Below are 61,692 nucleotides of genomic sequence, written 5' to 3'. Positions count from 1 at the left end.
GTGTGTGTGTGTGTGTGTGTGTGTGTGTGTGTGTGTGTGTGTGTGTGATGGTGGGCAGGGGAGGCTGCTGCTGAGGGGCGGGAGTGCCACTCTCACACTGTAAGGGGCCAGCGCTGCCCAGAGGCTCAGGGCAGAGCCAGTGCCCAGCCTGGGCCCCATGGAGTGAACGCTAGGCCTCGGTAATAGATATTGATGGGGCGGGGGCAGGAGGGGGTGCCGGGCATTCTTCAGGCTGGGGAGAAACAGGACTTTGTTGTCCGAAACCAAGCTACCCCTGGCCTCTTTGCACGCCCAGGCACTCTGCCAAGGATGGAGAAACCCACTTGGGAGGCGGTAGGGGTGCTGCCGAGGCCTCTCCTGGAGCTGTACCTACCCCCACCTAGGTGTCCCCACCCCAGCCGGCAGTCGAGGCCCCAGACAGGTTCCAGATGCCAGCCTGGAAGAGCTTGGCGGAGGGTTGAAACCCAAGGAGAGATGGAGGTGGGGCAGGGGTGCCAGGCCTAGGGACTCCCTGCCCCCACCTCCAGCTGAGGGTGCGGAGAGGGTGGGTTAATGATTTGGAGGAGAGTTCTCGTCCAGCCCTCAGGACAACCCCTGAGAGGGGTACAGTTCGTTCCATTCTGTGGATGTGTAAACGGAGGCTCAGTGAGGGAGAGTAAGCAAGTTAGTGGCCAAGGAGGAGCTGCAAACCTGGTCCTCTGACCCCAGACCTTGAGCCTCAGGAGTCCTGCCCCCTCCTCCCTCAGGGACCCCTGAGTCCCTGTCCAAAGTGGCCAGGCCTGTGGTTGGTGCTGACCACCGCCCTCCAGGGTTTCAAGGATCAGACGACCCAGCCACAGCACCGACCAGTATGGCTCTCAGTAGGCGCTAAATAAATGTTCACAGATGCTGCTGGGTGACAAGCTCTGTCCCTCTCTAGGCCTCGGTCCCCCGTCTGTGCGCAGAGGCTGCTTCCCCCAGGTCTGTCTTTCAGGGACTTCCGCCATCTGACTCCAGCTGACTCTGCTCCTTCGCCCCGCCCGGGGTCCCCTGGAGCCCCCAGGGCCTCCCGTCCTCATCTCAGGGTGACTGTCATGTCAGGCGTCCAGGAGGGGTTTCTGCCTCTAGCCTCCTCCTCACAGGTTCTGGCCCCAGCGCTGAGGGCGACCTGGGGCGGGAGGTGCAGGGCCTGGACTCTCTTTATCTCTGCTGTCCTACTTGCTGGGAGCCCAGTGAGGAGCCCTGGGGACATGGGGCCAGCGACTGGTGGTGGCAGCAGGGCCTCCAGCCCGACCTGGAGACCCAGCTAGGGGAGGTGGCAGGCTCTGGAATGCACAACCTCTTGCTGTCCCCTCCCTCTGCAGCCAGTGACTCACTTCAGACAGGGTTAAAGTACAAAGCGCCTTCCTTTGTCCCCAGCCCGTGCTTAATAGGATTGGGCAGGGGGTGGGGAGCGGGCCTCTGGTGGGGGGCACCTCCCTCTCCATGGCCACAATGAGGCCCTGTGACATCATGCTGCCCCCCGCCGTGATGTCAGAGGCCACCACAATGGACCTTCCCACACAGATGGCTGGGGATGTGGTGGGAAGGCTGTGGGACCGGGACACCTGCATCCTCCGGGACTCAGTCCTGTTCTGGAGAGCAGGCCCTGCAGGGCCAGGCAGGCAGTGGCTCTGGTCTTACAAACGGCAGGCAAAAAGTTTTACAAGGGGACAACACAATCCTGAAAAAAAAAAAAGTTGAGATTTTTCTTGCCCAACCCCCTCCCCCCATGTTAAGAATCTCCCCCTTGGTGCCACCCTCGGGATGGAAATTAAATCCCTAGCAGGCCAACGAGACCATCTCAGAAGGCCAGCCACACTGGCTGTCCTTTGGCTTCTGAGATGAACCTACCACCTCATCCTTCAAGTCAGCTTAGAGGCTGCCTCTTCCAGGAAGCCTTCCCTGACCCACCACAGACTGACCAAGTTGCTCTTTCTCTGGGTCATAGCACACAGTACTGAACTTTTGAGTATTCTTGTTTCCATGAGTGTCTCTCCCCAGGCAGATTGGGGGGTGGGGGGTTCTGTGAGGGGACCACTTGGATTCTCCCACTACCCACCCTTTCCCTAATACCAAGAACCATTCACCGATTCCTACATTAAATACGTGAGGGCAGCCCACAGGAGTCAGGTCTGGGGATCCAGGAGCCACAAAACAGGCCTGCCCTTGCCCTCACGGAACTGGCTGGCGGGCAGGAGGTGGCGTCTATGACAGACGATTATCACATCATGTGAGTCTGTAGCTGCAAAGAGTCAAAAGTGCATGAAGGGGGCTTCTCTGGTGGCGCAGTGGTTGAGAATCTGCCTGCCAATGTAGGGGACACAGGTTCGAGCCCTGGTCTGGGAAGATCCCACATGCCGCGGAGCAACTAGGCCCGTGAGCCACAACTAATGAGCCTGTGCGTCTGGAGCCTGTGCTCCGCAACAAGAGAGGCCGCGATAGTGAGAGGCCCGCACACCGCGATGAAGAGCGGCCCCTACTTGCCGCAACTAGAGAAAGCCCTCGCACAGAAACGAAGACCCAACACAGCCAAAAATAAATAAATTAATTAATTAGTTAAAAAAAAAAAGTGCATGAAGGAGATATGGTGGGGGTCAGGGGTACCTTTAAGTTGGGTGATGGGGGATCCTCTCTGAGGCTGTGATGCATGCGTTGAAAGGTCAGAGGAAGCTGGTGGGTCATGCCAAGGGTGTGTGGGAAAGAGGTCCAGGCAGTGGGTGGCACAGAGTAGGCCCTGGAGAAAGCCTAGTCTCGTTCACTCAGAAACCCATCAGTGAATATGGGGAGGGGGAAGGGTAAGCTGGGACAAAGTGAGAGAGAGGCGTGGACATACATACACTACCAAACGTAAAATAGATAGCTAGTGGGAAGCAGCCTCATAGCACAGGGAGATCAGCTCAGTGCTTTGTGACCGCCTGGAGGGGTGGGATAGGGAGGATGGGAGGGAGGGAGATGCAAGAGGGAAGAGATATGGGAACATATGTATATGTAAAACTGATTCACTTTGTTATAAAGCAGAAACTAACACACCATTGTAAAGCAATTATACTCCAATAAAGATGTAAAAAAAAAAAAAAAAAGATTCGAAAAGAAAGAAAAGAAACCCATCAGCGGGGAGCAGGGCTCTAGGCCAACGTACCAGGTTCTGATCCTGACTCTGCCACTTGCCAGCTGCGGGGGTTTGGGGGTTTTCCCTTCTGTATACCCCACGGTAGGGTGACCAAGTAAGTTATCATGGGTAAATGGGGTACACAGTCCCCCTGCCCATGGGGTAGATGATAACAGTTCCAGTTCATGGAGTTCTTGAAGAAAGGGATACGGAGGGAACTTCTGTCCCTCACTTGCTCAGAGGAGCTAGTGAGGGACAGACGGACCCACCTTGAATGTCATTCCAGCCCCGTTGTGGTCCATGTGCTGAAGCCGCATGGGAGAATGGGGCTGGTTTTTCCCAAATCAGTTGGTAGCAGGAATGGTTCTGGAGGTCTCCTGGAGGATGGAGAACTTGAGTTGGGCCTGGAAGAGTGAGTGCAGTTTCCTCAAGCATAAATAAAGGAGGGGAGTCTGTGCAGAGATGGGGGAGGGCTCAGATGGGGAATTGCGAACAGGTTGGGGTGTCTGGAAGGAGCAATGGGAGAGGTGTGGAGTTTGGGGGAAGAGGCGTGTGGAGACGTCCTGGGGCTTTGGAGTGTAACTGTCTGGGCCCAGACGCTGGGACTGGTTTGCCTGGCCCCGAGGCTTGGTCCCTGGGGGAAGGACCCCTCCGCCCAGCAGAAGACCTGGTCACGCAGCTGCCTGGCTGCCAGACCAGAGTGGAAACTGCATCCGTCCATCCAGGCTGCCGAGGCTGCTGGGGAATGTGATGAGGCTGCTGAAATGGGGCCCCTGGCAGGGGGGATGCAGCCGCGGCTTCCCAGAAACCCCGCTCTGGTTCTGCCAACACAGAATAGCTGATAAGGTTTGCATTAGAAAACCAGACCCTGAGGGGCTGGAGTGGGGCCTGCTGCCTGGAGCTGCCTGGGGAGAGGGTGCCAGGAGTTGGGGGGGGGCAATCTGTGGTTGGGGGGCAGGAGCCCCTCAGCCCAGCCTGGATGGACTTCCTCCCACCCTCCATATGACAAATGGAAAAACCGAGATGCAGCGCCCCAAGGGACACGACCAGGGTCCCACAGCAAGGTCATCAGGAGGTGACAGAGCCCCCTTCTTCTTCTAGTCAAGGGACTTCCTGCTGCCCTGCTTCCTAAGAATCCCACAAACTCCCAGATGTCACTCAGCAGCAGGCAGTGGGATGAGATAGCCCTTGTCTCATATTCTGCTCTGTCACCTCCTGGCTGTGGGATCTTGGTCTGCTACCATAACCTCGCTGAGCCTCAGTGTCCCCATCTGTATAATGGGGATAATGCATGCTTTGCAGAGTCATTGTGGTCTTTCAATAAGACAATGTGCGTCTTGGGCTTAGCACACTGACTGGCACATAGTGGGTGCTCAGAAATGCTCAATCCCTTCTCCTTTTCTGCTTGCATGCGTGGTCCTGGCCAGCCAGCGAGAGCTGAGGCCGTCTGCATAGCATGCCTCCCGGACACAACCCACACGTGGGGATATTGAATAATCTGGCTCCATATGGCTCCACTGAGCCCCCAGATCCCAACAGCATGGCCCCTCTCTCCTTCATTATTCGTTTATTGAGCAAATATTTATTGAGGGCCTAGTGGGTGCCAAACACTGTTCTGGGGAGGGGGCCACGAAGGCATGGCGATCATGTGCAAAGGCACAGAAGACCAGACGTGAGAATGCAAGCACTTTACACACCGCACGCATCCAACCCCTGTTCTAGCGGCATCTGTTGTGTACCAGGCCCTACCCTCAGCCCTGGGCCACAGCTAGAGGTGGGGAATGGGGCGAGGAGGAGGGGCAGAGAGCTTGCCCACTCCTCTGTGATTTACTAATTAACTAGAAGACCCCAGGCCGGTACCTGGTGATAGTTTTGACTTGCCACCCAGACCGGGAGCAGAAGAGAAAGAGGGCAACTCTCCACCCAGCGTCCTTGCAGTTGCTGCCTTTGCCTCCTTTAGGGCTTTGTTGGGCGCATCAGAGGGCTGCCAAGGCCCCTGCAGCTCAGAGCCCGGGAGGGCAGTGGGCTGCAGGCCCACTTCCCAGCTGAGATGACTGAGGCCAGAGATGAAGGTTCTGCTTGGGGTGGGAAGGAGAGCAGGGCTGGCGACAAAGGGCTGCTCGTGGCGCCACAGCCAGGGGCCAGGGTGGCCTTGGAACCAGCGCAGCGCTTGTCCTGGTCAAATGAGGGAGACTCAGGCCCCACTCACAAAGGTCTGGAGTATGGAGGGCAGGGACAAGCTCTTCTGGGGACCCTTCCCTCCCCCTCACCTGATGGACTCCCTCTTGACCTTGGCCTCAACTTGGATGGCTTCTCTTCTTGCAAGAAGCCTGCCTGAACCTTCCAGGCTCAGTCAGGTGCCCCCCTCTGGCTCCTATGATACCCAGCTCCTCTCCTTCTCGGCCTGAGTCCTGCTGTGTTGCCACTGCTGGCCCTGCCTGGCTAAGAGCTCCTTGAGGGCAGAGAAGGACCTTATTCATCCCTACCGCCCCAATGCCCAGCATGGCCCAGAGCAGGAGGAAGCAGCAAACAGTCTCCATCCTCTCCCCTCCCCACTCCAATCTGGGTGCCCGGGGCATTGGGCCCCTGTGGTATTTGGAGACCTTGGGCAGGTTATGTGGCCTCAGTTTCCGGAGGTGCCCATTATAGCAGAGAGAGGAGAAGGTCCTGTCTCGGCAGTTGAAGGTGGCAAACGGAAAACCATTTTGTCAAGACCCCAGACCGCCTGGGCTCAACTCCTGCTCCTTCTGTGCCTGAGCCAGTGGCTCTGGCGAGTTACTTAACCTCCCTGTGCCTCACTGTTCAAATCTATAAAATGGGATAATGATGGTACCTACCTCGAAGGGTTGTTGGAAAGATTAAATGAGTAAATATGGGCAAAGCACTTGGAGCAGTGGGTGGCACCTGGTAACTCCTGTGTGTTTGCTGACATCCAGTCAAATTCAAGCAGCATATTCCTGGGTTTGTTTGTTTGTTTTGTCACTGATGATGTTAACCTAGTTATGGTGGTGTTTGCCAGGTTTCTCTACTGTAAACATTTTTTTCTTTTTCTTTCTTTTTTTTTTTAAACCCTTTTTATACTTCCTTTCTTTGGAGGGTTTCACTAGGTCCAGTCCACACTCAGAGAAGTGGGGGACTAAGCTCCACCTCCTGGAGGGGGAAAACCTACATGAATTATTTGAAATTCTTCTGTAAGGGAGATGTGTCTAGTCTCCCCCATTTATTTATTTCTTCAATCATTATATCAGTACAGACTCATGGATATTTATTTTATACTTTGGATGATAATCTAATTCTGTTATTTGCTCCGTTGCTCATCCTGGTTTAGGTTTGGCCATTGGGATCTCTTTCAGGTTGGCTCCTGTTCTGATATCCCACCACCTGTTTATTTTTTGAGCCTTTCCCTACTCTCTAGCACTGCAAGATGCTCCAGGCTCATCTTGCATTTTTCCCTGCCTCAGCCCTGGAATCAGTCATTTCTCTAAGGAGCTCTGATTCCTTTTATTAGAGAGGGGTGTTTAGGAACCAAGATCTGGGGGCTGGACGTGCTTATTGCTACCAGGATGTCACAGCTTCTAGGCCCTTTAGAGGGGAGAACTGGGTCTGCCTTCACTTAAAAAATTAAGTTTCCCCTCTTGCCAATCGTGGGGTCTGTTGGAGGCTCCAGACGGCTGCCCACTGGCCTTTGACCCAGTCTGTAGGCCACAGGCCTGTGCAATGTCATAGGCCCTTAGTAGGCCTTACGTCCACCGTGAGAGAGTGAGCGAGGGAACACAGGCCGCCACCTCCGCAGCACGCTGAGCCACCTCTCGTGTCCACTGGTGCTCACCAGTGGGGCCATTGGGTGGCTGAGTCGCTTTGGGAATGGGACCGAGCCTGTTCTCAGGTGCCCTCATAGCCCAGACCACTGGGGGATCATAGACTTGCTCCTTGCTGGACGAACAGCTTTGTCAACAGTGGTGGCAGTTGCCACAGCCCAGCAACAGAGCCACGGTGGGCACCTGGGGCATGACAGGCAAGGGTCAGGTCCCAGGAAGGCCTGACTCAGCCACCATGCCCAGCACACCCAGGTGGCCCAGTGCTAATGGGAGAAAGGTCTGGTGAGCTGGTCCCTGTCCTCTCTTACCTTTTCCAACCCCAGCCCTGCCCAACACTTCAGGAAACACTGATGCTCAGTGGGCCAGGAGCCAGAGCTCCCCATGGAGGCAGCTCTCCCGCAGCTGTAGGGATTCAGGGCAGAGTAGGCATCTTGAGGCCCCAAGGCAAGCTGAGCGCCCTCCCGAATTTGCCAGAATGTCTCCTGTCTCCCCATGGCTCTAGGCTGGGAGTCAAGAGGCCCGAGTTCTGGGCCTGCCTCTACCAGTGACTTCTGTTTGGGGCACTGTAATCACATCTCTTCCTATTTAAAATCTTGAGTGTCTCCCCATCGCCCTCAACTTAAAATCCCCACTCCTGGAACTGCCTTACAAGGCCCTGGAGATCTCTTCAGCACCCTACATCACGCCCTAATAACACCAAATTGCTTGTGGTTCCTCCTTACAACATCACTCGGTTTCCTACCTCCACAGTTTACTCTGCCTGCATCACCCTCTCCCAGTGCTTCACTGGTTAATTCCTACTTGTCCCTGAGCTCTTAGCTCTGGATCACCCGCTCCAGGAAGGCTTCCTCCTGTGCCCCAGACCACTTCTGCTCATCTGGTCCTGTCTCTGGTCACCTGTGTGTGACACCTTCCTAAGGCCCACTGTGAACAACCTCTGGCATACCGGGCAGCAACCTGGTACAGTGGAGAAGGTTTGGGGTGTAATATCCGGGCTTTGGCTTCCCTCAAAGCCTCTGTTCCTTCCTGCTGTGTGACTTCGGGCAAGTCACTGCACATCTCTGAGTCTCAGTCGCCCCTCTGTGAGAAAAGCATCTAACTGGGATTCAAGGCCCTGCTTTCAAGTCTGGTCTCTGCCTCTAACTCACTGTGTAGCCTTGGGCAAGCCCTGTCCCTGGGCCCGGCCTCAGTTTTCTTCTTCTGTAAAATGGGGCTACCCACAAAACTCGGAGTGCTAAGAATCCAACAAGCCCAAACTTGTGAAAAGTTCTGTAAACCTCAGAGCCCTACATGGATGAAGAATCTATTTCAACAACTCCGTGGAGATGTGTGGGAGGGAGGCTGATGGGCATTTTCACTGTTCTCCCCCCGCCCCACCCCCACCCCCTAAGCCCTCCAGAAGCCTTGAGATCAAAGGTGACAGAGGCCTGTTGGCATGGAAGCCAGACTCGGCAGGGCCCGCTCCCTGGCCCTCCGCCCACCTTCCACCCACCCCATTCCCAGGGTTACATGACATGCGTGCCTTGCGTAAGAAGCTGTGTTTAAACACTCTGGGTGGGGTGAGCCCTCCCCCACGCACTGCTGACACAAAGCCACTCCAACTCCACTGTTTGAACAATCTGCAACTTTATTTCAGAGCAGAAATAAGTCATTTCCTAACAATAAATATAAAAAAAATAATAATAAATTAAGGTTCGAAGAAAAATACGCAACAGAACAAAATCATTAATACTGACAGAGTAGAAAATGTTGTCTAAAGGGGTGAGAGGCCGGATGGGCCAGCCCCCAGCCTGGGAATGTCTGACACAGGCCGTTGTCTGCCCCCAGTCCTAGCCGGGCCCCTGTCACACACACATTCTCTCCACAAAGTACAAAATATATATTTAAAAAAAAAAAAACCCTCCACACAACCAAGCATCCTGTGAGGGCCCCGAGGAAGCAAGTGTTTGGCCCGTGGGGGCTGAGGATGGGGCCTGGGGGGCTGAGGAAGGCACTAGAGGGACGGGAGAACCGCTGTGGGTCTTGCCCAGCTGACTTTGCTGTTTGTCCTCTTCTCGTGAGGTACCCTGCTCCTGTGACTGCTGCAGGCTGACCGCCCCACCTCCTGAGACGGCGAAGGGGAGGTCAGTTTAGCAATGTCGCACGTGTGTGTCCAAAGGCCTTGGCGGGGCTCCTGCCCCAGGGGATGCTGGGAACACGATGGTGACTGCTAAGTGCTTGGCTGTCTGTCCTTTGTAGGTGAAGAGGCCCCCCTGCCCAAGGTCCCTGAGCATCTCCTCAGCTCAGGCCAAGGTATCGTCCAAGACCCCCCAGCAGAGCCCTCAGGGTGGCATCAGTAAAGAAGGACTAGAAATAAATAAGGTCCCTGGTGGCCCAGCATGGAGCTGGCAGGAAAGCCAGTCTGTTTCTTCAAGTATTCTTAGCTGAGGGGGTCACGAGGTCTGTCAGGGCTCAGATGGGGATCCCCACTGTGTTCACCTGGTCCTTGAGGCCCAGCAGGCTGTAGGCAATGCGCTTCTGGTGGCCGGGCAGCCGCACCCCAATCCTCTTGATGTCGCTGTGAGGGGGAGGGAGAGAGGGAGAGTGAGGGGCCTGCCCTGGAGAGGTGGGCAGCCATGGCAGGGAGGTGAGGGGAGAGAGGAGGGACCGGGGAGGGGGCCTCGGTGCCTGGGGGGCAGAGCTCGTAAGGCAGAGGTCTGATGAGTGGAAGCATATCCGGAAAGCCTGCCGACACCGACAAAATTCACAAAATGATTGAAGCGCTGAATGCGAGCAGCTTTGTTTTTTTTTAAATCAAATCTGCACAAAATCTATGGTAGGTGCTGTTTTTGCCCCCATTTTGCAGACTAGAAAACTGAGGCTCAAAGAGGTGAAGTGACTTGCCCAAAGTGACCCAGGCTAAGAGGTGGAGGAGCTGAATCAAGCCAGCTGTGAACAAAGGCTTCCCTCCCCCACCCTGGGGTCTGTCCCCAGGTAAGGCTCCTCCCCAGGCAGCACTGATGCCATCACCAGATGCCAGGGACCCTCTGGGGGTGTCGCGCAAAGCTCTCTGCCCAAGGTCTCGTCACAGCCATCGCCTTATTTCACCTCCACTCCCTCCAAGTTCTCGTAACGGAGGAAGGACTCAGGAGATCCTTGCTGAGGGGCCATCAGAGGTTAAAGTCCTGCTGGTCTCTAATGGGAGGGGCTTTCAGGTGACCAGATCCAGTGACTAGGTTACCCTGAGGTAGGGGTTTTCCCTTTAGGGACCTCAATTTCCTCACCTGTAAAATGGGATAACAGTGCCTAACTGGAGAGTGGGAGATCCCGGATACTGGTGGCAGAGGGGTAAGGTGGCATTAGTACCAGATAGAAAGACGCGCCCAGGAGCCCATAGCCCTTCCCTGCCCCTCCTTTCCATGCTCCTCCATCCCCTTGTAAAACCACTTACACTCCAAGAGCCCTGGAGTAGACCTTACTGCTTACTCTGGGAGTTTCCTCCTTCACCATCCTCGTCCACCAGCCCAAACCCATGAAAACACCCAGGTTTTTACGGGCCCTCTCCTGGCTGTAAAGGGAGCTAACTATACGGTGCAAGCTCCTATTTGCAGTTCCAGAGACATGACTTTCAGGTGTGTGGGAGGGCGGCTCAGGGACTGAAGCAGGAAGGCCAGGAGTCAGACATCTGGGAGAACTTCCTAACCTAACACTCTAGCGCCATTTCTAACCTATACAGTTGAGGGTGTTGGAAAAGAAGCACTGTTTTCCCCATACCTGTAGGTCTAAGTGTGGCTCCTGGATAAGTATTCGGACCAGCAGGGAAGGAGGCACTTACTGAAAAGGCAGGATCCTGGGCCCAACTCCAGACTCACTGACTTTGAAGTTCTGAAGGCGGGGCAGGGAGTCTGCATTTGATCAGATCCCTAAGACCCTGATGTATGGTTTAAGGACCAGTGGGTTATGTTAGCTATAGCAGAGCAACGGTAGGGCCTAGTGCCCCAGGCTCATCCCCTCACTCCCAGACCCTCCCAAGGTCCAGGATAGGCCTGGTAAACAGTAGGCCCTCAAGGAGTGTCTGCCGAATGAATGAATGAATGAATGAATGAATGCTTTAGTGGCGACTGAGCCATTGCCCAGGCTGCCTGGGGCCCCTCTCCCAGGTTGGTGAAGTTAACCTGACAGGGCGGGAGCTGAGGGTGCTTCTGAGGTCCATCTAGGAGGAGGAGTCCTGGGCTGGGAGGCAGGAGGCCGAATTCTAGTCCTGGATTCCACCAGAGCCTCGGGTGGGTCCTGTCCTGTCTTTGGGCCACAGTTTCTTTATACGTAAAATAGGAGCTCTGATTAGATGCTTCTAAGCCACCTGCCCCAGCCCCAGTCTCTTCCAACACAAAGCCCCCCAAACCTTCCCTGCCTCGTTTCCTAACTATAAACAGGGACACACACAGGATGAGGCTCCCAGACCGGCCAATGCCTGCGGCCTCTTGCAAGTCTGTTCCTGCCCCAGCCTCAGTTCCCCACTCGGAGATCCAAGGCAGTCCCTTCCTTGGATCAACTCCCATCACAGGGGTGGGGAAGCACATGACTGAGGCCACCTTCTTCCTGAGCACTCGCAAGGCCAGCCCCGGCCTCAGGGAATTCAAAGGCCACAATCTCCCCCGGTGAGCACCGACTGTGCTCTGGCCCTTGGTGCAAGGAGAGTGGAGGGAGAGGTGGCCTGATCATTCATCCTCCCAGCAAACATCCCATCAGCGCCACGCCTGGCACTCGGAGACCAGAAGACCCATCCGCCAGTGTCCCCACGCCCTCTCAGGACGCCGTATGCCACAGCCTCGCACACTGGATGGGCCTTTTGCTGGACTGGGTATTTTTCTGGGGTGTGACATCCACTGCTTTCATTAGCTCCTCGAAACACATTTAGAGCCACTCACTACTCCGGCTAGAAACTCAAGTGAGTCCAAAATAACACGGTGAATGCTCAAGACGAGAAAAGGTGGCCACTGTGGGACCACAGGGAACCAAGCGGCCGGCCCCCTGGGAGGGGCCAAAGGAAGCAGGGAGGCAAAGGCGGGGTAAAGGCATTGAAGCCGAAATCCAGACCCCATCCCAGAAGGGCTGAATTCTGAGAGCAGCTCAGAGCCTCGCACTGGGATCCACAGCATGTGTAGACAGAGCTTTCGGGGTGAAAAAGCACTTTGAGACCCCCCTTTCTTTCATTTAATTGAAGTAACGAAGGAGGCAGTGGTGTGAGTCACACAGGCCCCAGATCTGAGCACCAGTGGAGCTGATGGGAGGAGAAGCAGCGTGGAATGACTTCCTGCCTTTATGCAGGCCTTTTCAAAACACAGCACACACACCCTCCACCGATCCAAGACAGCCCCGTCCCTGCTCCTTCCTGCTCGTGGGAAAGGAATTGGCCGAGGAGCACCCCGGGCTATTTCGGGAAGCTTCTACGAACATGTGTTTCCTGTATGCACTTCTCCGTGCCCTCAGCTCTGCTCACCCAGAAGAGAAGCTGTACTGTCCTCAGTGGGAGCTCCTGGAGGGGCAAAGGGGGCCGTTCCAGGTTCCCAGGTTAGAGGAGGGAGCCGAGGAACCCTGGTATTTGCCCGCAGGCTATGGGTGGAAAGCAAGGGCATGGAGGAAAAGGGAAGAGCGACATGGGTTAAGCCCTCACTGCGTACCAGGCATATCATCTGTATTGCACCCATGCAATCCCCACAACGGGGAAACAGAAACCAAGGTTCAAAGATGGAACCTAATTTGACCAAAACCACCGGATAGGGAGTGGCCAGTGTGGGCTCGAACCCAGGTGTGACTGCAGAGCCCAAGCTTTGGACCCTGCAGTTGGCTGGAAACAAAAGATATCCTGTGGCCCGTCTCTTCTCTCCACATTTCCGTGCCGCCCTCTGGTCAGCTCTGTCCCTGCCTGACTTTCATCCCAGTCTTCCCCTGGGACAGGCCGGGGCCTAGTCTGAGAGGCCTTGAGCAACAGGTCAGAAGCCCAGTTGAGCAGTTTTCAGAGGCCTTGGAGAATGTTCAGACACAGGTCCAAATCCCAGAACTGTGACCCAGAACTGTGGGACGCCTGGGTCATCCCTTCCCATGTGATTCCCAAAACCTCTCAGCCCCAAGGCTCATTCCCACCATGACCTTGGACCTTACACAAGCTGGGCTATTGGGAACTAACAGTATTTTTAGAAGCACAAAAAGCTAAGAGGGTAATGTCTTCTCCCTCCTGGGGTGGGAGGAGGTGTCCATGCCAAGTCCATGCCGGGAAGGGTCCCCCATGCTGGAGCTGGGAGGAGAGAAGAGCTCCCATAGGGCAGCCTGACAAAAGGCAGAACCCAGGGCCAGGGAAAGGGGTAACTGCCACTTCTTGCCAAGCTGGACCGCAGAGCTGAGAGTCAACCACACGGGGAGAGGTGCCTGGGATGGGCTGGCCTGGTGCCCTCTCTCCTCGGCATCAGCCAGGGAAGTCCAAGGGCTCTGCCCATTTCTTCTCAGCGTCCTGGAGAGGAACGCTGCCCCTAACTGGCTGCGTGACCTCGGGCAACCTATGTAACCTCTCAGCCTCAGCTTTCCTACTTAAATAGGGAAGTAATAATAGCATCTATTCACAAGGCAAATAGGGAATTCAACCAGGTGATGGCTGTGAAGTGAAGCCTTTCTTTTCTCAGCTACAAATTGTGTGACCTGGAGTAAGCTGTGTAACCTCTCTGAGCCTCAGTTTCTCCACTAATGACCTCCATGGTCCCTGAGCTCTGGATCCTGACTGACCAGGGCTGGAATCCCCCAAATGGCCATGGACCCTGGGCTGTACTGTTTCTGACCTGCCCAGTGGGACTACTGACGGGAACCACCTGCCAAGTTATCATGAGGGCTGATTCAAAGTGCTCAGGCACAGAGCTGGCACAGCTCACGATAAATGCTATGGTTATGATCACAATTACTATTATTTTCTCACTGTGGAAAAAAGATGTAGGAAGAGGACGGAGCCACGAGTAAGTGACCAGAATTGCTGGCTGCCAGCCTGGTTCTGCCCTTCCTGCAAAGCTACCCTCCCCAAAAGAGAAGGAGAGAGAAAGAGAAGAGAGGGGAGCGTTGGGAAGGTAGAGAGAAGAGCAGATGGCTGGTGGAGCCAGAGGCAGCCTGGGGAGGCGGGAGGCGGGAGAGGGCAGGCACGGGCGGGGCCGAGCGCAGACTCACTCGTTGGTCATCTGCACCACCTTCTCGATGGCCGTGTAGCCGGCCGCCAGGAAGTGCTCAGTGTACTGCTGCATCTTGATGGATTCCAGCCACTCGGACACCGTGCGGAAGGGCACACCCTCTGAGCCGCTGGTGCTGGGCAGCCGGATGGACACCCTGCAACAGGAGATACCGGCCCGCGAGTGAGGGGCTGCAGGGTCCAGCCCACGATGCTGCTCCCTAACCCCAGCAATTCACTCAGCTGCCCTGCGCCTCGGTTCCCTCATCTGGACAACGGGGCAGCCACGTCAGGTAGGCTTCCGGGAGTCTGCCTGATGTGTCGGGAGCAGTCAGTGTTTATAGCTCCTGCCACCCCCCTGCTTCTACTGATGATACCACCACCGGTTACTACAAAATAACCAAATGTTAAGAGAGTCAGGTTTTCAGAGTCACAGTCCCAGCCTGGCCACTTGCCAGCACGTAAGACACTTAATTGCCCTACGTCTGTTTCCTCATCTACAAAAGGGGGATGATTACAGGACCCAACTCCTAAGTTGTTTAAATGAGTTGAAACTCGTTAAGCGCTGAGTGCCGCGCTGGCACATTTACTGTATGTGCTGATTGGTTCCGTTAGTGCCTCCTGAGCCAACCCGGTCCAGTCTGAGTAAAGCCCACGCGTAACTTCTGAGCCCCTTGCCCACCGCCCCTGGCTGCCCGTTACGCTGAAGTGGCTCAGGAGTAAAACTGGGGGCCCCCTGGACAGAGGGTATGGAACCCACCGGGGGTCGAAGTCAGCCAGGGTCTTGAGGGATTCGGGGGCTCGGATGAGCTTGTCCAAGATGCTGACAATGTCGGCGAACTTGGGGCGGCGGGCGCGCTCCTGCTGCCAGCACTGCATCATGAGCTGGTAGATGGCGGAGGGGCAGTCCATGGGTGTGGGAAGCCGGAAGCCGTCATTAATGGCCTTCATCACCTGGGGGAGGGGGCGAGCAGGATGCTCAGGGGTGCCTTCACAGCCCCCAAACTCCCCCATACACAGGGGCTGCTAGAGGAGAGAAGGGGAGCCCCCTGAAACAGAAGGGTTGGCCTCCTTCCTTAGGCACGACACACAACCTTCAGCGCTACACAAAGGACAGGTGCTAAGAGGATGTCTCCAGAGGAGGGAGGGTCTCCTGACTTTGTTCCCTCACAGGGTACCCCGGGCAGCAGCCTTGCTGTGTGCCCTGCAGCCAGCCTCCCCGCGGTCTCTGGGCACCTATACACTCTGCTCCCTCACAGGGTACCCTGGGCAGCAGCCATGCTGTGTGCCCTGCAGCAGCCTCCCCGCGGTCTCTGGGCACCTATACACTCTGCTCCCTCACAGGGTACCCTGGGCAGCAGCCATGCTGTGTGCCCTGCAGCAGCCTCCCCGCGGTCTCTGGGCGCCTATACTCTCTGCTCCCTTCGGCCAGAGCACTCTTCCCTCCGTGTTCTCACCTGGCTTCTGCTGCTTTATTGTGCCTTAGTCCTAGCTGAGACGTGACCTCCTCTGGGAAGCCTTCCAGGCCTCTAGGCTGCATGAGGCACCAGGCACTTGCACACACACACACACACACACACAGATACACACATGCGTGCACGCACACACTTCCCCCACACCCACTACTTCTTTCCTCGTCCTTCTGCTGAGTGTAAGCAGGGACTGGGTCTGGAGCTCAGCACAAGGCCTGACACATGGTAGGTCCTCAAGAAACATTCACTGAACAAACCAATGAAGGGGTGTACCAGATGAAGATTAGCCCCCAAAACTCTTCTCTGCCCAGCCCCTGGGGTTCGAGGATGAGTAAAGGGTTTCAGTTCAGATCCGGATGGGGCTGGGCAGGGCGAGGGGGCCTACCTCGTGGTTCGACAGCTCCCAGTAGGGCCGCTCGCCGTACGTCATCACTTCCCACATGACGATGCCATAGCTCCACACGTCGCTGGCGGAGGTGAACTTGCGGTAGGAGATGGCCTCCGGAGCCGTCCAGCGGATCGGGATCTTGCCACCCTGTGGGGACCTGGCCAATCACTATTGTCCCCTAGGCCACCCCCAGGACGATCGCAGTCAGGGCCCTTCCTCCATGCTCCCCAGAGGTGTTCTTGCCACCTGAGGCCCACGCCCCAGGTGGGCAGGGGAGAGGACCCCGGAGCAGAGCGAGGGCTGCTTCACCTCATTGAGGCCCCCATCCCAGGTGACAGCCGCCCCAGCCCTTACACTGGTGGTGTAGGTGGCCTCGGGGTCGTCCTCCAGCACACGGGACAGGCCGAAGTCAGACACCTTGCAGACCAGGTTGCTGTTGACGAGGATGTTGCGGGCAGCCAGGTCGCGGTGGACGTAGTTCATGTTGGCCAGGTACTTCATGCCGGCCGCGATGCCCCGCAGCATGCCCACCAGCTGCAGCACGCTGAACTCGCCATCCTTCTCCTGCCAGAGCACAGGCCCTCAGCTGCCAGCCAGCCAGCCCCGCGCCCACCAGGGCCCCTAAGCGCCAGCCACAGATCCCGCCCCGCCCCGGCCCACGTCCTTACCCGAAGGAACTTGTCCAGAGCCCCGTTCTCCATGTATTCGGCGATGATCATCATGGGCTTGTCTGCAGGGGTGAGCACAGGTGTGAGGGGATGGCCACAGGTGGAGGGAAGAGGCGCAGGCGGGGCGGGGCTGGGCACAGCTCTGAACAGAGACCCTATTAGAGGCCCCGTGGGCAGCCCCTCCCCCACCCCCCACGTGGGTCTCCCACAGCCCACTCTGAAGCCGGGCCTCACATTTGGAGACAACGCCCTCCAGGCGGATGATGTTGTGGTGGCTGAACTGGCCCATGATGCTGGCCTCGCTGAGAAAGTCCACCCGCTGCTTCTCTGTGTAGCCGGCTTTCAGCGTCTTGATGGCCACGGGGACCTCCTTCTTGCCCGACACCTTCAACGTGCCCTTGTACACCTCCCCAAACTCTCCTGCAGGCAGGCGATGTGGGAGACATCCCAGTCAGCCCGGGCGTCGGCTGCTCCCAACCCGTACCAGGCCCCTCGGCGAGCGCTTAACCTCACCTGCCCCGATCACCTTCTGCCGCGTGACACTGGACGGATGGATCTCGGTGGTGAACTTGAGCACAGCCTTGTTGGGGTCCTCGTATGTGTGTGGGTCCACGTATGTCTTCAGGGGCTTCAGTTGTTCTGGGAGGGGAAGGAAGGGCAGGGTCACAGACAGTCTGGGGAGGGGAGGGGTCCCTACGAGGGGCTGCCTTGGGGGAGGGGGAGGGGGAGTAGGCAACAGTCCGGGCACCTCAGGAGCCTCTGGCTCAGCCCTCTGAGCTGCCCAAGGACGCCCGGGGAGTGCTCTGGCTGCCCCCATCTCTACCACAGAGCCGGGGAGGCCCGTGGGGACAGCAGGCCAGGCATGGAGGCGGCGCTGCATCTCACCTGACTTGGAGAAGTAAACGTCTTCCGAGGACTGGCGTGTCCGCAGGCTCTTCCTCCTGAGAGACCCCATGGGAAACCAAACACGCAGGGAGTCAGTGACCTGCCCCAGCCGGGGAGCCTCCTGACCCTACTCTGGTCCAGGTTGCGGGCCTGGTGCGCTCAACACTCTGCTCAGTCAGGCAGAGGGCATGGAAAAGGCCGGGGGAGAGGAAATGAGCAAGCCGGGCTCACTCCTTGGGATCTACACCCCGTAATGGCCCCTTAAGTGGCTGTAATGAAGGCTCTCCTCATTAGAGCTCCCCAGAGCTTCCTGCCCGCGTGTCCCGAGGAAGTGTGGACGCACTGTCATAATGACCACCATGCCCTGAGCCTCGCAGGTGCTGTGCTGAGCCCTTGACAGATCATTACATCTTTACAGCCCCCCGGGAGGCAGGGACTAGATTCCTATCAGCCCCAGTTTCCATACAGGAAGCTGAGGTTCCTGCCCCTGTGTCCCACCTAAGCCCCCAGGGCATAGGCTCCAACGAACCTGCGGTGGATGAAGAAGCCAATTCCTGCCAGCACCAGAAGCAAGACCACACCAACGGCCAAACCACCAATCACTGCCATGTTGCTAGATCCTTCCACGGCTGCCAGGGAGAGACCAGCAGGTGACAAGGGAGCCCCCCCCCTTCAAATCATGGTAATACCCCCGGTTGTACTTTAGGGTCCCAAGACACCTGCCAGGTGCCTTTACTAGTGACGGTCCATGAGGATATTTATTCCCATTTCACAGATGGCAAACGAGAGGGCTTCCCCAGGGAATAGAGCAGGTAGTCTCAGGTGTGTGGGACTCTCTCCGCGATGCAGGATTTGAACTGGGCCCGCCAATGCCACAGCCCACATCCTTCCTTCTCACAACACTGCCCTGGGTACACAGCTGGTTCCCACACCCCCAGCCTTCAATTCTGCCTTCAAAGTCCCCACACTGGACTGACCCACACTGGACTGTCCTAGGCCCTGGCCGACCAGGAAGGGGACACTTCTAAGTTCTTTGCTCCATTCCCTCCGCCCACAATGTCCCAGTTGTTTCAGGACTCTGGCCTGGCCCACACCCTGGTCCCTGACTCACACAGTGTCTGGAACTCGTGCACCTTGCTGCCAGCACCCTGGCCCTCCTGCGTCAGCGCCTGCACCTGGACCAGGTAGATGGTGTCCGGAGCCAGGTCATCCAGGGTCACGGAGAAGCCTTCAGTGCGGCGTACGTTGTAGCTGTTGGAGTCCCCCTGTGGGTGTTTGGCGGGTGGAGGGACAGACAGTGAGGGCAGGGCCATCAGCTTAGCCCACCAGGGAGCAGCCCCAGCTTAGCAAGGTGACAAGCTATGTTAGCAACCTCGATGCTCACCTTACAGAGGAGGAAGCTGAGGCTCAGAGAAGTGAAGCGACTCACTCCAGGTCATAACCAGCAAATGCGTGACCCAGGACTCAAACCCGGTCTGTCTGATCCCCAAGACCTGGTTCCCCACCACCCAAGACTATCTCTTCTGGGGATTCCAGAACACTATGTCTTCTTTCCCACAAATCTCTGCTGGGCTGGCCTGGGAGAGGCAACTCTCAGGAAGACCCCAGGCCCCACTTTCCTCATCTGCAGGACAGCGCTTCTTCAGATGGCTGTGTTGTGCAGTGAGTGTCTATGTGACTAGCTGGTCCTCTGTTCGAAGCCCAGCGGGGATAGCCCCAACCCTTTGAGAGTTACCTTCTTGCGGTAGGTGACCTCGTACTTCCACACGCGGCTCTGCTGCGGTGGAGGAATGCTCCAGGAGACGCTCAGCGAGGTGGTGCTGCGATCCTCCAGCTTCACCTTGGGGGGCTCTGGGCAGGACGGTGGGGGGAGGGGAGGGGTGTGAAAAGCCACACGGGGGAAGGGGAGTAGTGGGGATGCACCCAGACGCATTCCCATCCACAGCCCAGGCTCCTTAGATCCCGACCTGGGATTCTCAACTTCCAGCTCCAGAGCACAAAGTCCCAGGCTGGGCCCCACCACAGGCTGGCACATCGGGGGTACGCTGTGAGTACTTATGAGTGCATAAATAATAAAACCAAAACAATATCTGACTCTTGCTATAACCTCTTTATGGACCAGGCACTGTTCTAAGAGCCTTATATACAAGAGTTTATTAAATCCTCTCAAAAGCCCTAGAACGCCCATTTTACAGGTGAGGAAACTGGGGCTCAGAGAGGTTAAGTAACCTGCCCACCGTCACAGAGCTTGGAAGTGATTACAGGGACTGTGTCTTTATCCACTTGCTGCTGTCTCTCTCTGAACCCAGCCGAACCCTGAGTGGCCATCCTCATGAAGCCCCACCTGGGCGGGCCCCAAGGGCACAGCTGCCACCCCTGGGCCCTCACCTGTCTGGTTGATGCTGACGCTGGCAGTGAGGAAGCTGCGGCTGGTCACCAGGTCTGAGACGCCGTTGCGGGCCTCTACGGTGAAGGTGTAGTTCATATGGGGCTCCAGGTCGCTGACTGTCACGCTGGTGCGGGTCAGCCCGTGCGGTGGCTCCGAGTAGCGCACGCTGGCCTCGCAGGGACCGCACTCGCCTGACTCGGGCCAGCACTGCTCGCAGGTGACACTGTAGGTGATGTCCTCGCGGCCCCCGTTGTCCAGGGGGGGCGTCCAGCGCAGCTCCACTTTGGCGCCCATGCCCACAGCCGTGAGGTAGTGCGGGGCAGAGGGCGGGCCTGTGCAGAGGGCAGAGGGCAGAGCTCGGATCCAGGTAGGTCTGGACATGTCAACATCACCACGCCCAGCTCTGTCACCCCTCCCTGACCCGCTGTGAGACTCACGCGTGCAGAGCAGTGAAAGTGGGTCCTGTGGGGCCCGGAAATAGCCTTCCTCACACTCGCAGGCGGTGGCCCCCTCGGAGGACGGCAGGGTGTGTGGGGGGCACTCCAGACAGGGGCTCTCGGATGCCTCGGACTTGAAGAATCCCGGCGAGCAGGCTGGCAGGCACAGGGACAGACATCAGCTCAGCCTGTTCTCACCCCGAGCGACTTTTCCCTCCCTGGCCTTGGGACCCCTGGCAAGTCACTAAACCTCTATGGGCCTGTTTTGTCATTGGTAAAATGTCTTGTGATGAGAAAATGCGTGGTAAGCACCTAGCTCGGGCCAGACACCCAGGAAGTGCCTTGCCCTCCTGCTCCAAAGCTTTGCAGCCCTCCCCAGTGGCTCTTGCAAGAAGCACCATGCCCCTGAGCCTGGCATTCAAGGCCCGCATCTCACCTTCCAGCTTCCTAAGAATCCTATCTCACAGCTGGCTCAGCCTTGGACAGCGCATGCTGCCCACCTGGAGATATCCTTTAATCCGTGCGGACCAGCCTGGCAGGTCCCCACCTGGACTGAGAGCTGCCCAGGGCAGTGACTGCTTCTTCTTCGCCATTTGTGTTTGCTGACTCACAGATCAGACGGGGGCATCAGGATGCTACCTCTGCAGGTGCGCCCCCCGCCCTGGGACCCGACCGCTTTCCTGTTCCGGGGCTGGCTGACCAGGAAGCAGGAAAGGCCAGGCCCCTGGCATTTTCTCTGGACCTGCTTTCAGGGACCCAGTCATTTCCGCCACTCACAAGGGCGGCCAGAAAGCAGCTCTCCCTCCCCCGGTGGCAGGTCCTGTCCTGGCCAAGCCGGGGGAGCTCAGACACCTGACTCCAGAGGCTCCTTCCTCCCACCACCCTATCCTGCCCCTGCCTGCCCCTGCCCCAAGCCCTTTCCTGGTCCCACAGACAGGAAGCTACCCAGACACTGTGCAGGGCTGTCCAGGGATTGCGCAGCTGCTGAAGTGGCCAAGGTGGGGTGGGGTCACCCAGGGACCTCTTACCCAACCCTACAGTTATCGTTCCCGCCCTCAGCTTACTCTGGAGAGGGTCCTGAGATACCTCCAGCCTCCAGCGTCATGTTCATCAAACACTGATCCTCAACTCTGCGTGCAGCCCAGTGCATGGACCTCGAGATGAGACAAAGCCCCTGACCTCTGGGAGCTAGAGCACGTGACAATGTCCACCATACAGGGGTGGGTAGCAAGGACCTACTGCACAGCACAGGGAACTCTGCTCGATGTTATGTGGCAGCCTGGATGGGAGGGGAGTCTGGGGGAGAATGGATACACGTATACGTGTGGCTGAGTTGCTTTGCTGTGCACCTGGAAACTATCACAACATTGTTAACAGGCTATACTCCGATATAAAATAAAAAGTTAAAATAAATAAATAAATAAAGGGGTGGGCAAAGGGCTAAGGGGGTAGAGACAAGCTTGGCTGGAGGTTTGTGGAGTCATAGAGGAGATATTTCAGCTGGGGTTTAGAGGCTGAGTAGGAGTTCAGCAGGGCAGAAATACTGGGAGGAGGAGTTAGGGGTGAGAAACAGCAAGGCTAACACAGGAAGTATGAGTGCCTTTGTGGTCGGAAATCAGGGAAGCAGCAGGCAATGAGGCTGAGTGATCTCCAGGGACCAGATTGAGAAAGGCCTTTAATGCCAGGTCAAGGACTTTATCCTGGGGGCAGTGAGAGCCATTGAAGGTTTGATGTAGAGAATAATGGCACAGTCAGATCTACGTTATCAAGAAAAATCTGTGGACAGTCTCCCTCCTTTAGTCCTCTATGCGAGCAGAGAGAGGTGGGGAGTCAAGGGACAGGACTCAAAGGACACCCAGTTCCTAAGGTCTTGGATAGTGACTTCCCGTTAATGACTGCTTGCTGGAGGCCCCAGGGGGACCATCCCAGAAGTCTCTCTCACCTCCTCTGGCTGTCCTGCCACTTCAGAATGTCAGCACAGGCCCTGAAAGAGCTCAGGCACATGCTGTAGGGAAGGGGGCTTGTCCAGGACAGAAGGGACCTGGGACCCGACTTGCTCTGTGCAGAGCCTGGAGCCCCAGTTACAAACAGCCACCACTGATTCAGCAGCCGCTGTGTGCAGTTCCTGGGCTACGCACTTGACATTCATTTAGTCCTCACAATATGTCTGTTATACTAGGCACTGTTATCATTCATTCCACTTTGGAGGTGAGGAAACTGATGCTCAGAGAGGAAAAAGAACTTGGCCAAGGTCAACAAGCTCCTAAGACACGAACCCAAAACCTAAACCCAGGATGCCTGACCTCGAACCTCCCTCCTTTCTCACAAACATTTCAGTTTGGAGCAAAGAGAAATCAATGTTCTGAAACAAGCCGGAAGAGAGAGGAGAGGAGGTCCGACCTGCTTCAACAGCCAGAAAATCCCCAAACTAATTTCAGAGCAGCTGGGGGGCGGGGCGAGGGGCTGTGCCCCCTCTTAACATACGTCTTCTCATACTGGGCACATTTATGTCCTATGGGGAGAAAAGACTAGAATCAAGCCCGGGGGGTGGGTGGGGGTTTGTTGGGGCCTCCAACGCGGCCTCCTTCAAGGAAGGCCCAAAGGTCTTTCAAGTCTCCTGTTGTATTTAAGAAATCCACGTGAATTTTGCAGTCCTCCTCATAACTTATCTGTTACGATACAAAAATAGCTCTCTCCTCCCCCAAATCTTCAAGTAAAAATGAGACTTCAGAAAGCTGGGCTATGTTTATCCTGGGATCTCAATTCCCCCAAATGCCCTGACTTGTCCACCCGAGGGGCTTATACTCTGGGTAAGTGCTGGCTCCAGGTGGTCCAGGCCCCGCGGAGTAGGGGTGCTCAGGGGCCCCTAGAACACTATCGCATCTTCCCGGCTCAGGCTCTCAGGCTGGGGAGGGACCACGAGCCCCCACAAGGTTTTAGCCACCTGCAAAACCCACAATGTCCCCACTCCCCACCACGTGGTTGCTCCCCAGCCCCCAGCCCTATGCCAAGAGGCGGAAGTGGGGGAAGAGGCGGGTTCCATTCTTTGGTCCCAGAGCCCGGGGGTGGCCCGCCTGCTGCCAGCAGGAAAGAGGGAATTTGGAGAGATTTCCGCTGCGGATGTGCCAGATATTACAGTGGAGAGGCAGCACCAACAAGGCATGTACTTGCCTGACGAGAATGTGGTGCCCCCTCCTCCAACCACAGAACTTCAAGGGGCCCTGCCAGAGTGTGCCCGTGCTCAGGGGCCCCAGAGTTCATGTGTCTGACACCAGCAGGCCCCTGTGTCTTCCTGACTTTGCCTGGTTGGATTTCCTGGTGTGCAGGGCAGGCAAGTGGGGACAGGGGTCACACTTTTGGTGTTCACACATTCTCAAACATACTCTCATACACGAACTACCCATGGTCCCTTCGCCAACCAGCAAACTCCTATGCATCCTTCAATACCCAGCTTGAGCTCTTCTACACAGCCCTCCCAGACTGCCCAATTTCTGGTCCCCTTCTGACCATTAGGGCATCTATTACTCACTCTTATGTTTACCAAATAGAAATTGAGCATTTCCTACGTGTCTGGCACAGTGCTGGGTGCTGGGAGACCATGGCAAGATAAACACTGTTTCTGCTCCAGGGGAATTCACAGCCTGGCTTTCATGCTCCACTGGAAATGATTTCTGCACATATTAGGATCCTCTATGAGACTGGCAGCTCGTGGGGAGCAAGAATTATCTGTGTCCCGTGTCCCAGCACAGGGTCTGGCATGCAGTAGGTGCTCAGCTAGTGTTTGCTGACTGGATGGATGAATGAATATGTGAGTAAAGACAAAACCCACGTGCTCATTAAACACGAGCTCTAGGGCCACAGAAAACAGCGGCGTTTCAGTCCCCAGGGAGACCCTACGGGGACAGTGCACCGGGACACCACCTGCCTGGCACCGGAGGCTGACTCTGACACATCTGTGGAGAACTCCTCTGACCCCGGTCGCCTGGCAGGCCCGGGGCCACTCCGAGCAGGGGAACTAACTGGGGCATGGTGGCTGCACCCAGGGCTGCACCCCAGCTTTTCCAGTTCCCGATGCCCGCCCCTCAGATGGCAGCATGGGGTGTGACTCAGGGACATACACCCTCTGGCATGACGCAAATCCAGCCCCTGGCAGAGCCCCTCCCCCAAGGCCCAACAATCTCCCGGGCTGGTGGTGGTGGCGAGGTCACAGGGTCAATCACAGGGTCAAGAGGTCGCAGTGACAATTCCCTGCAGCCAGTCACCTCCCCAAGCCATGCCCAGCTGACGACCACGTGCACCCCCTCAGTCCAAGGATGCGAAGCCTGGACTTTGTCTGGTGCCCTGACGGGCAGCAAACGGCGACCCCGTAAGTTACTGACCCTGCAAATGAGGGGAACTGATAACTCCAGACCCCGGCAGCTTCTCAGTCCCCAGCAGGCCCTGTCGCCCCCGTGGAAGCAGTTGTCCCGGTGGCCCAGTTGCTGCTAGCACCTTGCCCTTTTCCCACACACCCTGGGGAATTATCTGTACGCATTCCTCCACCAAGCTGTGATAAGCACAGCCTCTGCTTCCTGCTGTCTCCCTACCACCAGCCTTTTATCTTCTGTTTGCTTTCCCTGCCTCCTTCCTTCCGTTCTGGGGACTCACTCACCTCAGCGAGGGAGGGAGGGGCCGCCCCATGGAGCTGCCAGCGTCTGAATTTGCCCCCAGTGTGAGCTGAGGGCAGGGTGAGCAGGGCACAGAGGTGGGAGCTGCCACCCCCAACCCCCCATTCAGGCCAGAGGAAACTCCACAGAAATAAGGCCCGGTGGCACTCCCCAGGGAGGGGACAAGCCCAAGAGTCACAGCGCACAGAGTTCCCCACCTGGGGATCAGCCCTGTCCCGACTGCCAACAGCCCCTGCCATGGCTCAGGGACACCCTGCCTAAGGACCACCTCAATCAGCTCCTCCCCTTCAACTCTGGACCCTGGGAGAGGCCTGGGCCACTCAGGATGCCAGCACTAGGACCCGGCTCCTTGCACACATTGTGAGGTCACCCAGTCTGCAGCTTGCCAGAGCAACCCAGGTTCTCAAAAGGAACCACGGCAGAAAGTCACAGGAGGTAGGCTCTGACCGCTAAGTCAGCAAGGCTCCAACCTACCCATTTTACAGGTGGGGAGAATGAGGCCCAGAGGGGACTCACCAAGGTCACACAGCTTGTGGGTAGAAAGGTATATGCCAGGGGTACTTGGGGACAGCCCTCCCCATGCCAGGCCCCAGCTCTTTTGGTCATTGTTTCCTCTTTCTGGGCCTCAGTTTCCTCATCTGTAAAATGAGGATAAAGTCCTCAGGTTCTCTGGGTTGTTTGTGAAGACAGAAGGAAACCTCGCTTGGGAAATGCTCAGCATGGGATGAGGTGTCCATGAACTGGGGGACAGAGAAGCTGCAGGAGCGAGGGGCTGGGCCCCTGGAGGGAGCAGCAGCCTCCAAGGAGGGAATTCCTGACCCTGCAGCCCCACCTCCAGCTCCGGCCTCCCAGCTGCTGGGCTGAGCCTCTGGCCAAAGCCGCTGGCCACCTGCTCACCTGGCCGGCAGTCCCCACGGCTGAGGCGCTCTCTGGGGCCCCACCAGCTCAGCTGCCGATGCCAGCACAGGAAGCAGAGACAAACAGGGAGACAAAGCCGCCCCGGGGGAGATGACGGTCAGCCTGAGTGACTCCACTGTCCCCTAGGCAGGCCTGGGGAGGGAGGGCGGGGAGTGGGGGAGCTGGAGGGAAGCTGGCTCATTCCTGACATAGCTCACAAGAGCTCTCTGGGCAGTGTGCCCACCTGTCCGCACAGCACCTGGGAGGTGCCTCTCTTCCGTTGTCCATTTAACTCTTTCTTGAGCTGAGAGCTTCCTGGGGAAAGAACTCTCAGGAGAAAAAAAAGCTGGGAATAACCTGGACCAGGTGCTGGGTGACCTTGGCCTGCCCAGCGCCCTCTCTGGGCTTGGTTTGTCATCAATAAAAGCCACAATGGGAGAATCTGGGTCCATGGCCCCGTGGAGGGTGAGGCGGTGGCGGGGGGGGGGCAGACCCTGCATCTCTCTCCATTTCTCCCTTAACATGCTCAGTAAGAGCCCCTCAACTACCTCACATCCTGCGCCAGGACCCACCATCCCGGGGCAGCCCTGAGAGTCTGTCCCAGGGCCAGGAGCTGAGTCAGGGATTCCAAAGGAACTGGTCATTTCCCGCCCCGTTTCCTGACCCATCCTCCAGCTTGGACGCTGCTGCATCACCTAGATTCAATCCTGATGCAACTAAATCTTAGCTGTGTGACTCCAGGCAAGTCTCTTCACCTCTCTGAGCCTCAGTTTCCTGTCTGTTAAGTGGGGCTGATAACAGTCCCTGCCTCTCACAAAAGGTGGTACAGATTCAGCAGGAACAAGATAAAGCGCTCGCCGAGCTCATGCCTGCCCTGGAAGAGCACTTTTCTTTTCTTTCTTTTTTTTTTTGAAGAGCACTTTTCTACAGGAATTACTGTTATTATCTCCACTGGCATCCCGGTCAGGGGTGCTGGGGAAGGAAGGTCTAGAGGGATAAAGAGTAGCCGGGCTGTGGGTTCCCAACCACACAGAGGGTCCCTAAACCACGTTGAAGGGAATTTTGGGAGAGGGATCCTAAGGAGGAAAAGCCAAGGCAACAGGTGGCCGGCAGTGGAGAGGGTCCCACAAGCAAAGTCAAAGATTTCGCTCCTGGAAACCAGTCCTCCCTACCCTGGGGTGGCTCAACTCTTCACAAACAAAGCCTGTGAGGCCCTGACCCCCCACTTCCTGGGGAGGGAAGCCTGCCCCCCTTCCTGGAGAGAGACACCCCTCCCCAACCTCAACTGTCCACTTATCTCTGCAGGGCCTGAATCACCAGCCTGTGGAAAGTTTTCAGCTGCCCCTCACCCCGCACCCCTGCATTCTTGTGTGAGGATGTCATGTGGGAGGAGTCTGCTCAACCCACTGGGCTCCCTCGCAACCCCCCCCAGTCATTGTCTGAAACTGGGAGTGTGCACTTGAGGTCACCTAAAGCAGGGGCCGCCTGAAGAGCAGAGGAGAGCTGGGAGGACAACAGGGTGGTGGGAAGGGCCAGAGCAGAGACTACACCACAGGCACAGAAAGGCTCTGAGGGGACATCTTATTCAGGGGTTTGCAGACTGTGTTAAGCAGGGTTCTGAGGATTATGTTTTAAGAGGCAAGTGGAGCCCATGAGAAAGGGCTTCAGGCTCCTCCAATACCTGAAACCCTTTCATGGGTTGCAGGATCCATGGCTAAAAACCAAGTATACAGTCTGCTAGTATAGTTGAACTTCTTGTCTTACGGACAAGAAGCCTGAGGCCAGAGATGAAGAGAGATTTACTGAAGGTCACTCAGTCGGTATGTATAGCTGTAGGGCCTAACCCCCCAATTTCTCAACACCCTGCTTATCTCAGCAAAGAAGCTCCCAGAGAGAGGGGATGAGCTGGCCTTCCAAAGGTCAGCCTACATCCCACAAATGCCCTGCCCCACAGCCATTTCCAGAAAAAGTCACCCATTGAAAAAATCCACGTTGCTCTAGAGCTTTCCGCTGTCACAGGTCCTGGCCGGGCCAAGCCACAGCCTCCCAGTGTGAGCTCACTAATGCCCAGGCCCTGTTCCCAGAGAGAGTCTGATTTAATTGGCCCCCTCTCTGGGCTCAATCTGTCATCAGTAGAAGCCCCGATGGGAGGATCTGAGTCTATGGCCCTGGGGAGGGTCAGGTGGGGAGGGCAGACCCTGAGTATCCCCCCCACGCAGGCATTTTTCAAAAAGCTCCCCAGGTAACTGTCATGTGCAGCCAGGGGATGCGAATCCTGGTTCAATTCACTCACCTCCGTGTACAAAAGAGGAGCCTGAGACCCAGAGAGGTTAAGTGACTTGCCTAAAGTCACAGGGAGTTAACAGAGATGGTACTAGCTCCTGGGACTGTGCTATGTGCCCACAGTGCTGGTATATAATAGATACTCAAGATATACTTGTGGAATGAATCAAAAATAACAATCACACTTAAAAACACTTATGTGTCAGACGCTGACCTAAGAACTTTACAAGTATTAAGTCATTTGATTATCATAACAACCCTACAAGATGGGCACTATGTTCATCTCCATTTTACAGATGAGGAAACCCGGGCACAGAGAGGTTAAGGAACTGGCTTAAAGTCACACAGCTAAATGTAAACCTGGGATTGGAACCCAGGTATTCTTTCCGAGAGTCTTCACTCGTAACCTCCATACTGTTTCTCAATGTATTCATTCTCGGTGAATGAGTGAATCCAATCGTAAGGCCAGGAAGCCTCCGAGATTTTCACTCACAGAACCACTGCATGTCTGAGCAGGGACCACCTTACCAAGATCCCCACATCCCAGAGCTGAGACCAGATCCTGGACCACAGCCTCCACCCCAGTACCCCCTTTCTCTGCCACCACAGCGCCGTCACTCACCCTGGCAGGCGTCCTCCACCTTCTCGTAGCCTGCTTCGCACAGGCACTGGCCAATGAGCACTAGCCACTCGCCATCCACTGCACAGTGCATGCGGGGCTCCTCACCCCCGGGCGGCACCACAGCGTGGTCCAGGCAGGTGCCATCCACGATGGCCAGGGAGGGCGCGTCGGAGCCCGCGATGGTCTCGGGGAAGCGGGCCAGCCCCTTCAGCAGCTTGGGACACTTCTTGTAGTAGACGCGGACAGAGAGCAGTGCCACGCAGGCACCAATGTCCTGAAAGGCCAGGTAGAAGCCCTTGCGGCTGAGCGGTCCCACGGAGCGTTCCTCCACGTTCAGCTTCACGTGGCGTGCTTCGAAGTCGCTGCTGACCGTGATCTCGTCGGGCGCGATGGTGTCGATCTTGGTGAACTGGCGCTTCTGGAAGTTGGTACCATAGTCCACGTCAGACTCGGCATAGTAGAGGTTGAAGGTTTCCTTGCAGGAGCTCGCGCCCCCAGGGAAGCTATTGCAGTCACGCACGGTGAACTTGAGCTCGATGAAGATGCGCTCGGCCTCACCGCGGTATACCCAGTTGGTGCGGAGCCAGTTGTCCTGGTCGCTGGCCACCACGTTGCACACGGAGTACATGTAGATGGGCATGTCGTCCATGATGTTCTGCATGAGGTCCCACTGCACGGGGCCGACAGGTTAGTGTGGGCAGGTGCCTGGGGGAAACTGAGGCCCAGAGGCATCGCCCAGGTGGCAAAGCTGGGCATCAGGAAGCTGCTCTATGGTTCCTGCTGTCCTCATTCTACAGGGAAGGAAACTGAGGCCCAGGGAGGGGCTTCAAGTCACCGTCACACACTACAAGTGGCTGAGCTGGATCTGACCCCCTGGTGTCCCCGACCCCAGTGTTGCAGTGCTGAACCCGTATACTATACAGTGAGCTGAGGGTGGAGGCTGTGTAGATGTGTGTGAGTGGCAGGGAAGAGGTTAAATCAGAATCAATGGATAATCCCCCATCACTCCTCAGAACACTGCTCAGCCTCCTCCAGGAAGACTTCCCAGGTTGGGCCAAGATTGGGGCAAGTGCTTCCCCCTGGCTCCCACAGTCTCTGTTACCTTAGCACCTAAGTGGTGACAACTACACCTGGCTCCCACACGAGATTCTGAGCTCCTTAGGGCAGAGACTGCATCTAGTTCATTTCTGTATCCCCAGGGCCTATCTGAAATGGAGTAGGTACTCAGGAAAGTATTTGTTGAATGAATGAGCAAATGAATGAAAAAACCAGAAGGGGCCAAGGAAAAAGACCCGGGCTGCATTGTGTCACACGGGCCTCAGATGCCCTTGGGCCTCAGTTTCCCACTCTATATAATGACTGGGCTGCATAAGGTGATCTGTGCTCTCTCCCAGCTGAACATTCCAGGATCTTGGAAATCCACTAGAGTTAAACTCCACGCCTCCTCGGAGCTAAGGTGACCAGGGACAAGTGCCTGACTCCGCAGATCTGGCCAGCAATAGAGACTGTCCCCAGCTATCCCCCTGGAGACACCGCTCTCCCCAGCTAAGGCCCCAGAACAAATTCAACAAGGGGAAAACTGAGGCCCAGAGAGCAGCAGTATCCTCCCCAAGGCCACACAGTCGTCACAGACAAAGCCAGGGAGAGGACCCTGGGGTCTGGCCCACCGGTCCAGGTCACAGCAGGGCAGGGCAGAGGGAGGGGAGGGAGTGAACTTGGGTGGGAAGGAGGCAAAACAAACTCAACCCCGAGCAGGAAAGGGAAACAACAGCTGGAGGAGCGGGGAGAGGGCCCGGCAGGAAGGAACCTGATCCGGTTTCCCGGGGCTGTGGGGACCTGGGAGCCCACATTCCCTGTCTCTTCCTCACCCCTCACTTCCTGGGCTGGGACCTCAAAGGCAGGGGGAGCCTTTAACCCCTTCCCACCCAAGAGGGGAATGAAGGGAGCGAGAGGGGGTCCCTTTTGACCATCAGCCTTCTGGGGCATCCAAGGGTCCTGCTCTGCTAGGGCCTTCAGCTGTCTCCCCAGCTCTTTCCACCTCTCGGGTCCCTTCCCCACCTTCCAACCCCAGCCTGCCCAGTTGGTGTGAGAAGAAGGAACCTGAGTTTGAACCCTGGCTGAGCTGTTTGATCTGGGCCAGGCCCCATCCTCCCTGGGTCTCAGCTTCCTCATGCCCACACCCGCACCCTGAAGGCTTACCCCTTTGCCATATGGGTGTGTGAGCCAGCCGAGTTCCCCTTTAGCTGCTGCAAAGTCCAACAGGACGACTGGAAGAGATGAGAGAGGGTGCTGGGTGAGCTTGGGGGTATCTTCAGGGGTCAGGCCATGGTGGAAAAGGTGAGAGTCCCCCAGGAATCCCAAGAAGCCCTGAAGGCTTCCTCAGCCCTCAGAGAGAGACCCCACCACACAGGGTCACCATGTCCAAGAGACCCATCTCTCCAGAAACAGGGAAGCAGAGCTCCAGGCAAGGGATGGGACCTAGTCAAAGTCACAGAGCAGGTTGGGTGAGGCCTCACGTCTCCCAGCCCACGCCGCCCCCTCAGCAGCCCCCAGCTGGGCAGAGCAGGACAGAGCTCGGCCCAGCAGGGGAACAACAGCTGGGTAGAGAGCTGGGGCGAGCAGGGCTATTAAGTGACACCACGCTGCCCCATCTGCTTCCTGAAACAGGGCCCCTCCGCAGCACTTCACATGCACGTGGGCCTTGGAGACACTCTTGTCCGCTCCTGCCACGTCCCCTCCATACACACACAGCACAAAACACCCTCAGCCCCACCCAGGCCACGTAGCACATGCCTATGCAGCACACGTATGTACACACATGTCTCATGGCCCTCCAAGAGGAGAGAGCTGTTCACAGGTGGGAACAGCTCCAGGGAGGGGAGCAGGATTGGTGGGGGGGTCTGGAAACCGATCTTCCCACCACAAAAGCCACAGAGCAGGCAGGATCAAGCCCTGAACCCACAGGGGCTTTTAGAAGGGACCCAAAGATACACACAGCTGGCGAGGTCCCCTCCCTGGGAAAATCGCTCCCGCTGCCCCCCGTCCCTCACACCCTGGCCACTGCCCTGCCAGGGGTGCCTAGGGGACCAGGGATGGAAACCCTTAAAGAGGACTTCCAGGCCCAGAGGGACCAGGTGCCAGGACCACACTATCCCCAGAGAGACATCTGGACACATTGCCAGGGGCTTCCCTAGATCCAGCCCCACCCCCGCTTGGGCACCTCCCATTGGTCCACCCCGGGTTCTGCCAGGCTCAGGGGCTACAGCCAAGACCCAAGACCCCAGTATGGCCCCCTCCTCCATTTCCAAGTAAGGTCCAGGTAGCTGCCAATAGAGGCTACCCTCCCTGGTGGATAATGAGATTGGAGAAACTGAGGCATGGACCCTATACAAGGTCCCTGGATTCCAAGAGTAAAGCCCTAAGGTGTGGGGGGGTAAGGGACAAGTGCTTACTTCCTCTGGAGTCTGGAGCATGAGGAATATGGCCTCAGAAGGTGCATTCCTCAAGGCCTGGGCCTGGAAGAATGACTCTAAGGGTGCAATCCCAGGCAGGCAGAGATGGGCCTGATTTAGAGAGATGGGGAGGGAGGGGGAGAGGGGCCTGAGGAGAGTCTGAGAAACCCTTTCCTGAGGACAGACTGCCCTGCTTGCCTGGGCTGGAGGCCCCCAGGCCTAGGGATGAAGCACTGCCACCTGACCGCTGCTGACCCGGGCCAAGTCTCTCTAGGAAGGGCCTCACAGCCCAGACAGGGAGAGGAAATCCGATGTGGCACCGGCCCCAAGGCTGAGGGGACAGGGGAGGGTGGCTGGGGGGTGGGTAGGGGCAGGGATTTGTTCGGACATGCCCAAGGCTCAGGCTTGGAAAACTCACTAACCCCACTAGCAAATGGAATGTCCTGGCTACACAGGAAGGAATCTGGGGGCTCCTGCTGGGTGTGTAGGGCGGACAAAGGTGAGTGTCCCTCAAGGTCCTGCACACCCCCCTTCCTTAGAGGCGTGGGAAGCTGCAGTCTGCGCCCCTGGGGAAGGGGGCTCATGGCTCCTAGGCTCTGAAGGGTTAACCTGGCACGGAGGGACCCCCACCACCCCTGCCAGAGCTCGCTCCCCTTCCAGACCCAGGCCTGGCTCTAGAAATATCACAGGGCTCATCAGAGAAGAAAAGAAGCCTTCACACAGGAAGGAGCCCCCTCCCAGGGAAATTCCCTAGAACCAATCACCAGGAACAGGCGCCCAGCCCCGGTCCCTCCACCCTGCCGCACGGGTGCGGCCTCTCCCTGAGCGGCCTCCAGGGTCTGAGGCTCCTGGAAGGGGCAGGGGCCAACAGCCCCTCGGCTGGCCCCCGAAGGCTTCACTGAGAAGACTGGGCTAAGCAGGGCTCATCCAGGAGCCCCCGTCCCTCCTCCCACCCCCAGGAAAACCTCTTTCTCAGTCTGAAGTTCCATCATAAATGTCATCCTTCTGGGTCCATATTGTTTTAGGGCTCTTTACTCAAAGGCAGTACGACCACCCACTCCCCTAGTGTCACCTCCCTGCTCCCCCCATCCCTCCTGAACCGAGACCAGCTAATTGCTAAAGAAGCAGGGAGGCGGGGGGGGGGGGGGGGGGGGGGGGGCGGGGGGGGGGGGAGGGGGAAGAATGAAGAAGAAAAAGGGAAGGGGACAGAGAGCACATTGGGCTCGTAGGGAATCCAGAAGCCAAGGACTTTCCAGGCCTCCTGAGCGCTCTCCAGCCCACCTCCCAGCTGCACCTCAAGTCAGCAAGCCCTGCACCCCTGCCCAGCTATTCTCCCTTCTCAGAAAAACCCAGCACACACCCGGGGGCGGGGGCCCTGGGCTCCGGCAGCCCAAGAAGCCACATGCTCAGACCTAACCCTCCCTATACAGAGGGCCCTAGTGAGGGAGGGCTTGGGCCTCCCTGTTTCCCCGTTTGTAAAAGGAGGACAGACTCAGTGGCTGTTGAGAATTTAACAGGCTCCATCTGGGTCTCCCAAGGCAGCCTGGCTCCTCCACTCACGGGGAAGGAGAAGGGAAGCGAAGAGCAGCTTCGCTTGAAGGGTTGAAGGGACTCGTGTCTCTGCACCCCCAACGCAGCCCCAGGCAGATCCAGCCAGAATGCCGGCAGCTGGGCCATCACTCCCCCACCCCCCCACTACGGGCACACCTCCTTAGGGAGTCCTTCACAGGGACTCTTGAAGCCTAAGGAAGAATGTTCCCCTGTCCCTTTCCTCCCCCCGTTCCATTGGGGGGGGGCACTAGTCTTCTAGGCTGGGGAGGGCTCGGCAGAGGGGCACAAGGACAAGGCTGCAGCACAACAATCGCCCAGTAGCATCCCTCCTGCCTAATCCCCCCACCCCCCATGGGCAGCCTTCAAGAAAGGCCTGTAGTGAATCCAGCTGTCTCTCCCCTTCTCTCCAACCGCAATCCCCCGGGAAGGGGGAGGACAAAAAGCTGAGGGGGGGGCGGGTATTGAGGATCACAGAAATCCCTGCCACCCACTCCTCCAGCACATTGGGACAAGAAACCCTGAGTGATTCAGGGACGGGGACAGGATGCCACCCCCGCCTCCACCCTCCAAGAGTTCCAGCTCTGGCCTCTTTGCCACCGAACTTGGAACAGCAAAACCTCCAACCCCAGTTTGGGAGGCGGAAAAGGAAGGCAAGGCTCAAGGAAACTTCTCACCGGGCCAGGGCTTCCTCCGCACTTCCCCCTGGTGGAGCCTGCGGAAACCTCCCTCGGCCCCGGCGAGCGGGCAAAACTCGTTCTCAGTCGGAAACTGAAACCGGCCTCGGCTGGATGGACAGGAAGGTCCTCGGCCAAGGGCAAGAGCCCCCATCCTCTCTGTGACCCTAGCCGAGGGGCAACGTCCCCATCCACCACCCGCCCCGCCCAGGGCAAAGTCCGCGGCCCCTCGCGCAGTACGGCAGCGGGAGCGCTGGGGCGGGGGTGGGTGATGCAGTCCCCCACCCCCGGGCGCTCGGACTCCCTGGTGACCCTGGGGTGACGGCTCCACACCTTGGGCGGCCGCGCCCCCACCTGCCGCATTTCCTCGTTCTGAGTCACCCCTTGCTCAGAACGCTTGACTTTGGGACTTCCTGTCCGCTCTCGCGGCCCCGAGCCTTGTCCCCCGAGCCTTGCCCCCCGAGCCTGGGAGTGCGGGGAGGGAAGGAGGGAAGGCTGCGCGTGGGCAAACTGGCCCGAAGCTCCCCGCAAGCTCTCCTCCCCGACTGGAGGCATAAGGGGGCGTGGAGAAAATCTCAGGGAGCTGGGGCTTCTGCAGGGGTCTGTCTCCTCGCCTGTCGAAGAGACCCCTCCCCAAAATGAGGGGCCTCCACAGAAACGCCTTTTCCACAAAATCGGCGCAAGCAGGTTAGCGAATTCACCGTGAAGCTGAGCCGACGGAAAGGCCCCCAGGTAGCCCATTCTCCAAGGGACCCCGAGCCCCCGCCGGGACGCGTTCCTGAAACCGCCACCCTGGCTGCAACCGTGTGGCCTCCCTGAGTCCCCCTTTTCTTTCTTTCTTTTCTTTTTTAAAATTCTTATTGGAGTATAGCTGCTTTACAATGTGTTAGTTTCTGCTGTACAGCAAAGTGAATCGGTTATAGGTTCATATATACCCTCTTTTTTATATTTCCTTCCATTTAGGTCATCACAGAACATTGAGTAGAGTTCCGGGTCCCCTTCTCTGCGGCCTCTGAACCCCGCGCGCCCAGGCCCCAACCTCTTAGTCCCCGGAGCCCCTATAACCCCGGGTGGGGGAGTCCCAAATTCGTCCCGATCGCAGCCAGCAAGTCCTCCCGACCTCAGCACTCCGGGACTGGGCGGCGCCAGGTCAGTTTCCAAAGTTGCGCGCGTCCAGGCGCGCCTGGCTCTGGGAGGAGCGGGGGTCCGGGGGTCCGGCCGCCGCGGCTGGGTCGGGCCGGGTGGCCGTCGGAGCGCACACTCACCTTCCTTGCCCTGCGCCGCGGCAGCCGCGGCCAGCAGGCAGCCCCACAGCAGGGCGAGGCAGGCGCGGGGTGCCAGACGCTCCATGTCGCGCTCCTTGCTCTCAGCCCGGTTCTCCGTGCCCGGCTCCCGCACGCCCGCGCGCAGGCCTCGATGTCCGGCTCCCTCCTGCCGCCTGCGCGTAACTTCTGCCCCGAGTGCTTAATGGAAGTTGAGTGAGAACCGGCTCCTGTTCATTCATGTCCCGCGCTGACGTCAGCGAAGCCACGCCCTCAGGAATGTCTTTAAAGGGGCCGGGCTGGCACCCAGCGAGAAGGGAGGGGAAGTCCCGAGGGGGTTGGAGGGGCTCTTTGGGCCCGCTGGACTCGCTGGCGCCCCCCAGGTCCTTCCAAGTTTGAGCGCCTCCAAGCGCCAGTGCAACCAGGGCTAGTCCTCGAGGATCTCTGAGCCGGGAATCCTCGGCCCAGACGTGGGGATGGTTTTGCGCTGAGCCATCCCCCACTCTCACCCTTTGCCCTCTGGAACCGAGCTCAACGTTGGCCCGGTGGCCTGAACTGAAATGGCCTGGAGGGTCAAGAAGCAGTTGCCTGCTTAGCAGCTTGCCTGGAAAGAGAGCTCCAAAATAGACCCAGATGCCCCTCTTCCTGGGATTTCTAAACTGTGCACCAAACCGTCGGAGGTCAGGGAGAGCTTCTCTGCTCAGGGGCCTCTAAGAATACAGTAATCTGAGAGCAACCTCATCTAAAAATGAGCCAGACATGCATGATCTCCTTTAATTCTCATCTGGGAGGTAGATGTCATTATCCCCATTTTACAGACGAGTAAACCGAGGCTCCAACAGCTTAAACAATATGCGCAAAGGTTGCACAGCTCAAAGGTAGTAGAGCCAGGATTTGAATCTGGGTAGTCTCTGCTTTAACCACTGCCCATATTGGGAAAGGTTGGGCAAGAGGCTGCTGGGTAGAGCACCCCTATGCCCCAACCCTGGCATGGTAGAATCAGTTGGTCTGTTTTGACACTTTGGAGGACAGGACACCTGCTTCCCACCTGCCCCTTCAAGGGGCCTCTCCCCAACGGTTCCTCAGACATGAGCTCATCTCCCCTCCTGACAGAAGTGGCTGGTGCTAGTGAAACTAACGGGAAATGTCCTCTCTCCTGCCTGCCTGGCCACCCACGGTTGCCTGTTGCCCAATTGCCATTTGGCCAGTCCAGTCCAGGAGGAGCAGCTGTAGCAAGCCTGGCTTCCTGGGAGGCTACAACCCCCTCTGCCCACCTCCTTCTCTTTCACCCCATCCTCTTCTTGACTCTCCTGGACCTGCTCACCAGACAGCCACACTGACTTACTCTGGTACCCAGGTCCTCCCTGCCAGATGTGGACATCTTGGCCCCTCGGCCTTGGCGCCAGCCCTTGGGAAGCGGGTCCAGACATCTCCCTTGGAAGGGGGTGGGAGGGTTAATTACAGGTGTTGGGATAGTATAATTAAAGCCTTTGACCAAGATGATGGGAGGAGAGCCTTGGTCTTCTGAGTGTGTGAGTGTGCAAGTGTCCATGAGATTGAGTGTGTGGACGTGTGTGTGTGTGTGTGAGCATGTGTGGACATGAGAGGATCTGTGTGTGACTGTGAGTGTGCCGTACTTGGCAGTGGTCAAGACTGTAGGCTGTAGAGTCAGCCTATGAGTTTTCGGACATTTCACTTCTTGGAGGCTCGGTTTGCTCATCTGGAAGATGTATAAACCTACTTCAGAGGGTTACTGTGAAGATCAAATACGATCATGCATGTTAACTGCAGAAGCCAGGATGACGGAACGCGCTTGTTAAACTTCAGCTGTTATTATGGTCACACGTGGTGCGGCCAGAGGAAGCAGCATCTGTAGCGGGTGGGGTGGGCGGTGTGCACAGGGCGCTGCGCATGGCCGGTGAGGGGTGTGTGTGTGTGTGTGTGTGTGTGTGTGTGTAGTACATGGTATGGATAAGTGTTTTGCATTTTGTGTTGGACCCTCTGGGCTATGGACATTGTGTGGTGAGCATAAGATTTCCTGTATGTTGTATGTAAGACTTTGTACATGTGTGTTACATACCATTGCAGGCTCTGAATGTTGGACGCATCACTAGAAGACGCGATCCAAGAGGGCAGGGATGTTTGTGGAAAACAGGCAGCATCTGACACATAGTGGGTATTCAGCAAACCTTTGCTGAATGTATGAACTGATGAGTGAATGAAGCTGTTGGCAAGTTCGACGTCATGTGAAAGTCGTTGTGTGGCATGTGTGGGTTTGCATGTGTGGGTTTGCATGTGTGACCCCGCAAGGTTGAACCCACATGCTGGGGTGCAGGCAGGCCCTGTTGGCTGTGGGCTGAGTGCCTGCAGGATGTGCCCAGCTGCGGGCTGAGAGCCCAGAGCTAAGTGTGGCTCATCTATGACACAGGACATGAGCAGAGGCGTGTGGGAAGCGTGGTGTGAGAGGGCAGCAGGGCGTGGAGTGGGGGCAGCTCCTTGGCCTTTAGTCACTCACCTGGTGACAACGCCCTTCCCTCTCTTCCTGTCTCACCCTGAGTCCCTCCCGCTCTGGGTGACTGGATGCTGAGAAGGAAAGTTCTTCGGTGAGTCAGTGCGTCTTATAAAGCGGCACAGAAAAGTGGTATTTATAGTGACATAATAAACCCTAATGGAGATGGAATTACCCCATAAAGGCCCCAGAGAGCCCTCGGGGCCTGAGCAGCAAGTAAGCCTTCTGGTACAGGCAGGTGGAGCCTGAGAGAGAGAGAGAGAGAGAGAGAGAGTGTGTGTGTGTGTGTGTGTGTGTGTGTGTGTGTGTGTGTATGTGTGTGGTTGCACGGACCTCACCTCCTAATCCCCACCTCCAGCCCACCAGCCTGCTCAGGTGCCCACCCTTTGCTAGGACTTGGCTAGGGGCTGGTGGCAACCAGATGACAAAGATAAACACTGAAACAGTAGTTTCACCCAGGAGGTGAGCACTGTTACTGTGCCCTGTTGCAGAGGATCAGACTTGCTTGTAAAAGCTGGAAAACAACTAGCGTTCTAGCCCAGGCAGCCTGAATGCGGCACACCCCCTCCCAGGTACCTCTTTCCACTGCCTCTCAAAACACTGAATTCCACAGAACCCAAAGCGCCGCCCCAGCCCAGATGCCTGGACTTATGCCCTGCTGGAGTCTTCAAGGCCAGTCCAATGAGTACCTCCGCAGTGAGGTCCCCAGGGATCAAGCCCTCCCTTGAGCCTCTGGAGCCCCTGTACCACATGCCCTCCAGGACCCTGGCCTCAGCCAGCTCAACTCTTTCTTGTCTTCGGAGCCTCTGAACTGTCTCTCAACTAGACTGTAAGCTCCCTGCGGCAAGGAACAAATCCAACACCCCTTTGCAATCCTGGCATCAGCTAGAACAGTGCCCCGTACAAGGAGTCACTCAAGAGGTGCTCACAATTGATGGTGACCCTCTAAATCAGTTCTCTCCATTCTTTCAATTCATTTTCTCGAAGGCCTACTATGTGCCAAGCCACCTTTACCTATGCAAACTCATCTCATCCTCCCAGAAGCCCCGGAAGGATTAATATGGTCCCCATTTTTGCAGGTGAAGAAAGTGAGACTCAGAGAGAACTTGCTTGCCTAGAGTCATACAGCCAGGACATGGCAGAGGTAGAACTAAAAAGTTAAGTGTGTTTCAGTCCAGAGCCCGGTCTAGCTGTGTTTCTTTGAACACACCATGTGTTTCATGCCTGCATCCCGTTGTCCAAGCTATACCCTCTCCCTGGATGCCCTTTCCACCTCGGCAACTCCTATTCCTTCTTCAAGGCTTACCTTGGAGCAACACAGAAGAGACACTGGAGCCCCCAAATGGAGGCGGGCACCTGGCCTACAGCATGTGCCGAGAGAGATCTGGTGGGTGAATGAATGAATGAATGAGTGATGGGTCCAGTAGACCTGGACTCTGCCATTTAACCACCTGTGTGGCCTTGGGCAAGCCTTATCATCTCAACTGCCACGTCTGTAAAATGGGCATGATAATAATGGTTTCCACCCTCCAGGACTGCTGCTGGGATTAAACGAGATTATATGTTAAACCCTTAGCACCGTGTCTGGCACAGGGTGAGTGAGCGTTACATTTTAGCTACTGTTACCTTTACAATCCAAAGTCACTTCGAAAAGCCAGCTGGGCACTCCTAGGCAAATAAATCTTCTCACCCTGGAACAGACCTCAGCTCTCACACTGTGTTATAATTACTTCCTCACCTTCCCTCCCCTTTAAGCAGGGGGCTCCTTGAGGGATAGAAGCCCAGTGTTATTCCATCCTGCCATGCCCCATGGAGACTGGCATACAGTAGGTGCTCAGTAAATGTACCTAGTACCACGCAGGTTCTAGGACTCCATCTTTCTCAAAGGAACACACTCCCCAGTTGCAACCACACAGTGGGACTTGAAGTTCAGCTTTTCAGGCAAGGTTTTTGGAGTGAACTTGCCTGAGCAGAAGTGTTACTGAGCTCCCCTTCCCCAGTGAGACGGTTAGGGAAGGGGAACTTAAATGTGGGCTCCCTCATTTGGACAGGGACAGTGTGGGAGGAAGGCCTCCCATAATTGTAGGGCTTCCCCCATCCCCAGAGTTGGGTCAGAGGCTGTGCCGCTTCCTTTGGGACTTGCTCAAGCTTCCTGGGATCCTTTGAAGTGGGTTCCCTGAAAATCCTGCCTGTGGGGCCTGGATAAGGGACAGAGCCTCTGGGTGGGGTGGGGCCTCAGTTGGGAGGAGGGGCGGGAGTGAGGTGTGTCCCTGATCAGTGTCGCTTGGGTGCCCATCTTCTGCCTGCTTTGCACCTGGATTCAGAGCCCCCTTCCTCCTGTGCTTGGCTCCCGGACGACACCCCCCATTCCTCTTGGCCTTCTCTTCCCCATCTGGCCACATCCTCTTCCCCTTCCAAACTGAGCTTAGACACCCCTACCCCCCACCCCAGAAGCCTTCTCTGATCCCCGGACCACTGGCCTTTCTCCCTTCTCTGAGTGCCAGTCCTTAACCAGGTGTTTAAAAAAAAATCAAAGTAGGGACTTGGGTTAAGACTCCACGCTCCCAATGCAGGGGGCCCGGGGGCCTGGGTTCGATCCCTGGTCAGGGAACTAGATCCTACGTGCCGCAACTAAGAGCCCGCACAAGGCAACGAAGATCCCGCGTGCTGCAAACTAAGACCCGGGGCGGCCAAATAAATAAACAAACAAATATTAAGAAAAATAAACTATTAAAAAATCTAAGTAAAAGCAGAGCCCATTTGTCGAGCCCCGATTATGTGCCAGGCCCTGACCTAAGAGCTTTGTAGCACCACCTCATATATACACACAAGCACCCCGAGAAGCAGGGATTCTACCCCCATTCTACAGAGAACACTGAGTTTCAGAGAAGTCAGAGTCACTGGCTCAAGGTCAGGAGCCTGAGGGGGCAAAGCCCTTGCTGGGACCACCCCGCCTCCCCTGACCGAGTCATAGCAAGGCCACTGAAAGGGAGTCTTAGGAGATCAAGTCCAATCTCTGTATTTTACAAAGGAGGAAACTGAGGCCACAGAGGGGAAAGAACTTGCTGGAGGTCACAGAGACTGCGTGAAGACTACAGACCTGGCCTTCTGAGTCCTAGCTCGGTGTAATCACTTCTCTCTTTTTCTGGCGGGGGGGGGGGGGGGGGGGGGCGGCGCAAGAGGCATGTGGGATCTTAGTTCCCCAACCTGGGATGGAGCCCGTGTCCCCTGCAGTGGAAGCGCGGAGTCCTAACCACTGGACCACCAGGGAAGTCCCACTAATCACTTCCCTTGACCTTCAAAGGCTATCAGCTGCAGGGAAGGTGCCTCAGCAAGACCTTTGGCATCAGTGAATTTGGATACAGGAATAGGGCAGCCCTGCCTCAGGGCTTTTGCACCTACTTCTCCCTCTGCCTGGATCGCTCCCTCCCCCCACTCAGTTTTCAGGGCCGGCTCCCTCACCTCCTTTAGCTGACCGCTCTATTTAAAATAAAACAGCAACACGGGCCCCACCCCTGGACTCCCTACTTCCCTTCCTCGCTGTTTTTCTCCATCTCACTTACCACCCGCTGCCATGCTCTACATATTATTGTCTATTTGACTGTTGTCTGTCCCCCTCCCCCACCCACCTCCATTAGTGTGTCAGCTCCCAGAGGGCCGGCTGCTGCCTGCCTTCTTCATGGTGTACCTGCCCCGGCAGCCCGGCCTGGAGCTTTGTGGAATGAAGGAGCCCATAGTGTGGTAGCTTCACAGCACAGTGTGCTCTGGGCTAGCTATTTCTGTTCTCTTTCCCTCACTTTCCTCGTGGGTACCTTGGGGGGGAAACAGTGGCTCCCCCACTTAGAGAAGATGGCCCAGGCTACCACCTGGTGCTCAGCCACACCCAGAGGCCCAGGACACATTCCAGCGACAGGACGAATGGGGGGTTCCTGCTACTGCAGAAGGTGGGGTGTGTGACCAGGGGCCCCAGTGGATTTACCTGGGTTCCGGGATCCTCTGCTGTGGCCCCGGGGTGCTCAGACCTGCCAGGTGCTGTTCCTACATTATCTTATTTCACCCTCACAACAGCTCCTGTGAGCGGCATGTTCCCCATTTCACAGACAAGGAAATTGAGGCTCAGACTTAGACAGATGAAGTGACCTGCTCAAGTCACAAAGGCAGGATCCGAATCCAAGCCCGTCGGGCTCCGTGGCCCCCAGTGCTAACCAAGGGTCCGGAGGTCACTCCTGTCCCTGCTCCCTGCTCTGTGTTCTGAGGGTCCCCCTGCCAACCAGAGTCCCCTGCGCAGATGTGGCGAGGCGGATCCGGCCGTGGCTGGCAAGGGGCTGAGGGTACACTTCTGGCTTTCCACAGCCACCATCTCCTGTGAGGAGCATCACCTCTCGAGCTTCTGTTTTCTCCTTGGTCAACTGGAGATAAAAATAATACAATACCCACCTTGTGGGGGAGCCGTGAAAGTATAAACAACTCTCTCGGCACAATGCCTGGCACATGGCAAGTCCTCCACAAATGTCAGCAGTGATCATTTTTATCGCTGACACTGTATTTGGGGGCCCAGGTACACAGTACCTGCCAGGCACCACCCGCCTGCCTGAGTCCTGTCTGTTTGGCCTCAGGCCTGGTGGAGGCTCAGAGGAGGAAGGGAGGAAGGGTAGGAAAGCTGCTCTGTTTGCTTTCTGAAAACCTCCAAGTCTGACCCCAAGCCCCTTTCCGCCCTGACACCACTGACAAGCACACAAGGCTTCATTCACCAGGAACCCTGCCCTAGGTCCCCTTCCCACCATGCCCTGGATAAACCCAGCAGGACCCTACTAGCCCCTGAGGGAAGGGCAGGGACCTCACACTCCAGGCCTCTATTCTCATGCCCATCACCAGGCCTGTGTGCTCACAAGTCTACACACACACTGAGAAGTACTGTGAACACAGCCATGGCCCCAATACTGCATATGTCTGAACACACACACACACACACACACACGTCCAGGCACGCATGTCTAGGGGACTCGGTAGGGACAACCTTGGGACAAGACAGGAGCTCCTAACCCACCCCACCCTTGCCCCTGCTTCCTGTCCTGTCTCCCTCCATCTGTCTAGCCGTCTCCATCAACCAGTCCCAGCAGGGCCTTGGTCACTCCTCAGCTATCTTCCCCATCCATCTACCCATCCATCCACGAGTCCATCTGTCTGTCCACCTGTCTGTAGCCAGCCCAGCAGTGAGCATCCATCCTCACCCAGTCCTAGGCATCATCTCTGGAACAACCTCCCCAGCAAGACCCTGTCCCCTCGCTCAGCAGGGTCTCTCATCACTCGTCCACCCCCCACCCACCCCTCCCCCACTCCTCATCTGTCTCCCTCATCTGTCAGTCTGTCTGTCCCTCTATCCATCCTTACTTCCTTCCTTCATTCCCCAATGGGCCCAGCCCCTCACAGTCCTCTCTGTGTCCCATCAATCACTTCCCAGACAGCCCTTCCCAGCCAGGTAGTCACCTCCTGGCAGCTCCTGTGTGTCTATCTTTCCACCAGCCCATCCATCCATCCATCTGTCTGCCATCCCATCCATCATGCCCCAGCCAGTTGTCCAAACTTGCCACCACTCACATATTCCCTGGTTGGACCCCCTGAGGTGCTCCCAGCAAGCCCTAGGTAGGGGGTGTGTGTGTGTGTACGGACACACACATGCTCACATCAGTAGATAGCTCTGTGACCTCTGACATGCATTGTGTCGAATCCTGTGCTGAGCATGAGGGGACCAGAGACTTGGACACAGCCCTGCCTTGAGAAGCGTGTGTGTGTGTGTGTGTGTGTGTGTGTGTGTGTGTGTGTGTGTGTGTGTGTGTGTGTGGAGTGTGTGTGGAAACTGGGAACCTTGGTGGGGACCTGGGGGGGGTGGGCTATTTTACTGTGTATTCTTCCTGTTGCAGTTGACAATTTCACCATATGCATCTGTGACCTATTCAAAAATAAGTACATAATATGAAAAAAAATCCAACCTCTATTCTTATCTCTTGATACCTTAAGAGGTACTTGACCAGTGCCCCCAAGATTGGGGGCCCAGGCACCCGCCATCCCTGGCGTCCCAGACTGGGGCCACCCATCCATCTCCATCCGAGGGCACTCCCCTTCCTCTCCAGCTTCCGAGAGGCAGAGACGCGCTGAGACAGAGGTGGAAGCTGCGGGAGAGCCCGGAAAAGCCCGGAAGGAGCCCGGGCCACGTGGAGAGGAGAGAGCCGGAGAGGAGGTCGGAGAGAGGGGAAGGCTGAGCGAGACAATAGCCGGGGGCCGAGGGGGGCGGGGGTTGGACTCCGGTTCCCTGAGGGGCCGGCGCCCACCTGCCCGGGAGCTAGGCAGTGAATTAAGGGGCCCGGGGCAGGGAGCTGGGGTGGGGCGGGGGGCGGTGCGGCCCAGCATCCCCCACCCCCGCGCCCGTCTCGCACCCCGCCCGCCCGGGCTGCCAGCCCCGCAGGTGCAGCCTTTGAGGGTTGCCGCGTGCGCTTTACTGCCGGCCCGAGCCCATTCCCCGCTGCGAGGAACCGCCTCTGCGCCTCGTAAAGGGGTCGGGGGCCCGGGAGGGGCGGCCCCCGTCGCCATGGAAACAAGGGCGGCCCTGGGGACGGCGACAGGGGACGGGGCATCCGGGCCCACGCGCTCCGGTGCGGTGCGAGCTTTGCTTGTTCTTGCCTTCGAGTCCCAGGCGCTCCTCCTCCCCAAGCCTCATCACCCCAGCCTTTAAAAGTAGCCTAGGGCCTCACTGGTGCTTCACAACGATAATAATTAGTAATAAATCACAGCGAGATTCGCTGAGTTTTTATCTCTGTGCCAGGCACTAGTTTAGAGCTGCACATCCGTTTCCTTTTGTCCTCACACCAGCCCTGTGCCTGAGGCAAAGGAGAAAACTAAGGCTGGCAGAGGTCTGCTCCGGGTCTCACCGCTGGAAAACGACCTCCTGGTTCTGGCCTCAGTTTCCCCATCTGTAAAAAGGGAAGGTGGGATGGGGTTCACCAGCTGACCAGCCAAGGGCAGGAACTAGGTCACAGACTCGTCTGCGGGGGGGGGGGGGTCTGGAGGGCTGCCTGGAAAATCTTGACTTCGAAGGTCTTTAGCGGGCACGCAGGCTCCAGTTTGTCCCGGTGCCGATGAGACACACCCACTGTCCACACATGCCCCACGTGAGTCCCGCCCCACGTGAGTCCCGCCCCACGTGAGTCCCGCCCCTGTGATCCTGAGTGGGTCTCTCCAGGCCAAGCCCCTGGAGATTCGACAGAGGTTCGAAGGAACCCCCCAGCTTCGACATTCCGAAGAGACTTAGGTCATCATGAGGGTGACTTGGTATACTGCCTCCCCCCCTCTGACTGGGTGTTGGGGGGAGGGAGGGTAGAGGGGGGGTTCCTGCCTCTCCCATTAGACCAAGTGCTCCTAAGGTCCAGTATGCCTCTGCCACTTCCCCAGGTCTGTGGTCACGAGAAATGTGCAGACCCCAGTGGCTGAGTTGGTTGACTATGTCTCTCCATGGCCAAGCACGTCCCAGGGGTCTGTCCCAGCCCCTCCCCGTGCCCTGAGATCTGGGCTCCACAGGACTGGGTTCCTGGTGAGGGAAGTGCAGGCTCCACCATGGAAACAGACAGCCTCATCCGAGACCCCCAGACCCTTCCCCAGCACAGGCTTGGAAGGGGAGAAAGGGGCCCAGGGGCCGCCTCCCAGGTAGTAATCACCCCAGAATTATCATCCCCTCTGCTTCATGCCCAGCACGTAACCAACAGTGAGCCGGTTATTTTCACGCCCATTTTATGAGTGGGTAAACTGAGTTCAAAGAGGGACAATCACTTGACTAAGATCACCCCCTGAAAAGTGGCACCCCTACTCTTTCCCCTCACACCCTGCTGCCTCTGTGTTTGTCTCCCAGCACACCTCATACTGACTTGGAACTGACCGTTGACACGTCATCCGTCATCCGCAGTATTGGGTGAGCACCTTGAGGGAAGGAAGGGAACAAGGTTTGGTTTGGTTTTGCTTTGTTTTAAATCTGAGGCCCCAGTGCCCAGCTCAAAGCCTGGAACATAACAGGCTTGTGGATCACACCTGATCATATCTGTTCTCTTCCACATGCCACGTAGGTGCTGCTGCCCCAAGTCAACCCAACCAGGGTTTATTGAGCATCTGCTGCATCCTGGGCACTTTACACATGTCACACTTGGTATAGATCATCTCATGTCATGCACCTCCCGCCCCGTGGCCTCTCAATGACTATTTGCACTTCCCCACTTTACAGACGAGGAAGCCAAGGTTCGGGGCAGTTGACATTTGAAGCCAGATCTATGTGTCTCTCACACACAACCTCCCCCTGGCCAAATGGGCATTAACCCAGGAGAGAGAGCAGGGGGCACTGAGCCTGGGCACCCTGCCTGGGGCATGGCTGACTTAGGGGTCCACCCCAGAGACAGAATGCTGCTGGTGGGGGGTGAGGGTTCCCTCTGCGGTCCTGGAGACCCTGCCGCAGTCCCCCAACTGCATGTACTTGTGCGTGCACTTGTGTGAAGGTTCACAAGCAAGGGTGTGTGGGCACATTGCATGTGAGTTGGGGGGGTTCTGAGCAGGGCCGTGTGGGCTCATGTGGGTGCCCACGTGAGTGTGTAAGGACGCGTATGTGCCCACGTCTGCGTGTCCCAGAGTAAGGGAACGGGTGGGGGAGGGAGGCGCCAGGCATGTGAGCAGTGACGATCCGCATTTCACAGCTGAAGAAACTGAGGCTCAGGGAGGTGAAAGGACTTGCTCAAAATCATACAGCTAGCATGTCTGGCTGCGTGTGCGCACAGATGTGCGTGTCTGTGCCCGGGTGTGTGTGTGTGTGCCCGCGTGCGGTGGGCAGGGTGGGGTGGGATGAGGAGGGAGGGCTGCCTGCAGCTCCATCCCTGTAACAGAGCCTCCCTGTCTCGCCGGGGCCTAGAGGAGCAGCGGTAATAACTGTTTTGCACAGCGGATCCACCTCATGTCACAGCCCGAACCTGTGCCCCGGGGCCAGTCTGGCAGAAACCCCCCCCCCTTCCCCAGCCTGGGCCTGACCTCAGGCTGATCCCTGGTGCGGGTGGGGGTGTCTCTGGGCCCTGCCCTGTCTTCCTCGCCTCCAAATTGGCCTGACCAGGCCCAGCAGGTGAAGGGGTTGGACTTCAAGCAGGCCTGCTCGTTCGCAGCCGTGCCCGCCTGCCTCCCTCTGCCCTCAGACTGTGAATCCCCCGGGGAAGGGCACAATAGGTCCTCCAGCAGTTGGCGGGATGCTTTTCCAGGAACGGCCTGTGTGCCCTCTCCCGAGATGAGGAGCTCCCTGAGGGCAGGGGCTGTGTCTCTTTCATTGGAGGAGAGATATTCCCAGGGCAGGGGCCAAGCCTTCCCCCATCAGACAGGGCCCCCCCAGCCCAGCCCATCAGCTCAGGGTGCACATGTCAGAGGAGGCCCCACAAACACGGCCTCTTTCAGCCCTGGGCCCCCAAATCATTGCCATCTGTTCGAGTCCCCTCCCCCCAAGCCTGAGAGGGGAGGCAGGGCAGGGGGCAGCAGGTCCTCAGACCCAGGTTGAGGCCTCGGGCAGTGGGGCATAAACTGGCAGGCAGGCTGGGAATCAGACCCACTGCCCCTCTCCCACCCCACCATGTCTCCTGCCCCCACTCCGGCTCCCACGGACTTTGACCACCCCTTCCTTCTCTTATCAAACACCATCAAAACCAGCCATCGAAACTCCTGGCCTCCTGACCCCGCCCCCCACGTGCCCCACCGTCTGTCCCATCCTGTCTCCCATTGCCCACAACCCGCCGGTTCCGTTCCAAGGGAGACCCGGCTGGGAGCAGAGCTGGCACCGTGAGGCCACGCTTCTACGTCCCGGCCCTTCTTGGCCCAGGCTCTTCCCACCACCACTCTTGTTTCTCCTGGGTGCGCCCCCCTCTGCCCTCTGGGTGCCAGTGGGGGGTGGAGGGGGTGAGGGTGGTGCCCAGGGGCATTGCCCATAAAGATAAAGGGAATCTGAAGGCAGGCACCACCAGGAGATCAAAGGCTGGCCTGGAGGGTGAGGCCAGCCAGCGGAAGTGACTTGTCCCTAATCAAGAGCAGATAGCACTGAGGAGGACGTGGCGGGCCCCCGCTTTCCCTTCCCCATCAGGGCTTGGAGAGACCCTCGCTGATCCCAGCAGAGACGGGAAACTGAGGCCCCAGAGCGGGAGGGGCTGGTCCAGGCGCACGAGGCCAGGCCTGGGGGAACAGGGGGTTCCTCCCGACCACCCTGCACGGTGAGCAAGGCTCTGAGTCACAGGCCTGGCCCTGCCCTTTGCTCACTAAGGACCTGGCTGCCCCTCAGTTTCCCCATATGAAACATGGAGGATCAGGATAGTGAGTCACTTTTATTAGAGGAGATAAGAGGCCTGGCAAAGCAGCCAGCATGGCGCCCGGCATATGGAAGGCGACACTGAAAGCCCAGATGCCCCCACTCGGGTCTGAAGTCCTCGCTCTGGGCCCTGAGCTCCACTGACTCAACTCCTTTGCCGGGAGCTTCTTAGCTCCCCACGCAGGACTCAGCCCGACTTCCACCACTAAGGCATCTCCCCCCACCCCCCTCCCCCTGCACGGGAAGCAGAGCTTCCTCCTCCCCTCCTGCCACCACCTTCCTGGTGATGGGGGTTTGCTGGGAGCGACAGGGCTGCGCGGGCTGCTGACTCAGCGCCTGGAGCTGGGACTTGCTTAACAACCAGCAAGGCCCCGGGCAAACAGAGCCGCGGGCCGCCACGCCCGCACCACAGGAATGCAGCGGCATTCCTGGGGGTGCCTGCAACTGGGGGCAGGTCAGCACCTTGCTCTGCCACCTTGGCACCGGGAGGGAGGAGGGGGCCTCAGACAGAGGCACAGGGCCTTACAACTGTCCAGGCCCTGGGACCAGCCTGCTGGGATCCCAGCCCACAGCTTGGCATCTGAGACCGGGGGCCAAAGTGAGGTCGTGAGGCTCTGACATCTTTATGAGCTGTGTGACCTTGGACAAGGCCTCTCTGAGCCTCAGTTTTCTCATCTGTCAAGTGGGGGATAAATGATTCTGGTGCAACTGCTGTGAGGATTGGATGAAAGAACGCAGGTCCAGGCCTTAGCACAAGCCTGCCTCACCGAAGGATTCAGTGAAGGGGGCCCTCAGGCATCGCCATGACAGAATGAGGAGGTCTTCTGGCTCTGGGGCCCTAGAAGGAGAATGAGGCCCAGAGAGGGATTTTTACCTCCCTGACGTCACACGGCAGGGCAGAACCTCAGGGTCCAACTGCTCCCCTCATCCTCTACACCCACCCAGAGCCCTCACTGTTGAGACCCACACTCCCTTCTCTCCCAGGTGAGTCTGAGTCCCAGGTCAGTGAGGACCCCCAGGCCCCACTCCTCACCCTGGCCGGGGGCAGACCTGGTACAGGAGGCTCTGGGTGGGGAAGCCCTGGGCTTTCATCTCCCCTCGTCCTGGCACTCCGGCCTCGTGGGGTCCCCTGTCCCTCCTCGGCTCTTCTACCAGACCTGGCACAGTCCAGGCGGCACTGCAGCCCTCGTTCCCCAGCGCCCCCCTCAGGCCCTCAGGAGGGGAAGCTTCCCCTAGGAGAGCCCCTCTCTCCTCCCTTCTGCCAGCTGGTGTGTCCTCTCTCTGCCTGCCTTTGCCCTTTTCTCTGCCTCTGGAAGAGGCCACAGGACAGGGGTGTCTTAAGCACAGAGGAAACTTGTTTCATGAAAAAAGCCCTGCGTGGGAGCTGGGTCACCTGGATTTGAAGCCTGGCTCTGCCTCCGACTTGCTGTGTGAACTTGGGCAAGTCCCTTCCCCCTCTGGCCTTCCAATTCCCATCGTTACCTACACTGCCGCTGGCCCTGAGGACTACGTGAGATCAGGGGGTGCCCAGCACATAGTACGGAGTCCCATGTGAGTGTCCCCAGCTCCTCCCCAGCACCCGCAGCCTCTCACTGCCTCCTTTAATCCCCCCAGATCTGCCTGCCTTTGATACTCCTGTCGGTGGCTGAGCCAGGGTTCTGAATAGGAAGCTGAGGGCTCCCAGGCTGTGGGGAAGCAGGCAGGAGCAGAGCCTGCCAGGCCTGCGCACGGGGGGGTGCCGCGGGCCCCTCGCCATTCACCACTAAGCCTGGGTCCGGATGCCTTTGTGCCAAGAACAAAACCCCAGGGATCAGTTGTCCTCAGACCTGCCTCTCAGCTCCGGAAGGGACAGGAGCCTGGGCCCGAGGCTGGAGGGCGCCCCCTCCACGGGCCCTGGGATGCCAGGGGCTGGCTTCACACCCCAGAAGCTCCCACTGTCCCAGGGTGTGGGGCTGTGGTGGGTGAGCAAATCCGGGTTCAAATCCCACATTTTACTCATGAAGAGATTTGGGTGAGTGTGTTCACTCCTCTGAGCCTCGGTTTCATGATCCGTGAAGTGGACGGACGTTATGATGGCTCCAACCTCATGGGGTGTGAGGATTCAATGAGATGCTGCATTCAGCGCTTAGCAGTTTCTGGGGCCCCTGAGGTGCCCTGCAAACGCTAGCTGCTCTCAGACTAGCTTCACTCCTGCCTGGGTCCCTGCGGCTTAGGCCAGACCACAATTTGGGGTCTGAGTGCAAAGTATGTGCGTGTGAGATGGACGGGCTCTGAGCAAGCCTGGCCCCCGACCCAGCCCGCCTGCTCTTCCTCGCATAATCCCCTCCATGGTCCCCACGGCACACGGGTCACTCCCAGCCAGGTGCCCTCGACCCAGGGCTGCAGGGACCCCTGCTGACCAGGCCCCAAGTTAATGCCGAGCCTGACCCTGTCCCTCCTCCTGGCCACGCTGCCCCGCCTGGCCCTCGGACTCAGGCCTCATCGTGGCTGGTTGCTCCCAGCCCGGAATGACCGCGAAGCTCTGGCAGGGGCAGCCCCCTTGGGGGGGTATCTGGGAGAAGCCTCAGGGGCCCCGCCTGCTCTGGGGTCCCTCCTGGGCCCCTCAGGCCTGAGCGGTGCCAGGGGACGAGGCTCTGTGTCAGAGGTGGCTGAGAGCAGAGCCCCAGGCAGCTATGACTTGAGTTTCCCAGGCAGGGGGCCAGGAGGCCCGTGGGCACACTCTGCCTGGGGCCTGGGTTCCAGCCAACCGTCAGCAGCAGAGATTGTTGGGTCGGTTTTATTTTAAACAAAAAAGAACTTTGAGTGGAAACATGTGTCTCTTCTTCTCCCCTCCCCCTCTCTCCCTCTCCTTCTCTCTCCATTTCGTTCTCGAGTATTTCTCTTTTGGGGGCCTCCCTTTCTCTGTTTTTCTCTGTCTTGCTCTATTTCACTCTGCCTCCCTGCCTCTGTCTCTGTCTCTGTCTATCTCTGTCTTTCTATCTCTTGACTTCTCTGTCTTTCTCCATCTCTTTCAGGGGTCGAGGGTGGTACCGGACTCCCTCCCTTGGGGTGTGGCCCAAGACGTAGCATCCCACCCCTCCCTACAGGTGCAATCCCCAGCGGTGCCGTGGAGGGCTGAGTCCCCTCCCCTGGTGTCTGAGGAGCTGAGGCTCCAGGACCCCAATCTTCCACGCTCCTGCTGTCGGCCCCTCTTCAAACCCCAGCTTCCCCAGCTCTGTCCCTCTTGTGTCTGTTTTCTATACCAGGCACCTAGACAATCATTCTGCAGCTTAAAACAAGTTTTCAACCACTGGTCTGGTCCGAACCGCCAATTTTGCTGCCAGAGAGACTGGTGTCAAGGGGCGGGGGTGGGGTGGGGGGAGGGACCATGAATTGCCCAAGGCCACACAGGGAATTAAGGGCAAAGCTGGGCAGACCCAGGTCCCCACCCGCAGGCAGCATCATCTACACCTCAGGAAGGGGAGTGTTCCACCCCCAGACTCACCTTCACTCCACTTCTCAGGGCCTGGGGCTTGCAGGAGGGTGGTCACCAGCAAGAGGGAAATTGTAGGCCTTGACTGGTCACCCATTCCCTCCAGCACAGCCGTGTTCCTGCACCACTACCTTCCAGCCCCTTCCACCACTCACCAGGTAGCAAAAAAGAGACTGTCCATCCAAGGACCGGGTCCAGGTCCCAGCTCAGCCTCTGAGTCCTTGTGCGACTATGAACATGACCTTTCCCCTCCCTGGCCTCAGTTTCCCCATCTTTGCAGCAGAAGGCTTGTCTTTGCCATAGGTCCCTTTCTGCCCTAATATTTTGTTGTGTTCTCCTGTTCTTTACAAAGAATCTTTTAGAACACCTGGCCGGGAATGCAGTCTTCCCTCCCAAAGTGAGAAGGACCCTTCTCAACACGATCAGCTCCCCTTAGCTGCCAGGCTCACTGCCCCTGGATGCAGGCATCTTAGATGCCAAAACCAAGAGGAGAGATGCAGAGTGGGGCATGGCACCGTGATCTGGTACCCCACTGTCAAAGGAGGGCTCCCTTGGGTGCCCAGGGTCCTGCCAGCATTCAGGTAGGGATAGGAGGGGCTGCATGGGTGGCGGAGGGGAATTCCTCCCCCATCCCACGGTACAGGAATTAAGCCAGGGTGAAAGGAGGGGATTAGCCAGACTCGGGCAGATGAGCCTGTCTTTCCAGGTTTGGGCAAACTCTGTTGTCACCATTGAGCTGCTCTGCCCACCCCCTTGCTCCACCCGCTTCCGGAAGTGGCCCAAACAGAAGGGCGGGGGGCTTCGTGGTCACCTCCACTGGGCAACCCAGGAATCCTTGGGCCGGGAATCAGAAAGGAAGGATAGGCTGCCCAGGAGTCCAGGGGTGGGAAGGGGATGAGGTGCCGGTCTCCCACAGCTGAGGCTCCTGGCTGCCCTCTGGGCCCCCTCAACACGCCCCAGCCAGGGCTGGAAGGTGGGACCTTCCACGGTGCCCCCCTAGACTTGCTGATCTCCCGGCCTCTGGGTTGGAGCGTAGAAACAACCCATTTCATCCTCACGACAGCCCTGCAGGTAGGAGCCATCAGCACCTCCACTTTACAGCCGAGGAAGATGAGACACGGGAAGGGGACGAGCCTGGCCTGACGGGCTGGAGCTGTGGCTCGTCTGGCTCAGGGAGAGCGTGTTGTTAACATTTCATGAGTGTTGTGAGCCAGCTTTCACTGGTACCTTGAAATAACCGTGAGTGGAAGCATCTACACCATAGCAATCAGCAAATGAGGCAAACCAGAGCATTTGTTTTCTCCTTTGAGAGGGCCAGTTGGTAAACATTTACCAGCTCACCAGTGGCTGGAGGCCACAGCTTTTATAATGTCTCGGGAGGGTCCCAAACTTAGAAAGTTTGAGAGCTCAGCAAGACTGCTCCCTTGTCTCAAGATCTGTGACAGATCTGAGTCTGTCTGACTCCAAAACCAAAGAAATTCCTTCCTTCCTTCATGATGCCAAGAGATAGCTTCTCCTTCTACTCCACCATGATAACTTCCTGTCCAGATCAACAGACCGTCCTGGCTGTCCCTTGGGGGCAGCGATTAAAGGTACTGCAGGGTTCAAGGTGCCTGGCCAGTATGCCCTGCCCTCTGACACTATGCGATCAATTCCATAAACATTTACCAAGCACCTCACTTAACCTCCCTGAGCCTGTTTCTTCAGCTGCAGAACGAGGTTCATCCACCTGACAGCATTCATTCATTCATCCATCCATTCATTCAGTCAGTGGCTCCCATGTGCCAGTCACGTAGTGTCTTGAAAAGATTGGGATCAGCATTCCTGCTCTGAGCCGTGGCTCTGCCTCTGCCTTCCTATGTGACCTTGGGCCTCAGCCTTCCCATCTGTACTTTGACATCGTCTGTAAGGGTTTATTCCAACTCCGCCCGCATTTCAGGGGGTGTTGCAGGGTCCCAGGACAGCTGTTGGTGAAGCAGCTGGAAGTGACGGTCATCAGGGTAGCTAGCCTGGCTGAGGACACAAAGGCAACAGCGGCTCATGCCCTGGAGACAAAAACACCCATGTCATTCACACCAACAGTGGTCCCTGTTTCTGTCTACTTGAATGGAGAGAGCAGGGAGTTGTGGGATACTCAGGCAAGACTGCCCGATGGGGCAATAACACAGTAACAGCGAACATTTTTTTTTTTTTTTGCGGTACGCAAGCCTCTCACTGCTGTGGTCTTTCCCGTTGCGGAGCACAGGCTCCGGACGTGCAGGCTCAGCAGCCATGGCTCACGGGCCCAGCCACTCCGCGGCATGTGGGCTCTTCCCAGACCGGGGCGCGAACCCGCGTCCACTGCATCGGCAGGCGGACTCACAACCACTGCGCCACCAGGGAAACCCCAAAAGCGAACATTTAATGAGCACTTAGTCTGCGTCAGGGTCTGTGCTAAACACACGCTCTAGATCTCATTTAACCTTTACAGACTCGCAAGATGGGAACTCGTATGACACCCATTGTGCAGGTAAGGAAGCTGAAGCTCAGGGCAGGGAGGTGACCAAGATCACCCATTTATTGATAGCGATTTATTGTTTCATAGGGTCAGAGTTTCAGTCTGGGATGATGACAAAGTTCTGCAGATGAATAGTGGTGATGGTTGCACAATGATGTGAATATACTTAATGCCACAGAGCTGGATACTTAAAGATGGGTAAGATGGTCAATTTTTCATTATATGTGGTCTATTTTAACACAATAAAAAATCAACTAAAAAAGTATTTATGGATCTCCAACTATGTTCCAGGCACTATGCTGTATATCTCGGACACCAGGGAACAAAGCAAATGATTATCTCTGCCCTCGTGGAGCTGACATTCTATAACAGTGCCGTCCAAGAGAACTTTCTGTGGATGGAGTGATGGCTGGATGGCAGTGTTCTGTATCTGCTCTGTGCCATATGGTGGCTCCTGAGAACTGGCATTGTGGCCAATGCCCCCGAGGACCTGGCTTGAATTTTATTTCATCTCAATGAATTTAAACGTAAATAGCCACCTGTGGCCAGTGCCCACTGAACCGGAAGGTGCAGTTCTCAAAGGTCAGTCGTAGCACAGGTACATGGTAGAGCTGGGGTTAGAACCCATGGTTGTCCGTCTAACCTGGCTTTGTCTTCTTCAAGCTTTTCACCACTGTGTGTCAGCAGTGTGGGCCTCCTGCATCTGAATCACCAGGGAAGCACGCTCTGAATTCAGATCCCCGGGTTCTCCCTCAGACCCACTGAATCAGAAAGTCAGAGGATGGGGCCCAGGAGTCTGTATTTTTGTCGAGGTTCCTGGGTGATTCTGAGGCACAAGAGTTCAAGTTTGAGACCCACCACACTACTTGTTCAAGACTCCCAGCTGGGGAGGGTTTGAATTAGGTCTGACCTGTGCTGGGCCTCCTCAGCCAGGCCTAGGTCTGCCCAACCCGACTAACCCAGTAACTTGTTCTGGCTACCAGCCTGTGATTCCCTGAAGAGCGAAAAGATTTGGCCTTTCCATACTCTCTGCGGAGGAGCTGGGGACGGCTCCTGAGCTCCCTGTCTCATGCCCCAATCTCTGGGTTCCCCAGTCAGCCAGTTCAAGGCTTGGGCCCTAGCTGGTGGGCAGCAGGAGAGACAGGCTTGGCCCAGCTCCCCAGGGCAAACCAGCCTGGTCAAGTAAGGGGAGGAAGGAAGCAAAGCCAGGCCGGGGGCCAGTGGGGACAGGGGTGAGAGGTGATGCGGGCCTCAGGAATTTGAAAACAAACATTTAGCCAGCAAAGGAAGAGGCTGCTGTTGGTTGCTGAGCTAGGGCGGGCCCAGTTCCCTCCCTCCCGAGGCAGGGGTGAATCCCACCCCTGCTGATCATGGCCCCTGGCTGGAACCAGTGCCTGGGGAGTTTCCACTCACCAGCAGGATGGGAAAGTCTTTTGGGGGGTGTGCCCAGACACTGGAGCATCCTGGCTGGAGTGAGGAGAGGAAGCAGCAGAGAGCAGGGTGCTGGCAGTACCCAGGAGGAGGCCCAGCAGCAACAAGTTGCTTCATCAAGCTTTTATTGAGCACCCAAGGTATACCAAGAATTCAGAGACTAAAGCACTGCCCTACTAGAGAGGGAAGCAGGCGCAGGGGGAAGATAATACTGAGGGAAGCCCAGGAGCCTCTGCAGAGGATATCAGAGAAGGCTTCCTGGAGGAGGTGGCACCTGAGCTGAGCCCTGAAGGACACATTTTGCCAGGGCAGAACAGAAACATAATTCTCACCCCTCCTTTTCCCAGAGCTAGCACTCAGTGAATGGATGAGTGAGTGAGTGAGTGGCCAGCAGATATGTGGAATGAATGAATGAACGACCTACGAAATAATGTGAAGTCTGAAGTCTCAAGGTCCAGACTGAAAAATCCAGCTTCCCACCACTCAGCTATGAACTCTCCTCCTAGTCCTGGGGCTGTGCTCCCATTTGGTATCGGGAGACTCTGGAGCCAGCCTGTAGGGGTTCAATCCCAACTCAGTCACTTACCATCTGTATGACTTGGGGTAAGTTACTTAACTTCTCTGTGCCTCCATGAAATGGAGGTAGTAAGACAGCTTACTTTTGTGATGACTGAGTTAGTACAGACAAGGAAAGGGCTTAGAACAACGCCAGGCATGTAGCGAGAGCTACCTAAGTGTTTGCTAATATTGTTTAGGCACTAGCTTATTCATTAATTCACTCACTCACTTATTCATTCACTGATTCACTCTACTCAATCCACCACTCCCTTCCCACTCCTCCCGCTTCACCGGTCATTTGTTGAGCAATCCTGGTCCCCAGGCTCTCTCCCCTTCTTTCCCAGCCCCCCTTGCGAGTCTTGGATGGTGCCCACCACACTGCTAATTACAGAACAACTTCACTAATTCCTCCCAAACCCAAAAAAAACAAGAAGACGCTGTCTGGAGCAGGGGTGCCGTGCTACACCAGAACCAGGGTGTGGGCACTAAGCCTTCAGCATGGGCTCCTTGGCCGGGGGCCATCACCTGGAGCTGCCCCGGAGAGGACCAGGCCTCCCCTCCGAATCCCCCCACAAGGCAGTCTTGTCCGCTCTCCTCTTGGACAGGCTGGATTCTTCCAAGTCCTGACCTCGCCCAGATGGTGGCCTCTGGCCGTGTCCATTCCCTGCCCACACCTCAGGCTCTGCTAATGCCAGGAACTCAGAGCTGGCTCAGGTGGGAGACTCAGGTGGGAAGCTCGAACCCATTTCACCAGTGAACCAGGGAGCTGTATGATGAGCACGATGATTGATGCTGATGGATGTGAGGTGGGCGAGCAGAAGATTCCACAGCTCCCTTCTCCCCCACAGGCCCTGGGAAAACAGGTCATGCTGGAGGAGAGTCTGTAAAAGCCATTAATTCCCTGAACACCTCTTGCCTGCCGGCACCCTCTGGGCCCCTTCTATCCTTTGAACAGTAAGGCCCAGTGGGGTGACAACCTGCATCTCATCAGTGAGGAAACTGAGGCTCAGAGAGGTAAAAGGACTTGCCCAAGGTTACAGAGCCGGTAGGTGTGGTCCCGGAATTCACACCCAGGTCTCCTGACACCCCCTCCTACTGCAGAGCGAGCAAGTCTGGCATCTGGGAAGTTGGAGAGAGGCTGGTTCGGGGCATGACGTGATGTTTGGGCTAGAGGTTGGGGCAGGAGAGAAGGAGAGCGAGAGAGGCAGGGCTGGTTGCCAGGTAGGAACAATGGTGCAGGGTGGGTAGCGGGAACCTGGCCAGGTCCGGGGATCCTGGGCAGGCCCTGCTGGGCCCTGGAAGCAACAGGTTCATCTCGTAGAGCTGCCAGGGTGATACCAGCCTCAATCCGTTGACTCAGCGATTGCGTCGGCCTTTTCCTGGAAACCAGCAGCCTCGGCGGGGGTGTCCAGGAGGGAGGCACCTGTTTGGGAAAAGGGGATGTGGGCCCCCCTTCCTTCCCTGTGCTCCGCCCCGAGCCCGTCCACATGTCCTCACCTCCAGGTGCGCTGACTGCACGCTTGGACCCCAAAACCACCCCCAGCAGCCCGAGTGGCTGTAGGGCTGAATCCAGGGTGCCACTGGGGCCCTCAGTGACCAGTGCCACCAGCCACTACCTCAGCCGAGAAGTACAGCCTTCCAGCACATGTCCACCCCTGCCTTCTCAAAGCCTTGCTTCACCCCACCCTGTGGGGGGCAGGTGTAGACAGGCATTGAGGCAAGGTGGATGTGACACCATTTGGTGTCACTCTTCTTTGGCGGGTCACAGCTTGAGGGATATCAAAGTCGGGTTCGAGGCATCCCACTGCCCGCTGGGCACAAGATTTACCTGGGGGGCCAGGAGCACCCCCAGTCCACAGGCAGGAGGAGGGAGGGGCAGGGGGCCCAGCAGGGCCAGTCACAGGCACTTGTCACGCCCTGGAGAGGATAATAGGATCAGGGGCGCAGCTGCTGAAACTGCATCATTCCCACACCCAGGCAGGATGTGAGCAAAGAGGGAGGGCAGAGGCTCCGGGGGAGCCAGGCAGAGGGGCTGAAGCCTGGCTGGGAAGCAGAGAGGGCCTGTGAGCATCTCAGTATCTTCACTTCTCTCTGAGGCTCGGTGGGCTCCTATTCATCCAGGGGTGTGCTGGTGAAGGACTAACAACCAACTCTGACGTCGGGTGGTGACAGGGATGGGGGGCAGCTGGTTTCAGTAACGTAAATACGCCCAGCATGGCTCATTTCCAGCACCAGCCTGACATCACTGAACGCAGAGCTGGGAAGGGCTGCTCCTGAGGGCCCGTCTGAGTGAAACGTGGTACGACACTGCCCCATGCTTCCCATCCCCATCTGCCCACCTTGCAGGGCTGCTGTGAGCACCGTGGTGACTGGCGGACATGCATGGGCTTCCTGAGTTGGGAACTGCTGCAGAGCTGGGAGAGGGTGGTTGTTAGAGCAAAGGACTTCAGGGAGTAGGCCCTGGGTCGGGTGGGTCTGGGTTCAAAGAGGCTCTGCTTCTTATTTGCTGTGTGACCTCACTTCCTCTCTCTGAGCCTCTGTTTCCTCCTTTGAAAGATCTGGAAGGTATATATAGAACCTGTTTGGAAGGTTGTCACAGGGGTTAAGGAGGTAAACAACGTGGATGAAATGACAAACAACATTTAGTACCTGGTGGGGGTGATTTTATGGTCGCATTGTGCAGCCTAGACCTTGGCATAAAGATTCAGACATCCCAGGGCCAAGTGGGTGGTCTCCGGAGCCTCTGGAGATAAGCATCTTTCAGTCTTAGGAATTCTCCCTTCCCCTTCGCTCCACCTTCGGGGCAGTCTCAGAAGGAAGGGGCTCTGAACCCAGCTCAGACACCCGCTGCCCACATACATGTATTCAATAAGCCTTAAGCACCCCTGAGTGCTCGGCCCATGCTGGGACCCCTGAAGGAGTCAGAGTGCACGGCCCTCGAGGTGCCGACCGTCCAAAGGGAGCATAGAGAAGGTGACGTACCCTGTGATGCTGATGCCGTGGATTCCAGGGCTATGGGGGCAAGAAGAGGGCTCCTGACCCAGCCCAGGAGTCAGCGGGGAGCTTCCTGGAGGAGGGTGTCACGACCAACCGCCATCTTGCTTGTCAGACGTTTTCCTCTCAGAACTGAAGTCAGGACTGGGCATGTGCTCCTATTTCCCAAAGGCTGTGCCATCTCTTGTCCCCTGGCCAGCCCGCTGCTCTGTGCTCCTACCCTCCAGCACACAGCTAAGCATCAGGAGGGCTCAAGACCCAAGGATGTGAGAAGAGAGCAGGGCACCACCCTCAGGACCTCTGGGTCCCAGTCCAGGGCTCTGCTGCCCTCTAGTGGCAGGACTGAGAAGTACTCTGCTCCCTCTAGAGCTGCGGTCCTAACCTTTTTTGGCACCAGGGACCGGTTACGTGGAAGACAATTTTTCCACAGACGGAGGGGGATGGCGGGTGGCAGGAGATGGTTTCTGGATGATTCAAGTGCATTATATTTATTGTTCACTTTATTTCTATTATTATTACATTGTAATATATAATGAAATAATTATACAACTCACCATAATGCAAGATCAGTGGGAGCCCTGAGCTTATTTTCCTGCAACTAGATGGTCCCATCTGGGGGGTGATGCGATACAGTGACACCAGAAGTGTGTTGCTTATGTCCAGTCTACTAGGTAAGATGCAGCTTAATTGTCACTTGCCACTCACTGATAGGGTGTTTTGTTTTGTTTTTGTTTTTTAAATGTTGAGCCTTCTTTTTAATTTATTTATTTTTATTTTTGGCTGTGTTGGGTCTTCGTTTCTGTGCGAGGGCTTTCTCTAGTTGCGGCAAGTAGGGGCCACTCTTCATCGCGGTGCGCGGGCCTCTCACTATCGCGGCTTCTCTTGTTGCAGAGCACAGGCTCCAGACGCGCAGGCTCAATAGTTGTGGCTCACGGGCCTAGTTGCTCCGCGGCATGTGGGATCTTCCCAGACCAGGGCTCGAGCCCGTGTCCCCTGCATTAGCAGGCAGACTCTCAACCACTGCGCCACCAGCGAAGCCCACTGATAGGGCTTTGATATGAGTCTGCAAGCAATTGATTTATTATGGTCTCTGTGCAGTCAAACCTCTCAGCTAATGATAATCTGTATTTGCAGCCGCTCCCCAGCGCTAGCATCACTGCCTCAGCTCCACCTCGGATCATCAGGCGTTAGATTCTCATAAGAAGCGCACAACCTAGATCCCTCGCCTGCGCAGTTCATAGTAGGGTTCACGCTCCTATGAGAATCTAATGCTGCCACTGATCTGACAGGAGGCAGAGCTCAGACAGTAACACGAGCGATGCGGAGGGCTGTAAATACAGATGAAGCTTCACTCGCTGGCCTGCCACTCACCTCCTGCTGTGTGGCCCAGTTTCTAGTAGGCCACAGACCGGTACTAGTCCATGGCCCAGGGGCTGGGGACTCCTGCTCTAGAGGAAACTAGTTAATGAACAGCAATCACTTTTTTAAAAAAATGATGATGATGATATTCATCATTTTACAATTTGTAAAGTACCTTCTCAGTCAATCATAGGCAGCAGGGGGAGGGTGCAGGATACTGGACTGAAATCATATGGGATTTAAGTCCTGAGTCAGGTTCCAGCTGGTTATGTGACCTTGGACAAGTCATGTCACCACTCTGAGCCTCATTCACTCTGTAGAATGGGTGACAAAAATAGGGTTATTGTGGGAATTCCCTGGCGGTCCAGTGGTTAGGACTCCACACCCTCACTGCCAAGGACCCGGGTTCACGGGACATGACCAAAAAAAAAAAAAAAAAAAAATTAGGGTTATTGTTAGGATGAAATGACCTTATGCTTGGTGCATAATTTGAACTGAAAACAAAACCACCATAATTGTTATAATAAAACTTGCCCAGTCTGCCATATATCCTGCATATATCATAATGCTTTTTGTCAAGTCCTTTTTCAAACTGTCACCTCCTTTAATCTGCATTATCATTCCAATTTAACAGGGGAGGGAATTGATCAAAAATGGGAAGTAACTTGCCTAGAGCGTCATGGCTTATAAGTGGTAAAACCGGACTCAAAGCCAGGTCTGTCTGACTC

The 61,692-nt window shown here is 56.9% G+C and overlaps 1 protein-coding gene across 3 annotated transcripts; it reads right to left on the bottom strand.

Annotated features, from left to right (window-relative positions):
- Window positions 1-8,552: 8,552 nt before the first annotated feature.
- EPHA2 (EPH receptor A2) lies at window positions 8,553-35,996 on the bottom strand. Of its 3 annotated transcripts, XM_027110042.1 has the most exons (18): window positions 35,782-35,996; window positions 31,039-31,106; window positions 28,840-29,509; window positions 20,371-20,526; window positions 19,933-20,265; window positions 19,280-19,395; window positions 18,656-18,809; window positions 18,074-18,173; window positions 17,545-17,600; window positions 17,173-17,298; window positions 16,894-17,079; window positions 16,660-16,721; window positions 16,346-16,555; window positions 15,989-16,138; window positions 14,892-15,085; window positions 14,134-14,289; window positions 11,103-11,242; window positions 8,553-9,505 (listed from the first exon to the last, which is right to left on the bottom strand). In XM_027110042.1, exons 1-18 carry the CDS (start codon window positions 35,864-35,866, stop codon window positions 9,423-9,425), a joined length of 3,045 nt encoding a protein of 1,014 aa, XP_026965843.1. In that variant the 5' UTR covers window positions 35,867-35,996; the 3' UTR covers window positions 8,553-9,422. The 3 variants fall into 3 exon arrangements, with proteins under 3 accessions (XP_026965843.1, XP_026965844.1, XP_026965845.1); XM_027110043.1 differs by lacking the exon at window positions 11,103-11,242 and having other exon boundaries at window positions 35,782-35,994; XM_027110044.1 differs by lacking the exon at window positions 31,039-31,106 and having other exon boundaries at window positions 35,782-35,989.
- Window positions 35,997-61,692: the final 25,696 nt, after the last annotated feature.

Source organism: Aethalodelphis obliquidens, unplaced genomic scaffold, assembly GCF_003676395.1.
Source record: "Aethalodelphis obliquidens isolate GAN/ISIS:26980383/991018 unplaced genomic scaffold, ASM367639v1 scaffold9, whole genome shotgun sequence".
Lineage (NCBI taxonomy): Eukaryota > Metazoa > Chordata > Mammalia > Artiodactyla > Delphinidae > Aethalodelphis > Aethalodelphis obliquidens.
The sequence above is the reverse complement of the archived record's forward strand: the minus strand, read 5'-3'. Positions and strand labels throughout refer to the sequence as shown.

Coding starts and splice junctions, on each gene's coding strand:
- EPHA2 (XM_027110042.1), bottom strand. CDS start 35,866: ATGGAGCGTCTGGCACCCCGCGCCTGCCTCGCCCTGCTGTGGGGCTGC. Junction 18,174..18,655: donor GCACGAGTTCCAGACACTGT/GTGAGTCAGGGA, acceptor TCTCCCTGGCAG/CCGTGGAAGGATCTAGCAAC. Junction 16,722..16,893: donor GGAGGGCGTTGTCTCCAAAT/GTGAGGCCCGGC, acceptor TCACCCCTGCAG/ACAAGCCCATGATGATCATC.